This window comes from Salvelinus namaycush, chromosome 20 (genome assembly GCF_016432855.1).
Source record: "Salvelinus namaycush isolate Seneca chromosome 20, SaNama_1.0, whole genome shotgun sequence".
Lineage (NCBI taxonomy): Eukaryota > Metazoa > Chordata > Actinopteri > Salmoniformes > Salmonidae > Salvelinus > Salvelinus namaycush.
Window position 1 is genome coordinate 56,377,022 of NC_052326.1, and position 72,089 is coordinate 56,449,110.

General features: G+C 44.2%; 1 protein-coding gene and 1 pseudogene across 1 annotated transcript in view; one reads left to right on the plus strand and one right to left on the minus strand.

Annotated features, from left to right (window-relative positions):
• Positions 1-7,058, plus strand: part of LOC120064883 (protein phosphatase 1 regulatory subunit 1A-like) — a 53,770-nt gene extending 46,712 nt beyond the window's left edge. Inside the window, exons 3-4 of the mRNA XM_039015475.1 lie at positions 6,681-6,725; positions 6,871-7,058. Coding sequence (XP_038871403.1) covers positions 6,681-6,725; positions 6,871-7,058 — 233 coding nt within the window. The remainder of the gene's footprint in view (positions 1-6,680; positions 6,726-6,870) is intronic.
• An 11,957-nt stretch (positions 7,059-19,015) lies between these two features.
• LOC120064884 lies at positions 19,016-50,494 on the minus strand (annotated as a pseudogene).
• Between the last annotated feature and the right edge of the window lie 21,595 nt (positions 50,495-72,089).

Genomic DNA, 72,089 nt, shown 5'->3' on the forward strand with positions numbered 1-72,089 from the left:
AAACATGGGGTTATTGCAGTGTGACTTTCTTCAGTTTAATAATATGTTAGTCCGTCCAAAGTTCTGATTGTGTCCTCAGTTTGCACTCTCTTCACTTCCTAAACAGAACAAATAAGAAAGTGGGCTAAATTGAGCCACCCTTGTTTCTAGGAAACCATGCACAAAATTAATGATTTGACCAAATATTTAGGAAGAGGCCATAATTTCGTGAAATCTGTGAAGTAAAAAAACAAGTTAGGTCCAAAAAACAGATTTTCACCTAGTCAAATTAAATGTTTTAACATTTAAATGTAACCTTTATTTAGGCAAGTCAGTTAAGAACAAATTCTTATTTATAATGACGGTGTCACGATCGTCTATGTGTGAGAGAGAGGACCAAGGCGCAGCGTGTGCAAAATACATTTCTCTTTTATTGAGAGAAGGGAAAAACACGAAACGAACACTGAATACAAACTAAACAAAACAACAAACGACCGTGGAGCTAAATGACGTAAGTGCATAGACAAGCAACAAACGTTCAACATAGACAATTACCCACAAAACCCCAATGCCTATGACTGCCTTAAATATGGCTCTCAATCAGAGACAATGAACCACAGCTGCCTCTAATTGAGAACCAATCTAGGCAGCCATAGACATAACTAGACAACTACACTAGACACTGCCCCATACACATACAACACCCCTAAACACTACAAAAACACATACATTCCCCATGTCACACCCTGACCTAACTAAAAAACATAAAGAAAACAAAGAATACTAAGGCCAGGGCGTGACAGTACCCCCCCCCAAAGGTGCGGACTCCGACCGCACAACCTGACATAGAAAGGGGAGGGTCCGGGGTGGGCCCCATCATGGCGGCGGCTCGGGTGCGGGACATGGCCCCCACTCCACCATTGTCAATACCCGCTTTGGTAGCCTCCTCCAAATGGCCACCCTCCAAATTAACCCCACTGGATTAAGGGGCAGCACCGGACTGAGGGGCAACACCGGACTGAGGGGCAGCTCCGGACTGAGGGGCAGCTCCGGACTGAGGGGCAGCTCCGGACTGAGGGGCGGATCCTGGCTGGCTGGCTCTGGCGGATCCTGGCTGGCTGGCTCTGGCGGATCCTGGCTGGCTGGCTCTGGCGGATCCTGGCGGCCGGCTCTGGCGGATCCTGGCTGGCGGACGGCTCTGGCGGATCCTGGCTGGCGGACGGCTCTGGCGGATCCTGGCTGGCGGACGGCTCTGGCGGATCCTGGCTGGCGGACGGCTCTGGCTGATCCTGGCTGGCGGACGGCTCTGGCTGATCCTGTCTGGCGGACGGCTCTGGCTGATCCTGTCTGGCGGACGGCTCTAGCGGCTCCTGTCTGGCGGACGGCTCTGAAGGCTCCTGGCAGACGGGCGGCTTTGCAGGCTCAGTACAGACGGGCGGCTTTGCAGGCTCAGTACAGACGGACAGTTCAGACGGCGTTGGGCAGACGGGCAGTTCAGGCGCCGTTGGGCAGACGGGCAGTTCAGGCGCCGTTGGGCAGACGGGCAGTTCAGGCGCCGTTGGGCAGACGGGCAGTTCAGGCGCCGTTGGGCAGACGGGCAGTTCAGGCGCCGCTGGGCAGACGGGCAGTTCAGGCGCCGCTGGGCAGACGGGCAGTTCAGGCGCCGCTGGGCAGACGGCAGACTCTGGCCGGCTGAGACGCACTGTAGGCCTGGTGCGTGGTACCGGAACTGGAGGTACCGGGCTAAAGACACGCACCTTCAGGCTAGTGCGGGGAGCAGCAACAGGGCACACTGGACTCTCAAGGCGTACTATAGGCCTGGTGCGTGGTACCGGCACTGGTGGTACCGGGCTAAAGACACGCACCTTCAGGCTAGTGCGGGGAGCAGCAACAGGGCACACTGGACTCTCAAGGCGTACTATAGGCCTGGTGCGTGGTACCGGCACTGGTGGTACCGGGCTGAGGGCACGCACATCAGGGCGAGTACGGGGAGAAGGAACAGTGCGTACAGGGCTCTGGAGATGCACAGGAGGCTTGATGCGTGGTGCCGGAACTGGAGGCACTGGGCTGGAGACACGCACCACAGGGAGAGTGCGTGGAGGAGGAACAGGGCTCTGGAGACGCACTGGAAACCTGGTGCGTGGTGTAGGCACTGGCCTGGAGCGGGGAGGTGGCGCCGGAAATACCGGACCGTGCAGGCGTACTGGCTCCCTTGAGCACTGAGCCTGCCCAACCTTACCTGGTTGTATACTCCCCGTCGCCCGACCAGTGCGGGGAGGTGGAATAACCCGCCCGGGCTATGTAGGCGAACCGGGGACACCATGCGTAAGGCTGGTGCCATGTAAGCCGGCCCGAGGAGACGCACTGGTGGCCAGATGCGTTGGGCCGGCTTCATGACATCCGGCTCAACGCTCAATCTAGCCCGGGCGATAGGTGGAGCTGGAATGTACCGAACCGGGCTATGCACGCGTACTGGAGACACCATGCGCTCTACTGCGTAACACGGTGTCTGCCCGTACTCTCGCTCTCCACGGTAAGTACAGGGAGTATGCGCAGGTCTCCTACCTGACTTCGCCACACTCCCTTTTAGCCCCCCCCCAAGAAATTTTGGGGTTGTACTCGCGGGCTTCCAGCCTTGCTTCTGTGCTGCCTCCTCATATCGCCGCCTCTCTGCTTTCGCTGCCTCCAGCTCAGCTTTGGGGCGGCGATATTCTCCTGGTTGAGCCCAAGGTCCCTTACCATCCAATTCGTCCTCCCATGTCCAGAAATCCTGTGTAGGTGGGTCCTGTTGCTGTTTCACACGCCGCTTGGTCCGATTCTGGTGGGTAATTCTGTCACGATCGTCTATGGGTGAGAGAGAGGACCAAGGCGATGCGTGTGCAAAATACATTTCTCTTTTATTGAGAGAAGGGAAAAACACGAAACGAACACTGAATACAAACTAAACAAAACAACAAACGACCGTGGAGCTAAATGACGTAAGTGCATAGACAAGCAACAAACGTTCAACATAGACAATTACCCACAAAACCCCAATGCCTATGACTGCTTTAAATATGGCTCTCAATCAGAGACAATGAACCACAGCTGCCTCTAATTGAGAACCAATCTAGGCAGCCATAGACATAACTAGACAACTACACTAGACACTGCCCCATACACATACAACACCCCTAGACACTACAAAAACACATACATTCCCCATGTCACACCCTGACCTAACTAAAAAACATAAAGAAAACAAAGAATACTAAGGCCAGGGCGTGACAGACGGCCTACACCGGCCAGACCCGGTTTCATTTTAGGGTATCTGAGGAGTAAATAGAAACGTATTTTGACTTGGTGAAACAAAGATTAGGGGTAGATTTTCAGATTCCTTTCTCTGCATGTTGAACGAGTGGATTACTCAAATCGATGGCGCCAACTAAACAGACCTTTTGGGATATAAAGAAGGATTTTATCTAATAAAATGACACTACATGGTATAGCTGGGACCCTTTGGATGACAAATCAGAGGAAGATTTTCAAAAAGTAAGTGAATATTTAATCGTTATTTGTGAATATAAGACACTTATATGTACCTAAAGGTTTAATATCCATCATTTTTATGATTATTTATTTGAATTGCACACCCTCCATTGTCACCGGAAGTTGTCCCACTAGCGAGACGCCTATCCCTAATTAAACTCTGTACTTGTTTTAAAGTCACCATTGGCCCCATGGTGAAATCCCTGAGCAGTTTCCTTCCTCACCGGCAACTGAGTTAGGAAGAACGCCTGTATCTTTGTTGTGCCTGGGTGTATTGATGCACCATCCTTAGTGTAATTAATAACTTCCTCATGCTCAAAGGGATATTAAATGTCTGCTTTTTTTTACCCATCTACCAATAGGTGCCCTTTTTTTGCGAGGCATTGGTCATGGCTTTTTGGTTGAATCTGTGTTTGAAATGACTTGCTCGACTAAAGGACCTTACAGATAAGTGTATGTGTGGGGTACAGAGATGAAGTAGTCATTCAAACGTCATGTTTGAGTCCATGCAACTTATTATGTCTTGTTTAAGCACATTTTTTTACTCCTGAACTTATTTAGGCTTGCCATAAAAAAGGGGTTGAATAGTTAATGACCCAAGACATTTCAGCTTTTCAATTTTTAATTAATTTGTAAGAATTTCGAAAAACATAATTCCACTTTAGAATGATGGGGTATTGTGTGTGAGCCAATGACCCCAATTTAATCCCTTTAAAATTCAGGCTGTAACATAACAAAATGTGGGAAAAGTCAAGCGGTATGAATACTTCCTGAAGGTGCTGTAGGACTCTCCTGGACAAATGATCAAAGAAACGAACACAACAGTCCGAACAAAGGGTTCAGAAAAGGTTATTCTGCAGAAGGAGAATGGTATTTTGGTTCCAGTTTTATCTCAGCGTGTTAAGGAGTCTATGTTCTGTTTCGGAATAGAGTGGGAAGTGAATAGATCTTGGCCACGTTATCATCAGAGAAACTAACAGTAGGGAAACTAACAGTAGAGAAACTAACAGTAGAGAAACTAACAGTAGAGAAACTAACAGTAGGGAAACTAACAGTAGGGAAACTAACAGTAGGGAAGAGTTTTTGTACATTCAGCATTACTCCGTCAAGGGAAATATCGTATTATTTTTTAACAAAGAGACAGTATCTACATATATTTCAGGATGTTGTGTATCCCTGAAAATAATCAGAATTCAGGTAAGCACTACAGATATGGGGTAAGTTGAGCCACGGAACACGATAAATTAAGCCGTCTACAAATTTCTTTACTGAATGAAAAATCACCACTACCTTTTTCAAACCACGTCCATTTTTATTTCCCAAACAAAATTCAACACAATCACAATCGCTTTCTTGTCTTTAAATAATTTTAAGCGTATTTTAACAGAGGCTTAACACATAACAAACACTTTGTACTTTTTGTGACACTTTTAATGGCTAGGATAGGACAAAACTGAGCAATACTAACCTGAATGAGTGAAAATAAGGAAGCCTGTACAGAATAAATATATTCCAAAACATGAATCCTGTTTGCAACAAGGCACTGAAGTAAAACTGAAAAAAAATTGCTAAAAAATTCAAATCCAACAGAACACATTACTGAGAACCACTCTTCATATTTCCAAGCATGGTTGTGGCTGCATCATGTTAAGGGTATGCTTGTAAATGTTAAGGACTGGGAAGATTTTCAGAATAAAAATAAACAAAATGGAGCTAAACACAGGTCAAATCCTAGAGTAAAACCTTGTTCAGTCTGCTTTCCATCAGACACTGGTCGATGAATTCACCTTTCAGCAGGACAATAACCTAAAACACAAGGCCAAATATACACTGGAGTTGCTTACCAAGAAGACAGTGAATGTCCTGAGTGGCCTAGTTACAGTTTTTACTTAAATCTACTTGACAATCTATGGCAAGGCCTGAAAATGGTTGTCTAGCAATGATTAACAACCAATTTGACAGAGCTTGAAGAATTTTTAAAAGAATAATGGGCAAATGATGCAAAATCCAGGTGTGGAAAGCTTTGATAAATTTACCTAGAAAGACTGCTGTAATCGCTGCCAAAGGTGCTTCTACAAACTATTGATTGAATACTTATGTGAATGAGATATTTTTGTATTTAATTTTCAATAAATGTGCTAAACAAAAATAAAACATGTTTTCACTTTGTCATTATGGGGTATTTTGTGTAGATGGGTGAGAAGAAAAAGTATTTAATACATTTTTGAATTCAGGCTGTAACACAACAAAGTGTGGAATACGTCAAGGGGTATGACTACTTTCTGAAGGCACTGTAGGTATTGTTGGGGTTCGTTTCCTTGTTCCTTGTCAATCATTGGCTCATCAGTGAAATTAGCATTATGACAATATCTTTGATTAAATCGTTCAAAAACCTTTATTAACGCAATTGCAGACAGAAGTTGACAACAGGAACATAACGCATGTTTCCGAGTCAGTTCTGCATCAAAGAAAAGGTTTTTATTTTATTCAACCCGATGTCCAGCCCTAGTGATGTCACTGCCTACATCATTATCTTCTACGCCTGAGACCAAAACCATGCCTACTCAACACTAAAACTCTGGTTTATATAGCTATCTAAAGCTTAGCAGTAAATGTCCAAGTTGATTTATAGTGGAATGTCTGACTAGTCTCTTATCTCTTACACTCCCCTGCAGAGTTCTGTCTTCAGTCACACATTTCTCAAACTGTTTCTTCATAAGAGGCAGAGAGACTAGAAAAGTACTGTGAAACAATATTAAACTTCATAATGTATATATATATATTGTTAATCTGTAGTCTAGGACCCTATAAATGTAAGGAGGGAGGGGTCTTATATCCCCTCCCCTTCTATTAATACAACATGAGCATAATCAATTATTATAATACATCAAACATTTGGTACAGCCCCTATCATGACCCCTAGGTGAACCTCTAAAGGTATAATCAATCAACACATTCATCGCTCACACAATAATATGGGCTAAGTCACTTCCATTACATTACAAGGAGCTTCAACTCTAATGAACGCGCTTGAGAAGGCTGTGTTACAGCAAGACGGTGAAGAGTTCATGAGTTCATAATGGCATACTGTACAGTACATTGACTCCTACACCTTTTATTGTGTATTTCCCCTCCCTCTCTACCTCTCTCACATTCTCCCTCCCTCCCCGCAGAGTTGCAGTTCATGGTAGAACACCACCTGTACAAGCAGCAGCACGGTATGAGAAGAGTTTATACCTTATTGTTTGCTTGCACAGGACACCGTGACACCAGAATAGAATACACTGCAACTTTATTCTCCGTAAGCTACAGGGAACAACATACATTTGTCTTCTGCATATTTTTCTTCAACACAATATATAGGTGGAGATGATGAGTGTTCCTCAGAGAGCTGTCTGTCAGACAGACCCAGCCCGGACACTCTGCCCACCGGAGAGGAGCTGGAGCTACCAGAGGACGAGGAGGCCTGGGGAACCGGCGACAATGTCACTGCGGAGGCCTTCGAGAAGCTGCGCTGCCAGATGGAGGGTAGGGTAAGGGATGGAGGGTAAGGGTGGAGGGAGGAAAAAAGGGGTGGGCGATAGATGGGTGGAAGAGAGAGACCTGGGTAGAGGGAACAGGCAGTCGGGGGATGGGGGGGGGGGGGTGCGGTGGGAGAGTAAGAGGTAGATCATAAATGGGAAGAGGAAATGCAGTCCTGGCATGCCAGCAGTGCCAACTGCTTTAAATTCAGTAGTAAAATGAACCCTCGAGCTGTGCTCAGATTCCCTGCTGTGGCTGATTCTGTGGCTGGATGGATCCAGGTTTACTGTATATACAGTTGAAGTCAGAAGTTTACAAACACCTTAGCCAAGTATATTTAAACTCAGTTTTTCACAATTCCTGACATTTAATCCAAGTAAAAATTCCCTGTCTTAGGTCAGTTAGGATCACCACTTTATTTTAAGAATGTGAAATGTCAGAATAGTAGTAGAGAGAATTGTCTGTTTCAACTTATATTTCTTTCATCACATTCCCAGTGGGTCAGAAGTTTACATACTCTCAATTAGTATCTGGTAGCATTGCCTTTAAATTGTTTAACTTGGGTCAAACGTTTTGGGTAGCCTTCCACAAGCTTCCCACAATAAGTTGGGTGAATTTTGGCCCATTCCTCCTGACAGAGCTGGTGTAACTGAGTCAGGTATGTAGGCCTCCTTGCTCGCACACACTTTTTCAGTTCTGCCCACACATTTTCTATAGGATTGAGGTCAGGGCTTTGTGATGGCCACTCCAATACCTTGACTTAGTTGTCCTGAAGCCATTTTGCCACAACTTTGGAAGTATGCTTGGGGTCATTGTCCATTTGGAAGACCCATTTGTGACCAAGCTTTAACTTCCTGACTGTCTTGAGATGTTGCTTCAATATATCCACATACTTTTCCTACCTCATGATGCCATTTATTTTGTGAAGTGCACCAGTCCCTCCTGCAGCAAAGCACCCCCACAACATGATGCTGCCACCCACGTGCTTCACGGTTGGGATGGTGTTCTTCAGCTTGCAAGCCTCACCCTTTTTCCTCCAAACATAACAATGGTCATTATGGCCAAACAGTTCTATTGTTGTTTCATCAGACCAGAGGACATTTCTCCAAAAAGTACAATCTTTGTCCACATGTGCAGTTGCAAAACGTAGTCTGCCTTTTTATGGCGGTTTTGGAGCAGTGGCTTCTTCCTTGCTGAGTGGCCGATGTCGATATAGGACTCATTTTGCTGTGGATATAGATACTTTTGTACCTGTTTCCTCCAGGATCTTCACAAGGTCCTTTGCTATTGTTCTGGGATTGATTTGCACTTTTCGCACCAAAGTACGTTCATCTCTAGGAGACAGAACGCGTCTCCTTCCTGAGTGTTATGACGGCTGCGAAGTATGATTCCCAATCAGAGACACCGATAGACAGCTGCCTCTGATTGAGAACCATACTCGGCCAAAAACAAAGAAATAGACAACATAGAATGCCCACCCCAAATCACACCCACCCTGACCTAACCAAATAGAGAAATAAAACGGCTCTCTAAGGTCAGGGCGTGACACACAGTCAACTTAGTGCATGTAAACTTTTGACCCACTGGAATTATAAGTGAAATACTTTGTCTGTAAACAATTGTTGGAAAAGTTACTTGTGTAATGCACAAAGTAGATGTCCTAACCGACTTGCCAAAACTATAGTTTGTTAACAAGAAATGTGTGGAGTGGTTGAAAAACTAGTTTTAATGGCTCCAACCTAAGTGTTTGTAAACCTCGGACTTCAACTGTATGTAGGTTGCAATATTGCCTCAATATTGGTGCCTTTGATACTATGCTGGGTGACATTTTCCTCTCGCAAAGACACATTGTTTTTGTCCCATAGTCCAATTTAGTATAGAGTATTGAAAATCAGAATGGAAAAATGTATTAAACGGCAACGTCTAGAAAGAAATGAGAACCAGTGGATGCAAATAATCAATGGGAAAGGGAAAAGAGTATACTTAGTCAGTTGCACAACTGAATCCATTAAACCGAAATGTGTCTTCCGCATTTAACCCAACCCCTCTGAATCATTACCATCAATAGTCAACTTTGGCCTTTTAAAAATATCAACCTTTAAAACTCACTCACCATCAGTAATAACATTGACTGATGAGATGAAGAGGTGATTCTCCCCTCAATACAATAAGAACAGGTTTGGAACTGGAACAATGGAACTGGAACAAGGGAATTGGAATTAGAACATTCCAAATAACATTTGGAATATAGAAATTGGAGAATTTAAAAAGTCATTACCATACTGTTCTTGGATTGCATCTCCGTCACTCGGTTGTGTTGTTGCCATGGTTATCAGCGGTCTACAGACGCCGCAGCATATTGAATTCTGACTGATGGTTAATGCCAAGACTTTCTGTACTGAGCTAATGGCTGTTTCCTCTGGAATTATGACATTGCTAACATAGACAAATCATTTGTAGAAAATAACTTTGCCATTATTGTGATGTCGTCAAGTTTACTTTAGAGAGATGGCAATGTTGCCATGAGCTAGTAACGTTTGTTAGAAAAAGTTAGCAATGCTAACGTTGGCTAGCTAAAATGTATGTGCTCTCCCCTCAATATTAGCTAGCTAGCTAAAGTTAAACTGCATCTAAAGTCAATCTGGGGACATCACAATGATGACAAAAAAATTTTTTTGCCTCCTTTTGAAATGTCATTGTGTTTCCAAGCCACAGTAATGCACTTTAGACAAAATCTTTATCGGCACCAATTGAGACTGCATTGAGTAGAATGCTTGGTTGAGCATCAGTCCTAAAACGAACGTTCAAAACAATATTGTGAAGAACCATGCAACCCATTAATAAAAATGGTAAAGAGGTCAATGGAACTCAACCAAAACAATGTAAATGCCATGGAAACGTGTGTCGGAAAGATGCCGTGGGTGAAAGATCCCGAATCTCCTCATTGCCCCCAAGTGAAATGTGCCTACATTTTGCCTATCGATTATGTGCATTTCACATAGACCCCTTGACTTTTTTCACATTTTGTTACGTAACAGCCTTATTCTAAAATGTATTTAAAAGTGTTTTATCCCTCATCAATCTACACACAATACCCCATAATGACAAATCAAAAATAGTGTTTTAGAAATGTTTGCAAATGTATTAAAAATAAAAACTGGAAATATTACATTTACATAAGTATAGGGTCTGAATACTTTCCGAATGCACTGTATATCTCACACGGTCAGGATATTTAAGCCTCCACATAGCCACTAGTTCCAACATATCCATGATATTCGGGATTTCCTTAAAAGTGCATGAAGGTGATAGTTTGTAGTGTGATTTCCTTTATGGTCCATTGAGGTATTTAAAACTGTATTATAATCTCCCACCATAATAATAGTCTTGTTTTGCTTGTAGGTTTGATCATTATTTGCACCGGTATAGATTAATGAGCCATATCTGTTTATGATTCAATTACATATTTAAAATCATCCATCTACCTTACGGATCTGTTTGGACAATTTGCACATTCGGATCAAAATGATTGTTAATTAATATCATCATCCCTTTTGAGTTACTTTGCCCATGGGAGAAGTATATTTCGCCCCCCCCCCCCCAGTCCTTTTTCTACACTTTTTTCTACACAACTTCATCTAAAATTGTTGAATGAGTTTCCTGTAAGCAATAGATATTATATTCCTTCTCTTTTAGCCAGGTAAATACTGATTGTCTTTTCATATTATCTGCTAGCCATTACACTTATAACTGGCTATACTTATTTCACCATTTACCATGAGACACAAGTTTCAATTCTATTTATCATAATAAACTCAGCAAAAAAAGAAACGTCCCTTTTTCAGGACCCTGTCTTTCAAAGATAATTCGTAAAAATCCAAATAACTTCACAGATCTTTACTGTAAAGGGTTTAAACACTGTTTCCCATACCTGTTCATGACCCATAAACAATTAATGAACATGCACCTGTGGAACGGTCGTTAAGACACTAACAGCTTACAGACGGTAGGCAATTAAGGTCACAGTTATGAAAACTTAGGATACTAAAGAGGCCTTTCTACTGACTCTGAAAAACACCAAAAGAAAGATGCCCAGAGTCCCTGCTCATCTGAGTGAATGTGCCTTAGGCATGCTGCAAGGAGGCATCAGGACTGCAGATGTGGCCAGGGCAATAAATTGCAATGTCCGTACTGTGAGACAAGACAGCGCTAGAGGGAGACAAAACGGACAGCTGATCGTCCTCGCAGTGGCAGACCACATGTAACTACACCTGCACAGGATCGGTACATCCGAACAGCACACCTATGGGACAGGTACAGGATGGCAACGACAACTGCCCGAGTTACACCAGGAATGCACAATGCCTCCATCAGTGCTCAGACTGTGCGCAATAGGCTGAGAGAGGCTGGACTGAGGGCTTGTAGGCCTGCTGTAAGGCAGGTCCTCACCAGACATCACCGGCAACAACGTTGCCTATGGGCACAAACCCACCGTCGCTGGACCAGGCAGGACTGGAAAAAAGTGCTCTTCACTGACGAGTCGCGGTTTTGTCTCACCAGGGGTGATGGTCGGATTTGCGTTTATCATCGAAGGAATGAGCGTTACACCGAGGCCTGTACTCTGGAGCGGGATCGATTTGGAGGTGGAGGGTCCGTCATGGTCTGGGGCGGTGTGTCACAGCATCATTGGACTGAGCTTGTTGTCATTGCAGGCAATCTCAATGCTGTGCGTTACATGGAAGACATCCTCCTCCCTCATGTGGTACCCTTCCTGCAGGCTCATCCTGACATGACCCTCCAGCATGACAATGCCACCAGCCATACTGCTCGTTCTGTGCGTGATTTCCTGCAAGACAGGAATGTCAGTGTTCTGCCATGGCCAGCGAAGAGCCCGGATCCCAATCCCATTGAGCACATCAGGGACCTGTTGGATCGGAGGGTGAGGGCTAGGGCCATTCCCCCCAGAAATGACCGGGAATGTGCATGTGTCAGCATATGGTCTCACAAGGGGTCTGAGGATCTCATCTCGGTACCTAATGGCAGTCAGGCTACCTCTGGCGAGCACATGGAGGGCTGTGCGGCCCCCCAAAGAAATGCCACCCCACACCATGACTGACCCACCGCCAAACCGGTCATGCTGGAGGATGTTGCAGGCAGCAGAACGTTCTCCACGGCGTCTCCAGACTCTGTCACGTCTGTCACGTGCTCATGTGCTCAGTGTGAACCTGCTTTCATCTGTGAAGAGCACAGGGCGCCAGTGGCGAATTTGCCAATCTTGGTGTTCTCTGGCAAATGCCAAACGTCCTGCACGGTGTTGGGCTGTAAGCACAACCCCCACCTGTGAACGGCGGGCCCTCATACCACCCTCATGGAGTCTGTTTCTGACCGTTTGAGCAGAAACATGCACATTTGTGGCCTGCTGGAGGTCATTTTGCAGGGCTCTGGTAGTGCTCCTCCTTGCACAAAGGCGGAGGTAGCGGTCCTGCTGCTGGGTTGTTGCCCTCAACGTCTCCTGATGTACTGGCCTGTCTCCTGGTAGCGCCTCCATGCTCTGGACACTACGCTGACATACACAGCAAACCTTCTTGCCACAGCTCGCATTGATGTGCCATCCTGGATGAGCTGCACTACCTGAGCCACTTGTGTGGGTTGTAGACTCCGTCTCATGCTACCACTAGAGTGAAAGCACCGCCAGCATTCAAAAGTGACCAAAACATCAGCCAGGAATCATAGGAACTGAGAAGTGGTCTGTGGTCACCACCTGCAGAACCACTCCTTTATTGGGGGTGTCTTGCTAATTGCCTATAATTTCCACCTGTTGTCTATTCCATTTGCATAACAGCATGTGAAATTTATTGTCAATCAGTGTTGCTTCCTAAGTGGACAGTTTGATTTCACAGAAGTGTGATTGACTTGGAGTTACATTGTGTTGTTTAAGTGTTCCCTTTATTTTTTTGAGCAGTGTATATAGATGTAAGAAAATATGTATATATAAAAAAATCTTGGATATCTTAATTTACACAATTAACAAATAATATGCTTAATATTGTAGGCAGTTACCTATAACCAGGATTGACCTTCCAACATTTATATTTCTGACAAGCAATTAGTATTTTAGCAAACAATTACTGTGATTCATCCTATATTGTCCCTAACATCATTACCCCATAGCAACAGATGTGGGATACATACACACATACACATACACATACAAACTCAATCCCATTCCCCCACAAACAACCACAAGCTCAGATGGTCAACGGTAGTTCCATCCCCGAGCCCAACTCAAGAAAGGACTTGATGTGCGAATGTATATACAGTTACAGCTGTTTGAGAAGGCATGCAAATTTGAGCAAAATAATATACACACTTCACATGAAACACGCTGGTCCCCAGTTCTGACCATTTTCCCAAGATTCTCTGTGAAGTCAGACCTTTGATTATTCTGTGCCACCAGGGCCACAATCATTTTCTCCCTCTCTGAATGTCTGACTGTGACCCCTTCCCCATGGGTTACTGCAGCTAGTGTTGTCAGCACAGCTACTGCCTGGGTGGGGGCACCCCATCGGGACTTCCACCGGCTAGGTACAAGGTCATCAAGGTTCTCATTAGCAGCTTTGAGCAATTCCTGGTATATTATGCTCTCCCATCAGGGGGCTTTGGCTTTGTAGGACCAACCCTGCCAGGCAGGCTCAGAGTCTAGAGGGGGCGGTGCTGCTTTAGTTGGTCTCTGACTGCATTCATTTTTCTGTCTTGGCTGTGTACAGGCTACTTACAGTAGACCCATAAAACAGATAAGGACTTCTCCTTAGTGTATGGATCGCTCAGGTGGGTGTCTAGGCTATAGGGTTGGGGACCATTCCATCATGATAGGACAATAAATAAATAAACTATATTTATAATCTATTTTAAAATGTATATCTCATATCTGTACAGAATTTAAATCTCTCCTACAACCCCTGCTCGCAGACACACATATCTAATATGTTAGTCACCACATTGTGGGCCTGTTACAATACATCAATCATGACGGATTTAAAGAATATCCACTTTGATTTGTTGAATCAATCCGGCGCCATTCTTCACAGTCTGTTTTCCATTGACCTGCTAACCACATCTATTCTGTAAAGGACACTTTGTGTGTTTCCAGCAGAGTTTTCGCGGGACAGTCTATCAGACGCTTCAGGGGGACATGAGTGCTCCCTCTCCAAGGAAGAAGTGGGATGTTCCACCGTCCCCATGGCAGCAACATCATCATCACAACAAAAACAACACACACAAGCAGGTAGGTGGAGCCCCTGCACCCATGGCAGACAGTAGTGTTACACTATCCTAATCCCTTTGATATAATCAATGGCAATCTTTAGAATTCAGCCAGACAGTGTTTATTTTCATCTGTTAAACTATTTAACGATTTGGCTTCATTTTGCATAATAATGAAGCTAGCATCTGTAATAGTGCTTTGATCACGTAGCTTCAGAACACAGCAACTTTTTGCAATACGCCTGCAATAGTTTGAATGTGTGCCAACAATGGAGCAATTTTTATAACCTACTGCATACTGACTCTAAAATTTTACGTGGATCAAAATTTTAAAGAAATGTTTAATTAAAAAATGTCAAAGAAATACTGTAGGAATAAGCTCACAAGCTCTCACATATCTAGCCTGATCTCACTGATTTATCTCTCTCCATCTTTCTATCTTTCTATCCCTCTCTCCCTCTTTCTCTCCCTGTGTGTGTGCATATGTGTCCAATATTTCAACCACAGACACAAAATCTGCATCCGTAGTGAGTCCAGAGGAGAAGAACACAAAGAAACCCAGCCAGGAAAAAGAAGACAAATAGAACCATGGAACAGCCTCCACACCAACCTGAAGTGTGTCCCAAATGGATCCCTATTCCCACAGGGCTCTGGTCAAAAATAGTGCACTATGTAGGGAATAGGTTGCCATTTGGGACCTGAGTGTTCAGTCAATAACTACAGACAACAGACAGACAAGTGATCATCCTTTTGATAAACAGACACACTGTAGATACGGGGACATCAGGATATATGTCCGGCCAGGTACTATACCGTGCAGGTGGAGAGATGACTAGGCGTTTATTTATGATCTGAGTCCATTATACAGTTCATTGTTTCTATTGCTTTACTCATTTGATTGCCCCTACTAATCTGTAACTAATTGTCTAATGTTCCAAACCAGGACAGGAAATATTTGGCTATTTTTCGTGACAGTTTTTGGTTTGTTGTATACACAAACTGTAACAACCTAGCACTCACATGTCTAATATGGCCCCTGTATAATACTCATAAATCCAAATATTGTCTCAAGATTATTCTAAGATTGATTTGATGTTTTCGACATTCCGTCCAGGACTCTTGAAGGAACTAGACCTCGATGGGCCAAAAGAGACTCTCATAAACAACAACAAGAACAGCATTTAGTCCTTATTCATATTTGTGCCACGACACATTGTCTATTTTTAAGAGTCACAGGGCAGTATCACTGCATCACTTAGGGAACATCATTCCTCATATAGTGCATTACCTTTGACCAGAGCCAAGTGGAGTAGTGTACTACTGTATTATTGGGGACACGGTGCTTATTTGGGAGGCATCCTGGGAATCATCAATGATCCAATCTGGAGCTGTGATCAGAGTCTGTTTTGAGTCTCCGTCTATTTGAGTCTCTGAAGTCTCCATGACATATCTGATTAAGGGACCAATTCATTGGACAGGACTCTGGGTGAACGTTGACCTTTTAAAAACTAAAACAACATTTATTTACGTGTCTATTGACATACCAGTCATGCATAGTACAACTTTAGTACTACACACACCTTAGTGCTGTACTCCCCCCAGTACATCATTCAGAGTTTTTATTTCACTACCAGTATATAAGTATATCGTATTGTTTTCTGTACCATAACAACGTCCAGAAGCATATGTAACTTATTTTATCTTTGGTAATTATATTTGTTTTCCACTAGTTCAATCCCATACTCTGCTTCACTGATGTGACATTAGGGTCCTGATTGGGTGACATTTTAGACCTAATATTCGTCAGTGTCATCATATCATTTTGATGACAGATTAGGCGTGTTACTTCAATGTACTGTATGTATAGTATACAGCAAATGAATGACATGTCAATCTAGAGAGGTCTACTGAATTAGACAGGTGTAGGGATTTCAACATAAAAGTAATATACTTACAGTCATGTGTTCCTACGTTTTATGTACGGGTGGTCCCGGGAATCTGACCCAAAATTATATTCTGCTTTTAGAAAGTTTTCCAGTTATTTAGCATTGAACACTCTACATTTGTTAAAAACATTATCTTGTAATTAATTTTCAATGTATGAACACCATAAATGATTGTGTATTTATTTAATTTTATTAATGATAAATTACGGTACATCAAATCCATCTATATCTGTATTTTAGTTCAACTTTGTTTGACCTGGTAATGATTACATATGTAATAAATAAAAAAATGGTTTGCTATAATAAAGTGTTGAAATTGGACAAACGTTTGTGTTTACTTCTTTAAACAAAACATATTATTCCAATCATAATCCATGCTATAATTAAGCAATAAGGCCCAAGGGGGTGTGGTATATGGCCAATATAACACGGCTAAGGGTTGTTCTTAGGGAAGAACGCAAAGCGGAGTGACTGGATTCAGCCCTTAGCCGTGGTATATTGGCCATATACCACAAACCCCTGAGGTGCCTTATTGCTATTATAAACTGGTTACCAATGTGATTAAAGCAGGAAAAATAAATATTTTGTCATACCCGTGGTATACGGTCTGATATACTACGGCTGTCAGCCAATCAGCACTCAGGGCTCGAACCACCCAATTTATAATCCATTTTAATTCATGCCAAGAACTACCCATAGTAGGCCAACAATACGGCTCTGACTTTAGTGTTGCATCACTGACCTATAATGTTGAGTAAGTAAAGTTGACTTATAACAAAACCCTATTATCAATTATTCAATAGACGTGGTGCTGCGAGCATAAAACACATAAATATTTCACAACGTGACCAGTTTTCACCCAATGCATTTCATAATTCCACTGAAGCCTGGTTCAATCTTCCTCCCCACAGTTTTGGCTCCTCCTACTGGAGGACCAGTGAACGGGACTATGCTGAAGGATTGGACTGATATCTCAGCCTGGTCCCAGATCTGCAGTGCTTCATTCAACTCTTCTGACTATTACTGTCTGTCATGCCTTTGATGTGCTGTGTCCATATTAGGACGGCCTCAGAATCACAACATTAAAGATATAAGACTTGTACAGTATGGCAGTTCTGGGTTGCCTGATGCTCTATGACCGTGCCATCCTGAAATCTGAAACTGCCATCCTAGAAGTAATTTGTGCTGGTGTGAAAATGAGGGGCGTTGTACAAAACAATTGAATCAGTGATTGGATTGTCTCTAACCAATCTAACCAATCAGAGTATCAAAGTTGATACAGTCATCATGTAGGCCGGCTCTGGCCCAACCCACCGGTTTCTGGAACCAATCAGAATGATCAGAATGTGTCCGCATTCTACAAAACTTAAGGGAGGCAAGCAAATCAAGACTCATCGTGGAGAAGAAACACTAGTTTGGCCATAGATGGGTCGCCAGGCTATGTTCCTGGCTGATAGTCAGAAGATTGGCTAATGATCTGGGACATTGGCTACTCATATCCTGTATGTTCAGTATAGTTCACGATTCCAATTCTTTGGATTCAAAGAAAGCAGATGAAGAATTAGATAAATAATCACTCTTCAACATCTCCTCAGTGGTACGGGTAGAATATAAAGCACATCAACATCTATCTCAGTGGTACGGGTAGAATATAAAGCACATCAACATCTATCTCAGTGGTATGGGTAGAATATAAAGCACATCAACATCTATCTCAGTGGTACGGGTAGAATATAAAGCACATCAACATCTATCTCAGTGGTATGGGTAGAATATAAAGCACATCAACATCTATCTCAGTGGTATGGGTAGAATATAAAGCACATCAACATCTCAGTGGTACGGGTAGAATATAAAGCACATCAACATCTCAGTGGTACGGGTAGAATATAAAGAAGTAGAAAACTCTTTGTCTTGTACTTTACATCAACAACAACAGTCACATGATTACATCGTACATCTTCCACATGATAAGGCCAGCCTTTCACTGCTGGCACCTTTGACATTACCCATCTATTCCATGTAACATACATGCTACCCATGTTACCCATGATACATGATCTTTGCTAAGTTTCTCCATGAACGTTTTCCTAACTGGTTAAACAATGTGTGATTGCAAGCAAGCCACTGTAAAAACATATATTGGAATTAGCATATAACATGACCAGCATGTTTTGGTAATCTTCATTCAATTACTATAATTTACACATGGTTGGATAGATTACTTTCTAAATGTAATCAGTTACAGTTACTAGTTACCTGTCCAAAATTGTAATCAGCAACTTAACTTTTGGATACCCAAACTCAGTTTCAGTTACTTTTGGATTACTTTCCCCTTAACTCAGTAACATAATCTGATTACTTTCAGTTACTTTTGGATTACTTTCCCCTCCACTCAGTAATGTCAACTGATTACTTTCCTCTTAAGAGACATCAGAAGAATATGAAAATTATCCATAAAACCAGGTGGAACAAACTTAAACTGGCACCTTTTTTCAGTGCTGAATTGAATGTCATTGAGACAACAGAAAGCTGGCGTACTGTATTCTTTCACAAACATCCTTTCTGAATTTAAAAGTAATTGAAGAAGTAATCATCTAGTTTTTCAAAAGTATTTGTAATCCATTTACAATATTTTATCTGGTAAAGTAGCTGATTACAGTTACATTTTTGTATTATTATCAGATTACATGTAAATGATTACATGTGAACAGTTACTCCCCAACCCTCCATTTACATATCGTTTACATAGGCATCATACTAGATGAGAAGCTTATCTACTGTTGAGCATCATTAGAAGGGGACTGCAGCAGTTGTTCAGAGAGCTCATTGTCTTTACCAGCCGACGGCTCCTTCGACACGATCTGATCCAAGAGCCCTGAGAGGGGAACAGGATTCAAATATATTTAGTATGATTATAGTATGATAGTAAGATAGTATGATGGTATGATAGTATGATAGTAAGATAGTAAGGTGCTATGATAGCAGGATGGTATGATAGCATGATGGTATGATAGCAGGATGCATGATAGCATGATGGTATGATAGCATGATAGTATGATGGTATGATAGCATGATGGTAAGATAGTATGATGGTATGATAGCAGGATGGTATGATAGCATGATGGTATGATAGCATGATGGTAAGATAGTATGATGGTATGATAGCAGGATGGTATGATAGCATGATGGTATGATAGCAGGATGCATGATAGCATGATGGTATGATAGTATGATGGTATGATAGCAGGATGGTATGATAGTATGATGGTATGATAGCAGGATGGTATGATAGCATGATGGTTTGATAGCATGATAGCATGATAGTATGATAGCATGATAGCATGATTGGTTGATAGCATGATGGTATGATGGTGATGGTAACTATTCCCCAGGTCGTTGCTGTAAATGAGAACGTGTTCTCAGTCAACTTACCTGGTAAAATAACAGATAAAATAAATAAATAAATAATGATAGCATGATTGCTCGATAGCATGATGGTATGATAACATGATAGCATGATAGTCTGATAGTTTGATTGAAATACAATAGGTTGGAAAGAAAACCATATCTACAGTATATTCATCCTGATCTTGTCCATTTACACTGATCGAAATCAGTTCATAATGCTTCTTTTAATCATCTAAACCTGGCTGAAAATGTGGGCATAATCCGAATGTGGACATGATCCAGACACAAGATGGATGTTAGTACCAGGTATAAACATGGCATACTGTATGTCTGTTCATCTCCTTGATATCTCCTCAATCATTTTGGAAATCAAAGAGAGACACTGGCTGCGCCCCAAATGGATCCCTATTCCCTATATAGTGAACTACTTACGACCAGAGCCCTATGGGCCCAGGTCGAAAGTAGTGTACTGCATAGGAATAGGGTGTCATTTGGGATGCACCCACTGAGTATTCATAGAGCCAAGCCAAGGGGTGAGCAATCAATCATACACTGCGACAGCTGGTGTCGGGATTCCAGCCAAGCGTCAAAACACCACCCCAACCAGCCATGCCTGTGTAACAGTATAACTTTAGACCGTTCCCTCCCCCCGACCCGGGCGCGAACCAGGGACCCTCTGTACACATCAACAACAGTCACCCACGAAGCATCGTTACCCATCGCTCCACAAAAGCCGCGGCCCTTGCAGAGCAAGGGGAACCACTACTTCAAGGTCTCAAAGCGAGTGACGTAACCGATTGAAACGCTATTAGCGCGTACCACCGCTAACTAGCCATTTCACATCCGTTACACCTGGCATGGTAAGATTGTCCACCTCTGGGCTACAACAAGGTGTTAATAGAAGTCTGTCACATTACCATTGGAGCCGCTCTCCTTCCATTTGAACTTGTTGTCTTCTGTGTGTCGTGTCCAGGTGGATCTGAAGCTGACCAGTTCTGAGGTGATGTGAGACAAGCTCCACTGTAGTCCTCTGGAACTCTCCTTCCACAGATTACTGGAAAAACGACAAAAAATGCATCAGACCTGAGTCAAACACATATGTCAAATGTAATTGGGGTTGTGCTTTTGGAACTATTCCATTAGTTCCATTGTACAGCAGCCCAAGTGTTTGAAAGTATTTGTCGTGTGTAGGTACAAGTTAAGAAACCAACTAGCTAACTAATGTCTCGGCTGGGGTTCTAGTCTCATAAACATGCTTTGAATGCCACCTATGTCGATTGCAGGGGTCCGGTGGGCCTGGGTTGTCTTCCACCAGGGGAATGACTATCTTCTCAGCCACGTCAGTCAGTAGGGAGAACGTAGGGTCTACTATGAAGTCTATGAAACCTGCGCACAAAAACAGTATTGTTAGCTATATACTACGAAAAGAATTGCTACGTAGTATGAAAATGTATGCACTGACTACTACAAGTGGCTCTGGATAAGGGCGTCTGCTAAATGACTAACATGTATGTCTAATAATACTCATATTATACATTATGTAACAACTCTGTTTTTTACATGTTAAAGATCACATCTTCATACACAACCTGCATATGTGCTTTAGACAGTATGGTTTTGCGTACACATTGTCCAAAGTATATAAAATGAGAGCATATATATTGATTGTTGATGATGACTCAGGGATGACTCAGTGATGACTCAAATGGATGACTCAGTGATGACCATGTGCAGTAATGTCTTATAATTTGCCTATTTGTGACTCTGCGACCAGGGTGCTGTTCCGATCACACAGTGGAGAGAAGGGAAGACCAAGCTCTGCCTCTCTGTCACCCTCAGAGAGACAGAAAGAGAGAAAAATTGTTTCAAAGACAATCAACAACAATGAGCAAGATAATCCAGGACCGACACAGTACAGAAGACGATCCAGAACCGACACAGTACACAAGACGATCCAGAACCGACACAGTACACAAGGCGATCCAGGACCAACACAGTACCAAAGACTATCTAAAACTGAAACAGTCAAGAAAACCCTGTACCTAGTTGTATGTTCCTCCATGGGTCCTACCTGTCTGAAGAACTCGTCCATGAGGGCTTTGGTCCAGCGAGAGTGTAGACTCCAGGGCTTAGAGGGGTGGCTGATGTCTGCAGTGTGCAGTAGTAGGGACAGCGCTTTTGGTTTGTCTATGCTGTTGACCACAGGAAACAAATGACCACGAGTGACTGCTGGATATGGACCAGAACAGAACTTGAGCTTCTTTGGCTGTCATGTTAATCATTGGAGTCAATGGGAGAATTACACAGCACATTAATTTTAAGTTGTGAAAAATAAATTGCTCTTCAAGTATAAATATGATGACATTTAATATAGTACCTTTCTCACAATGTGCTATCTAGTAGGCCTACAGTTAATTTGATCATTATTTTGTTGCTGAGAATTTCCCTGCATGGCAGGAAATGCAAACTTGTAGTATATTTGAGGATTAAAAAGTCTTCTAACGTTTGTCATTTCCACTTAAAAATGTCAGACTCGACTTGCTCCTAACGAAAATTATATCAACCCATACATTCATTATAATCCACATAATACTTCACATTTCCTGTTGCTGCAGGATTATTTTCCTGCTGTAACAAGTTGTCTCAAATTAAGATCCTACATCTGTACCACCAAATTCTACATCTCGGTTGATGATGTGACCTGGGTAAAGTGTGGAACAGCACGTACCCTTCATGCTGCTGCAGACACCCCTTCATGGCTTTGACCTGGACAAGGTGAGACGACATGTCTGTAGCCAACACCATCTCTATCACCAGCGCTCGCAGCTCCCTGTCACACACACAGAAACACACCCGTCTAACCTTTCCAGACTGCCCTTTCACACACAAACGCATAAACAAACCCATCTAACCTTTCCAGACTGTCCTGATGGGTTTCCCTGTTCCCATGGTAACATAGATTTGTGCTGCTCAAAGCAGAGTTGAGGTTGGGTCTGTCTGTCTGTCTGTCTGTCTGTCTGTCTGTCTGTCTGTCTGTCTGTCTGTCTGTCTGTCTGTCTGTCTGTCTGTCTGTCTGTCTGTCTGTCTGTCTGTCTGTCTGTCTGTCTGTCTGTCTGTCTGTCTGTCTGTCTGTCTGTCTGTCTGTCTGTCTGTCTGTCTCACAGCATATTGATATAGTACATCTCTCCTACATCCACTGTTCTCTGGAGAGGTTCGTGAAGATGTTGGATTGGTCGTCCTGTAGAAGATGGAACGCAGCACTGATGTGGTGGCTCTCCTGGACTGACCGGTCGTTGTAGATCAAAGTCTGACCTACAGTACACACACAGATGGAAAACAATCATGAAGTAATAGCTAGATTGGTTCTACTACAATGATCGGGCTTTAGCTAAATCATCTGACTACTGTTGTCATGCCTTAGCTTTAACCCTAATCCTACAGATCTGGGACCAGGGTATAATTTGTCCTTTGTCTTACAGAAACATGTATAGCATGACAATGACAGTCAGAGGGGTTGGCTAAAGCACATACAGTGCATTCGGAAAGTATTCAGACCCCTTGACTTTTTCCACATTTTGTTACGTTACAACCTTATTCTAAAATAGATTAAATGCAAAAGATTCCTCAGCAATCTACACACAATAGCCCAAAATGACAAAGCAAAAGCAGGTTTTTGTACATTCTTGCAAATGTATTAAAGATAAAAAAAGGAAATACCTTATTTACATAAGTATTCAGACCCTTTGCTATGAGACTCGAAATTGAGCTCAGATGCAACCTGTTTCCATTGATCCCTTGAGATGTTTTTGTAACTGGATTGGAGTCCACCTGTGGTAAATTCAATTAATTTGGAAAGGCACACACCTGTCTATATAAGGTAGCACAGTTGACAGTGCATGTCAGAGCAAAAACCAAGCCCTGAGGTCAAAGGAATTGACAAATCTTAAATGGAAGAAGTTTGGAACCACCAAGACTCTTCCTAGAGCTGGCCACCCGGCCAATCTGAGCAATTGAAGTACCAGGGCCTTGGTCAGGAAGATAACCAAGAACCCGATGGTCACTGATAGAGCTCGAGAGTTCCTCTGTGGAGATGGGAGAACCTTTCAGAAGGACAACCATCTCTGAAGCACTCCACCAATCAGGCATTTATGGTAGAGTGGCCAGACGGAAGCCACTCCTCATTCAAAGGCACAAGAAAGCCAAGAAGACTCGAGGCTATAATCGCTGCCAAATGTGCTTCAACAAAGTACTGAGCAAAGGGTTTGAATACTTATGTGAATGTAATATTTCCGTTTTTCATTTTTAATAATTTAGCAAACATTTCGAAAAACCGGTTTTTGCTTTGTCACTGCAGGGTATTGTGTGTAGATTGATGAGGGGAAAGAAATAATTTAATCAATTTTAGAATAAGGCTGTAACATAACAAAATGCTGAAAAAGACAAGGGGTCTGAATACTTTCCGAGGCACTGTACATAGATGACCAGGCTCATATGTATAGAGACAGCACCATATAGTGAGATTCTGAGTGGTGGAACTGGAAGAAAGAGATGTGGTAATGAGAGAAGAGAACAGATGGACATAAATGACTCAGGAGAAAGGAGCAGGAGCAAGTTAATTGAGTCACATCCATTATCAAGCCCCCTGTCGAAAGTAATTTGCATACATGTTTGCTAGGCACTTAGAAATGGATAATAAACAGATATCAGCGCTACACAGTAAATGGGACTCCCCGTAGGGATAAACACTGCATAGAAAACTTAGGCAAGTGCAAAAAAAGGAGACATTTAATTGTCAATGTTTTGGATGTACAACACATTTTCAAGACTGCAGCAACAGCTTAGTATGTGTTTTTAGGATTAATCTGCTTCCATTTGCAAGCAGAACAAAAAGAGCATATATGTAATTCTGTTGTAACAGTATAATGAGGAAATGCGATGCAATGCAACTGAATAATCCCAATGGAGGTGCCCAAGATTCAGGAGTAAAAATAACATTTTACTGGGGAGTAAAAATGCCTGAAATCAAAATAAAACATGAAGCTTTGCACACACACACACACACACACACACACACACACACACACACACACACACACACACACACACACACACACACACACACACACACACACACACACACACACATACACACACACACACACACACACACACACACACACACACACACACACACACACACACACACACACACACACACACACACACACACAAATCAAATCAAATCAAAATTTATTGGTAAGTATACAGATTTGCAGATGTTATCTCAGGTACAGTGAAATGCTTCTGTTTCTAGCTCCAACAGTGCAGTAATAAATCTAGCAGTACAATAACAATACACACATCATCCACAAGTAAAAAAATATGGAATATACAGTTGAAGACAGAAGTTTACATACACTTAGGTTGGAGTAATTAAAACTTGTTTTTCAACCACTCCACAATTTTCTTGTTAACAAACCATAGTTTCCGCAAGTCGGTTAGGACATCTACTCTGTGCATGACACAAGTCATTTTTCCAACAATTGTTTACAGACAGATTATTTCACTTATAATTCACTGTATCACAATTCTAGTGTGTCAAAAGTTTACACTAAGTTGACTGTGCCTTTAAACAGCTTGGAAAATTCCAGAAAATGATGTCATGGCTTTAGAAGCTTCTGATAGGCTAATTGACAATTGGAGGTGTATCTGTGGATGTATTTCAAGGCCTACCTTCAAACTCAGTGCCTCTTTGCTTGACATCATGGGAAAATCAAAATAAATCAGCTAAGACCTCAGAAATTGTAGACCTCCACAAGTCTGGTTCATCCTTGGGAGCAATTTCCAAATGCCTGAAGGTGTAACGTTCATTTGTACAAACAATTGTATGCAAGTATAAACACCATCGGACCACGCAGCCGTCATACCGCCCAGGAAGGAGACGCGTCTCCTAGAGATGAACGTACTTTGGTGCGAAAAGTGCAAATCAATCCCAGAACAATAGCAAAGGACCTTGTGAAGATGCTGGAGGAGACAGGTACAAAAGTATCTATATCCACAGCAAAACGAGTCCTATATCGACATAACCTGAAAGGCCGCTCTGCAAGGAAGAAGCCACTGCTCCAAAACCGCCATAACAAAGCCAGACTACGTTTTGCAACTGCACACGGGGACGAAGATTGTACTTTTTGGAGAAATGTCATCTGGAATGATGAAACAAGAATAGAACTGTTTGGCCATAATGACCATTGTTATGTTTGGAGGAAAAAGGGGGTCGCTTGCAAGCCGAAGAACACCATCCCAACCGTGAAGCAACCGTGAAGCACGGGGGTAGCAGCATCATGTTGTGGGGGTGCTTTGCTGCAGGAGGGACTGGTGCACTTCACAAAATGCTGGTAAATGCTGTTTAATGAGATGAACAGCTAGGTCAGGTCACAGTAGTTTGTTTACTGAGATGAACAGCTAGGTCAGGTCACAGTAGTTCGTTTAATGAGATGAACAGTTAGGTCAGGTAACAGTAGTTTGTTTAATGAGATGAACAGCTAGGTCAGGTCACAGTAGTTAGTTTAATGAGATGAACAGCTAGGTCAGGTCACAGTAGTTTGTTTAATGAGATGAACAGCTATGACAGGTGTCATGACGTGGCCCTTTCTGAGTATAGATCGTGGCATTCCCCTCTCTCTCGCTCTCCTACACCCATGTTCTATTATTATTTAATGAGATGAACAGCTAGGTCAGGTCACAGTAGTTTGTTTAATGAGATGAACAGCTAGGTCAGGTCACAGTAGTTTGTTTAATGAGATGAACAGTTAGGTCAGGTAACAGTAGTTTGTTTAATGAGATGAACAGCTAGGTCAGGTCACAGTAGTTAGTTTAATGAGATGAACAGCTAGGTCAGGTCACAGTAGTTTGTTTAATGAGATGAACAGCTAGGTGTAACGTCCTGACCAGAGTTCTTATGTGTTTTGCTTGTTTAGTGTTGGTCAGGACGTGAGCTGGGTGGGAATTCTATGTTGTGTGTCTAGTTCGTCTGTTTCTGTGTTCAGCCTAATATGGTTCTCAATCAGAGACAGCTGTCAATCGTTGTCCCTGATTGAGAATCATATATAGGTGGCTTGTTTTGTGTTGGGGATTGTGGGTAGTTGTTTCCTGTCTCTGTGTTTTGTCTGCACCAGATAGGTCTGTCTCGGTTTTTTCACATTTGTTATTTTGTATGTTGTTTGTAGTGTTTCACTTGTTCTTTAATTAAACATGTTGAACACTAGCCACGCTGCACTTTGGTCCTCTCCTTCACCCCTGGAAGAAAGCCGTTACAGAACCACCCACCAAACTCGGACCAAGCAGCGTGGCAACAGGCAACAGCGGCAGCAGCAGCAGCAGCAGCGGGAGCTAGCAAGGCAGAGTGGGTGGAAGCCCGAGAGGCTCCCCCAAAAATTTATTGGGGGGGGGCACACGGGGCGTATGGCTGGGTCAAGTGGGAGATTTGAGCCAGTTCCCCGTGCTTACCAGAAGGAGCAGTGGGCTAAATTGAGGTACGAGTCGAAGAATGTGGAGGAGTTATTGGACAGATTGGAGGAAAGTGAAAGGATGGGAGATTATGAGACATTTGATGAGTTGTTGGTGATATTGGGGGAGAGCGAAGAGAGAGATGTTGGTTTGGCGTAGTATACACGGTACTCGCCCTGAGGTGTGTGATTACCGTGGAGAGCGGGAGTACGGGCAGACACCGTGTTATGCGGAAGAGCGCACGGTGTCTCCTGTACGTGTGCTTAGCCCGGTACGGGTTATTCCACCTCCCCGCACTGGACGGGCTAGATTGGGCATTGAGCCAGGTGTCATGAAGCCGGCTCAACGTATCTGGCCTCCAGTACGTCTCCTCGGGCCGGCATACATGGCACCAGCCTTACGCATGGTGTCCCCGGTTCGCCAACACAGCCCAGTGCGGGTTATTCTACCTCCCCGCACTGGGCGGGCTACGGGGAGCATACAACCAGGTAAGGTTGGGCAGGCTCAGTGCTCAAGGGAGCCAGTACGCCTGCACGGTCCGGTATATCCGGCGCCACCTTTCCGCCCCAGCCCAGTACCATCAGAGCCTACACCACGCACCAGGCTTCCTGTGTGTCTCCAGAGCCCTGTTCCTTCTCCACGCACTAGCCCTATGGTGCGTGCCTTCAGCCCGGTACCACCAGTTCCAGCACCACGCACCAAGCCTCCTGTGCGTCTCCAGAGCCCTGTTCCTCCTCCACGCACTCTCCTTATGGTGCGTGGCCCCAGCCCAGTACCACCAGTGCCTACACCACGCACCAGGCTTCCAGTGCGTCTCCAGAGGCCTGTTCCTCCTCCACGCACTCTCCCTATGGTGCGTGTCTCCAGCCCAGTGCCTCCAAATCCGGCACCACGCACCAAGCCTCCTGTGCGTCTCCAGAGCCCTGTACGCACTGTTCCTTCTCCCCGCACTCGCCCTGAGGTGCGTGCCCTCAGCCCGGTACCTCCAGTTCCGGTACCACGCACCAGGCCTATAGTGCGCCTCGAGAGTCCAGTGTGCCCTGTTCCCCGCACTAGCCCTGAGGTGCGTGCCTCCAGTCCGGTGCCACCAGTTCCGGCACCACGCTCCAGGCCTACTGTGCGCCTCAGCAGGTCAGAGTCGGCCGTCTGCCCAACCCCGCCTGCACTGCTCGTCTGCTCAACGCCGTCTGCACTGCTCGTCTGCCCAGCGCCGTCTGAGCTGCCTGCCTGCCCAGCGCCGTCTGAGCCATCCGTCTGCCCAGCGCCATCTGAGCCATCCGTCTGCCCAGCGCCATCTGAGCCATCCGTCTGCCCAGCGCCATCTGACCCATCCGTCTGCCCAGCGCCATCTGAGCCATCCGTCTGCCCAGCGCCATCTGAGCCATCCGTCTGCCCAGCGCCATCTGAGCCGTCCGTCTGCCCAGCGCCATCTGAGCCGTCCGTCTGCCCAGCGCCATCTGAGCCGTCCGTCTGTCCCGAGCCATTAGAGCCGCCCGTCTATCCCGAGCCGTCAGAGCCGTTCGTCAGTCAGGAGCCGCTAGAGCCGTCCGTCAGTCAGGAGCCGCCAGAGCCGCCAGCCAGTCAGGGGCTGCCAGAGCCGCCAGCCAGTCAGGAGCTGCCAGAGCCGCCAGCCAGTCAGGAGCTGCCAGAGCCGCCAGCCAGTCAGGAGCTGCCAGAGCCGCCAGCCAGTCAGGAGCTGCCAGAGCCGCCAGCCTGTCAGGAGCTGCCAGAGCCGCCCTCCAGTCATGAGCTGCCCTCCAGTCATGAGCTGCCCTTCAGTCATGAGCTGCCTTCCAGTCATGAGCTGCCTTCCAGTCATGAGCTGCCCTTCAGTCATGAGCTGCCTTTCAGTCATGAGCTGCCCTTCAGTCATGAGCTGCCCTTCAGTCATGAGCTGCCCTTCAGTTGAGCTGCCCTTCAGTCATGAGCTGCCCTCCAGTCATGAGCTGCCCTCCAGTCATGAGCTGCCCTCCAGTCATGAGCTGCCACTCAGTCATGAGCTGCCACTCAGTCCGGAGCTGCCATTCAGTCCGGAGCTGCTATTCGTCCTGAGCTGCCTCTCTGTCCGGAGTTGCCCCTCTGTCCTGAGCTACCTCTCTGTCCTGAGCTACCTCTCTGTCCTGAGCTACCTCTCTGTCCTGAGCTACCTCTCTGTCCTGAGCTACCTCCTAAATCATGTGGGGGCCTTGGGGAGGATTCTTAGGCCAAGGTCGTGGGCGAGGGTCGCCACTCAAAGGACGCTAAGGAGGGGGACAAAGACAGTGGTGGAGTGGTGTCCTCGTCCACCGCCGGAGCCGCCACCGCGGACAGATGCCCACGCAGACCCTCCCCTTGAGTTTTAGGGGTGCGTTCGGAGTCCGCACCTCAGGGGGGGGGGGGGGGGGTACTGTAACGTCCTGACCAGAGTTCTTATGTGTTTTGCTTGTTTAGTGTTGGTCAGGACGTGAGCTGGGTGGGAATTCTATGTTGTGTGTCTAGTTCGTCTGTTTCTGTGTTCAGCCTAATATGGTTCTCAATCAGAGACAGCTGTCAATCGTTGTCCCTGATTGAGAATCATATATAGGTGGCTTGTTTTGTGTTGGGGATTGTGGGTAGTTGTTTCCTGTCTCTGTGTTTTGTCTGCACCAGATAGGTCTGTCTCGGTTTTTTCACATTTGTTATTTTGTATGTTGTTTGTAGTGTTTCACTTGTTCTTTAATTAAACATGTTGAACACTAGCCACGCTGCACTTTGGTCCTCTCCTTCACCCCTGGAAGAAAGCCGTTACACTAGGTCAGGTCACAGTAGTTTGTTTAATGAGATGTACAGCTATGACAGGTGTCATGACGTGGCCCTTTCTGAGTATAGATCGTGGCATTCCCCTCTCTCTCGCTCTCCTACACCCAGGTTCTATTATTATTTAATGAGATGAACAGCTAGGTCAGGTCACAGTAGTTTGTTTAATGAGATGAACAGCTAGGTCAGGTCACAGTAGTTTGTTTAATGAGATGAACAGTTAGGTCAGGTCACAGTAGTTAGTTTTAATGAGATGAACAGCTAGGTCAGGTCACAGTAGTTTGTTTAATGAGATGAACAGCTAGGTCAGGTCACAGTAGTTTTTAATGAGATGTACAGCTATGACAGGTGTCATGACGTGGCCCTTTCTGAGTATAGATCGTGGCATTCCCCTCTCTCTCGCTCTCCTACACCCAGGTTCTATTATTATTTAATGAGATGAACAGTTAGGTCAGGTCACAGTAGTTTGTTTAATGAGATGAACAGTTAGGTCAGGTCACAGTAGTTTGTTTAATGAGATGAACAGCTAGGTCAGGTCACAGTAGTTTGTTTAATGAGATGAACAGTTAGGTCAGGTCACAGTAGTTAGTTTAATGAGATGAACAGCTAGGTCAGGTCACATTAGTTTGTTTAATGAGATGAACAGCTAGGTCAGGTCACAGTAGTTTGTTTAATGAGATGAACAGTTAGGTCAGGGCACAGTAGTTTGTTTAATGAGATGAACAGTTAGGTCACAGTTTATAAAGAAGACACTGGAAATCCCAATGACACTACTTGTGACCAGGGCCAATAGGGTCCCATTTGGGACACAGCTGAATTCCTGTCTCGTTGTTTTACTTGGTTTTGCCACTTCACATTAGCTGTGGGGTGTTTCATCATTTAATGTCAAATGTTTATTTGTCTAAAATGCAAACAGTAGATCTGAACAGACTTCCCAACAAAGAGTATTTTCTGATTGATTAGGCATGTCTGTGGCAGCCTACTTTTCAACCTCTGAAGATGTCAGTGAGGTGCGGCCCGGTACCACGAGGGGGCTAAAGGGGGCTTTTCAATGATTGAGTGACAGATTGGCGGAACAAAAATATATGTATTTCCTCTTCGCTGTGTCAGCACAATGGACAGGGTGCGCTGTGCTGTGTGTAGGAGGGCTATGGAAAGCCACTAGGGTCATTAGTAGGACTCCTTTGGGTTTCCATAAAAAGCGGGGGGGGAAAAAAGACTCGAGCCTACAGGGCTGCTGAAGCCGGTGACGGTACCCCGGGCTTTAAGTTTACAGCCATCATGGTGCATAGAATCTTCAGTCTTCTCAATCCTATCACTGCAGGCAAAAGCAATGGAACTTTACACTGGAGTCAAAGTGGTCCACAGTGAGATGGAGAGCGTCGAGAAGCTGAGGTGCGACAGCGACTTCCAAGCCATTTGGGCACAGTGCCGGTAGTACTAATGCACCAGCACCACCAGCTCCAAGCTAACTATGACGTTATGTACATACACAGTTCCAGCAATATATGGGGGACAGTATAATAGGCCAGCAGGACAGAGGAGAAGAGGCTAAGTGTAAAAGACTGTTCTTCCGCACATTGGATGCTGTCAACGGTGAAATGTCCAAACGATTCAGTGAACACTACAGACAACTGGCAGAGGCCCTGTGTGCCCTTGACCCATATGGGCATGACTTTCTAGATGTGAAAACTGTGAAACCACTGCTTAATCAAAGCAAAAGATTAGATGGAAGCTGAGTTTAGTGTCGCTCTGCAGTTTTTTGCAGACTGAAATCGCTCGCTCTGGCTCCAATGAGAACAAATGCATCCCACTTGATATGCTGCGATGATTCTCTGTGCCGCTCTCTGCTTACCTCACTTAAACATGGACTGACTTCTGGGGCATCCACAGCTACATGCGATAACTCATTTTCCACTTTGACAAACGTGTTCAGTCAACACAGAAGAGACATGCTGCACACGAGGAAAGCTCAACTAATCCAATTGGCATTTGAAGGAGATCTTACCAGAAGATTTCGGGGAGAATGGAATAATCAATTACTCAGGAAATTCCACAGAGAGTCAAGGAAGCTGTAACTCTTTTGAAAAAAGTAAGATTGAAACAATCTAGCTGGTAGTTTAAAAAAAATCTAAATCTTGCTTTAGTGTGCATGGCGCTGTCCATGATGCTGATCGAGTGCAGCGAGATTCCATGGGATTGAATCTGTCACTTCTTGCTCCAATTCTTTTTTTTACAACTTATTTGTATTGTGGTATAGTGTGATATAAGCAGAATTCAATATAATTCCAAAGCAAGAACCAAATGATTCCCCTGGTAATAGCTACATATTGGTATGTTTCATTAAAGAGATACATTACCTAAGGATAAAAAATCTGCATTCACTGGTCCTAATAGTCGTCCTATAAGCTTGCTGCCTGTGTTAAGTCAATTGTATCTGTACAAATCAAGGATCATTTCTCATGTAATGGTCTGATAACGGGTTCCCAGCATGCATACAAAGAAGAGACGAGTACGGCCTCAGCACAAATGACAGATGATTGGTTAAAGAGTATGGATGACAGGAAGTTAGTTGGTGCAGTGTTGCTAGATTTCAGTGCTGCTTTTGATGTAATTGATCATGAACTGTTACTAGGTAAACTCAAATGTTATGGTTTTAAGTCTGCAGTTCTATCCTGGATGGAAAGCTATCTATTCAGGAGAAGGCAAAAATTGTTATTTAATGGTAGCTTTTCAAACAGTAAAGATATACACTGTGGTGTTCCTCAAGGAAGTTGCCTAGGCCCACTTCTCTACTCTATCTTTACTAATGATTTACCTTCAGTAATGAACAAAGCAAGAGTGGTAATGCATGCTGATGACTCTACAACGTATAGCACAGCATCAGAATTTAATGAGCTAACAGAGCAGTGAACTAAGAATGGTGTCTGAATGGGTTGATATGGACAAATTGGTGTTGAACATTTCTAAAACTAAATGTATTGTATTTGGTTCAAGATATATGCTTGCTGATGATCCCCTAATGAATTTGTCGATGAATAGAACGCATGTAGAGTGAGTGAATTTTTAAAAACGAATAGGCGTCACATTGGACGCAGCTTTATCATGGTCAGAACACATAGATACTATTGTTATTAAGATTGATAAGGGAATCGCTGTCACAAGAAAATGTTCAGAGTATGTAACATCTAGCACACTGAATCAGGTGATTCAATCCCTGGTCCTATCACACTTAGAGTACTGTCCAGTTATATGGTCAATCCCTGGTCCTATCACACTTAGAGTACTGTCCAGTTATATGGTCAATCCCTGGTCCTATCACACTTAGAGTACTGTCCAGTCATATGGTCAATCCCTGGTCCTATCACACTTAGAGTACTGTCCAGTTATATGGTCAATCCCTGGTCCTATCACACTTAGAGTACTGTCCAGTTATATGGCCAATCCCTGGTCCTATCACACTTATAGTACTGTCCAGTTATATGGTCAATCCCTGGTCCTATCACACTTATAGTACTGTCCAGTTATATGGTCAATCCCTGGTCCTATCACACTTATAGTACTGTCCAGTTATATGGTCAATCCCTGGTCCTATCACACTTGGAGTACTGTCCAGTTATATGGTCAATCCCTGGTCCTATCACACTTATAGTACTGTCCAGTTATATGGTCAATCCCTGGTCCTATCACACTTATAGTACTGTCCAGTTATATAGTCAATCCCTGGTCCTATCACACTTAGAGTACTGTCCAGTTATATGGTCAATCCCTGGTCCTATCACACTTATAGTACTGTCCAGTTATATGGTCAATCCCTGGTCCTATCACACTTATAGTACTGTCCAGTTATATGGTCAATCCCTGGTCCTATCACACTTATAGTACTGTCCAGTCATATGGTCAATCCCTGGTCCTATCACACTTATAGTACTGTCCAGTCATATGGTCAATCCCTGGTCCTATCACACTTATAGTACTGTCCAGTCATATGGTCAATCCCTGGTCCTATCACACTTATAGTACTGTCCAGTCATATGGTCAATCCCTGGTCCTATCACACTTATAGTACTGTCCAGTCATATGGTCAATCCCTGGTCCTATCACACTTATAGTACTGTCCAGTCATATGGTCAATCCCTGGTCCTATCACACTTATAGTACTGTCCAGTCATATGGTCAATCCCTGGTCCTATCACACTTAGAGTACTGTCCAGTTATATGGTCAATCCCTGGTCCTATCACACTTATAGTACTGTCCAGTCATATGGTAATCTGCAGCAAAGAAATATATAAAAAAGCTCCAAAAGTCTCAAAACAGGGCTGCCAGATTATCTGACCGTATGAATATTATCCAAATATTATCAGAATCTCTCATGGCTTCATGTTAAAAACATATTACTTTCTAGTCTTCTGATTTTCTTTAGGAATGTTATATTTTAAAAACCACACAGTATTTGTCAGTCTAGTTAGTACATACTAGCAACACACATAAGCACCAAACCAGACAGGCAAATTCAGGGCAGCTAAAACAACCCAAGCCAAGGACAAATCGCCTTAAATCTAGTTTTCTATAGAGCCATAGCTGAATGGAACTCTACCAATCCATATTTCTCAGACAAAAATTAAATCCACCTTCAAGATAAAAATAACAGAACATCTAATGCGATAGACCATATGACTAGACAGCAAATAGCAAATCAATTGAATGTTAAATGTGTTTCCTGCCCGGTATTTTAATTGTGTTTGTATTGTCTACTTGTTGAATGTTTGTGAAGTCTTGATTATGGTTGTTTGTAATGTCTTGTTAATTGGTGTTGGACCCCAGGAAGATTAGCTAGCATTACGGCGTTAGCTAATTGGGATCCTAATAAAAAAGTACAAGAAATTACATAGGCTACATTCTATTATGGTTTTCTTGGTAGCCTGTTGGTTTTTGTTGCTGTAAATGGAACTGTACATATTGGAAACATGTTTATGGTAGGCCGGCATTGCTTAATTGATTACGTGGGTCGAATTTGAATCACAGAAGTGTATTGTGCCATATCACGACATGTTGCTGAACTCATGAGCGAGAGGCATGATTCTCCATGTTTGAAATGGACCTGTATAGACGGCTGTGCAGGGCTGCATCTCACTGTAGTCGGCTGTTTTGGTTATTTGGATGTCCATTCGCCTGTTTGCTGCTAATGTAACTAGCATGAATATAGATTGTGTCATGTCTTTATCGATCAGATATTTAGTTTACTGTTCATGTAACTAGCCTGAATATAGATTGTGTCATGTCTTTATCGATCAGATATTTAGTTTACTGTTCATGTAACTAGCCTGAATATAGATTGTGTCATGTCTTTATCGATCAGATATTTAGTTTACTGTTCATGTAACTAGCCTGAATATAGATTGTGTCATGTCTTTATCGATCAGATATTTAGTTTACTGTTCATGTAACTAGCCTGAATATAGATTGTGTCATGTCTTTATCGATCAGATATTTAGTTTACTGTTCATGCAACTAGCCTGAATATAGATTGTGTCATGTCTTTATTGATCAGATATTTAGTTTACTGTTCATGTAACTAGCCTGAATATAGATTGTGTCATGTCTTTATCGATCAGATATTTAGTTTACCGTTCATGTAACTATCCTGAATATAGATTGTGTCATGTCTTTATTGATCAGATATTTAGTTTACTGTTCATGTAACTAGCCTGAATATAGATTGTGTCATGTCTTTATCGATCAGATATTTAGTTTACTCGGCCTGCTACTTGGTATCGCTGTTTTGTTCTGTTCTCATTCGTTGTGTCTGTATTCTAAGCAAAACTTCTATTCAAATTTTTGTTAGCATGCGTGAATAACTAGGCTACTACTTTCAGCACTTAGTTAGCATTATTTTAGTTAAGACAGCTGTGTGTACGGCTGCATTCACATAGGCTGTTTGTATTTGGTGAATTTCCCTATCTATCTTGTAGCCTATATTCATTACCAACATGTCCTAGCTGTATGGCGCTGTCCAGTGTGCTGATTCAGTGCAGGAGATATATGCCACAAATGTCGAAAGCACTCTATGATCTCAGAGTCTCTGCATTTGAACTTTATGTTTATTGTTTATTGATGTATAGTGTGATTATATAAAGCAGAATTCAATATAATTCCAATGCAAGAACCCCCCAAAAATGTTTACCCCTTGCCGATTTCAACTGCCCCATTAATCACTGTATCCTGGCGCCGGGTCTGGTGAAGTGTGATCACAGTATTGTTCTTAGTAGTGTTGATAGGCCCTCGTGTTTTTGTTCCCAAAATAACGAGTTGATCTGTGTGCCAGGAGACAGAGTTCTTAGGTGCCTCTGTGTCTCTATGTGGAAAATCTACTGCTAAAATTAGCAACTTCCCTCCATAAGACATGTTTGCTTAAGAAGAAATAGGAGCTGTAAGCATCTTCCTCTCTCTCTCTCTCTTTCTCTCTCTCTCTCTCTCTCTCTCTCTCTCTCTCTCTCTCTCTCTCACTTGATGAACCTTCTTTCTTTTTTCTCTCTCTCTCACTTTCTCCGTCCTGCCCAATTTCTCTCTCTCTCTCTCGCAAGTACGCACGCACACACACACACTCTCTAGCCCTCTGTCTCTCTCTTGCTCTCTCTCTCCCTCACTCTCTCACTCTCTTTCTCTCTCTCTCTCTCTCTCTTCCCCTTTCCCACTCTTCAATGCATTTTGAGCACCTCAGTCATTTAAGAAATTCAGAGAATAAAACATACAATTATTGTTTATCTTAGTTGGATTTCACTCTGAAATCCAATGCATCTTCAAACACCTCAGTAATTCTTTACTTTCTCTTACTTTGTGTGAATGTGGAAGTTGTTTGTAGTTCCAGTGTGTTCGTAGTCATGGATGGCCGCAGCAAACAGGGACGCCAGGACCTCCAGTTCAGTCAACCAGTGCTGCACGTGAGAACCACACGGATACCCTTGTTATAAACATCACATACATAACCTACAAATACCTTTCATATAGAGTTAGTGTATCGTTATTATAGAGTAACCAGTGCTGGAGGCTAGACCAACACAGACACCCCCATTTACATTGGCTTACAGTAAATACATCTTCTATATTGGATAATTTTTCCCCCCTTTTTTTGATTGTAGATTCCATCAATGTAATTGTCTTCGTCATTTCCAATCCCCCATATATTTTGGGGGTAAATATATATATTTATATAGACATATACATATACATACACATACACATACCCATATGTATATACATATACATACATAAATATACACATACATACAAATACACATACAAACATACATATCTTTAAAACATATATTTTCCTTTATTATTTCCCACAAACCCAAATACATTTTCTTCTGCTATTTCATACAAGTCCATGCATACACTGTAGCTAGTGACCTGACCAGGCAGACACAATTTGGGAAATCTCCTTTCCTGAGCTATGACAAACAAATACATGACAGGGATGACCTGTTGTAAACTGAGAGAAGACGAACTGTACTGTACCACTAGTCCTGTACGGAGGAGCAGACAGTGTAGGGTTTGTGTGACGTCGGCTGCGTGGACACTGCTGTGGTACGGGTTGCTGTGTTTACTGTAGCCTTTCTCCAGCTTCTCCAAGAAGGACATCAGACAGGAGATTGGGATCTGTAATACCACACAGTATGACATGGAAAGTTCACACGGAGTTCATCTGTTGAGTTCGAGCTACATCAGCTAACTGGCCTGTGTCTGAGTCTGCCCTCTAGGGTACTACTTATGGAAACAGCTTTACACACTAGAAAACGTAGACAATAATAGGTGTGTTTGCGTCAGCTGTTTATGGCAGTGAGAAAAGTTAGAATTTTTAGAGGCTAATGTAAAATTAAAGCTGTACAGAAACAGAAGGAGTTATGGTAAAATAGTGAGGACATGCAGAGTGATATGTGGAGACCTTGAATCTGCTGTTGAGTTCGTATCGTGTCACCAGCTCGAAGACCAGGGTCTGTAGTGCGTGGTCATCACTGGCTGTGTTCAGGGCAAACACATCAAAGTTCCACCGGTCAATGTCCTAAAGATGGAGATGATAGAGACAAACAGATAACAGATATCTGTTTATGTCCAATGCACATTGAGTTTTTCAAGAATTAGAGTCTGAAATTGAAAAAGCTCATACTGTAGTCATACGGTCAGGGAAACTCCTGGCTCTGCTCCTTATGTTGTATAAGAGGTTAAAGACTTTATAAATGATAACAGATCATATATTCTTACCCTGAGACAGTTAACTACTGCTGCAGGCTGGTCAGGCATGGCAGCAGTGTAGGCCCTTCTGAACATCCTGGAACAACAGCACATTAAATGCTTTGCATCGGACAATCTCAGTAGTGAATCTGTAACGTCCTTGTTATAACAGAATGTGGATCAAGAATTCCACTGCAAATGTACAGAAGTGAATTTATCCTGACCCTATGACACACACTTTACAAACCCCATCCACAATATTATATAGAAGGAGGGTTTTTTAATGTTGCATTGTTTTTCTCAAATTAATGAGGAGGACCAGAGCGAGCTTCCTTTACTTTATATTACAAATTAATGAGGAGGACCAGAGCGAGCTTCCTTTACTTTATATTACAAATTAATGAGGAGGACCAGAGCGAGCTTCCTTTACATGTATATTACAAATTAATGAGGAGGACCAGAGCGAGCCTCCTTTACTTTAAATTACAAATTAATGAGGAGGACCAGAGCGAGCCTACTTTACTTTATATTACAAATTAAGGAGAAGGACCAGAGCGAGCTTCCTTTACATGTATATTACAAATTAATGAGGAGGACCAGAGCGAGCCTCCTTTACTTTATATTACAAATTAATGAGGAGGACCAGAGCGAGCTTCCTTTACTTTAAATTACAAATTAATGAGGTGGACCAGAGCGAGCTTCCTTTACTTTAAATTACAAATTAATGAGGAGGACCAGAGCGAGCTTCCTTTACTTTAAATGACAAATTAATGAGGAGGACCAGAGCGAGCCTCCTTTACTTTATATTACAAATTAATGAGGAGGAACAGAGCGAGCTTCCTTTACATGTATATTACAAATTAATGAGGAGGACCAGAGCGAGCTTCCTTTACATGTATATTACAAATTAATGAGGAGGACCAGAGCGAGCGTCCTTTACTTTATATTACAAATTAATGAGGAGGACCAGAGCGAGCTTCCTTTACTTTATATTACAAATTAATGAGGAGGACCAGAGCGAGCTTCCTTTACATGTATATTACAAATTAATGAGGAGGACCAGAGCGAGCCTCCTTTACTTTAAATTACAAATTAATGAGGAGGACCAGAGCGAGCCTCCTTTACTTTATATTACAAATTAATGAGAAGGACCAGAGCGAGCTTCCTTTACATGTATATTACAAATTAATGAGGAGGACCAGAGCGAGCCTCCTTTACTTTATATTACAAATTAATGAGGAGGACCAGAGCGAGCTTCCTTTACTTTAAATTACAAATTAATGAGGAGGACCAGAGCGAGCTTCCTTTAGTTTAAATTACAAATTAATGAGGAGGACCAGAGCGAGCTTCCTTTACTTTAAATGACAAATTAATGAGGAGGACCAGAGCGAGCCTCCTTTACTTTATATTACAAATTAATGAGGAAGAACAGAGCGAGCTTCCTTTACATGTATATTACAAATTAATGAGGAGGACCAGAGCGAGCCTCCTTTACTTTATATTACAAATTAATGAGGAGGACCAGAGCGAGCTTCCTTTACTTTAAATTACAAATTAATGAGGAGGACCAGAGCGAGCTTCCTTTACTTTAAATTACAAATTAATGAGGAGGACCAGAGCGAGCTTCCTTTACTTTAAATGACAAATTAATGAGGAGGACCAGAGCGAGCCTCCTTTACTTTATATTACAAATTAATGAGGAGGAACAGAGCGAGCTTCCTTTACTTGTATATTACAAATTAATGAGGAGGACCAGAGCGAGCTTTCTTTACTTTATATTACAAATTAATGAGGAGGACCAGAGCGAGCTTCCTTTACATGTATATTACAAATTAATGAGGAGGACCAGAGCGAGCTTCCTTTACTTTATATTACAAATTAATGAGGAGGACCAGAGCGAGCTTCCTTTACTTTATATTACAAATTAATGAGGAGGACCAGAGCGAGCTTCCTTTACATGTATATTACAAATTAATGAGGAGGACCAGAGCGAGCCTCCTTTACTTTAAATTACAAATTAATGAGGAGGACCAGAGCGAGCCTCCTTTACTTTATATTACAAATTAATGAGAAGGACCAGAGCGAGCTTCCTTTACATGTATATTACAAATTAATGAGGAGGACCAGAGCGAGCCTCCTTTACTTTATATTACAAATTAATGAGGAGGACCAGAGCGAGCTTCCTTTACTTTAAATTACACATTAATGAGGAGGACCAGAGCGAGCTTCCTTTAGTTTAAATTACAAATTAATGAGGAGGACCAGAGCGAGCTTCCTTTACTTTAAATGACAAATTAATGAGGAGGACCAGAGCGAGCCTCCTTTACTTTATATTACAAATTAATGAGGAGGAACAGAGCGAGCTTCCTTTACATGTATATTACAAATTAATGAGGAGGACCAGAGCGAGCCTCCTTTACATTATATTACAAATTAATGAGGAGGACCAGAGCGAGCTTCCTTTACATGTATATTACAAATTAATGAGGAGGACCATAGCGAGCTTCCTTTACTTTATATTACAAATTAATGAGGAGGACCAGAGCGAGCTTCCTTTACATGTATATTACAAATTAATGAGGAGGACCAGAGCGAGCCTCCTTTACTTTAAATTACAAATTAATGAGGAGGACCAGAGCGAGCTTCCTTTACATGTATATTACAAATTAATGAGGAGGACCAGAGCGAGCTTTCTTTACTTTATATTACAAATTAATGAGGAGGACCAGAGCGAGCTTCCTTTACATGTATATTACAAATTAATGAGGAGGACCAGAGCAAGCCTCCTTTACTTCATATTACAAATTCATGTCCTCATTGAAGATAATAACGTTTTCCATCTACCTCTCGACAAAGATCCCAGCCTGCACTGCGTGGACGATGCTGCGGAACTTTGGTTTGTCGTCAGAGCGGCGGGCGGGGCGGCGGGCCCTCTGAGTGAAGGTTGAAGCCAGCCAATCAGTGACCTCTGTGGGCACGCCATCAGAGTGCAGCTTCTGGAGGTCGTCCTCTGCGTCCAGACCCTGTCTGAAAGGACAGAGAGAGAGCAAATCAGACCTGCCTGATAGAGGAGAGAGAGAGAGAGAGGACAAATCAGACCTGCCTGAGAGAGGAGAGAGAGAGAGAGAAAATCAGACCTGCCTGAGAGAGGAGAGAGAGAGCAAATCAGACCTGCCTGAGAGAGGAGAGAGAGGACAAATCACAATCACTACCTGAGTGGACAAATCAGACCTGCCTGAGAGAGGAGAGAGAGAGCAAATCAAACCTGCCTGAGAGAGGAGAGAGCAAATCAGACCTGCCTGAGAGAGGAGAGAGAGAGCAAATCAGACCTGCCTGACAGAGGAGAGAGAGAGAGCAAATCAGACTTGCCTGAGAGAGGAGAGAGAGAGCAAATCAGACCTGCCTGAGAGAGGAGAGAGAGAGCAAATCAGATCTGCCTGACAGAGGAGAGAGAGAGCAAATCAGACTTGCCTGAGAGAGGAGAGAGAGAGCAAATCAGACCTGCCTGAGAGAGGAGAGAGAGAGCAAATCAGACCTGCCTGAGAGAGGAGAGAGAGAGAGCAAATCAGACCATGTCTGAAAGGGCAGAGAGAGAACAAATCAGACCATGTCTGAAAGGGCAGAGAGAGAGCAAATCAGACCTGCCTGAGAGGGGAGAGAGAGAGCAAATCAGACCTGACTGAGAGGGGAGAGAGAGAGCAAATCAGACCTGCCTGAGAGGGGAGAGAGAGAGCAAATCAGACCTGCCTGAGAGGGGAGAGAGAGAGCAAATCAGACCTGCCTGAGAGGGGAGAGAGAGAGCAAATCAGACCTGCCTGAGAGGGGAGAGAGAGAGCAAATCAGACCTGCCTGAGAGGGGAGAGAGAGAGCAAATCAGACCTGCTTGAGAGGGGAGAGAGAGAGCAAATCAGACATGCCGGAGAGAGTGAGAGAGAGAGCCAATCAGACCTGCCTGAGAGAAGAGAGAGAGAGCAAATCAGACCTACCTGAGAGAGAAGAGAGCAAATCAGACTTGCCGGAGAGAGCGAGAGAGAGAGCCAATCAGACCTGCCTGAGAGAGGAGAGGACAAATCAGACCTGCCTGAGAGAGGAGAGAGAGCAAATCAGACCCGCCTGAGAGAGGAGAGAGAGAGCAAATCAGACCTGCCGGAGAGAGTGAGAGAGAGAGCCAATCAGACCTGCCTGAGAGAGGAGAGAGAGAGCAAATCAGACCTGCCTGAGAGAGGAGAAAGAGAGAGCAAATCAGACCTGCCTGAGAGAGAAGATAGCAAATCAGACCTGCCGGAGAGAGCGAGAGAGAGAGCCAATCAGACCTGCCTGAGAGAGGAGAGAGAGAGCAAATCAGACCTGCCTGAGAGAGGAGAAAGAGCAAATCAGACCTGCCTGAGAGAGGAGAGGACAAATCAGACCTGACTGAGAGAGGAGAGAGAGAGAGCAAATCAGACCTGCCTGAGAGGAGAGAGAGAGCAAATCAGACCTGCCTGAGAGGAGAGAGAGAGCAAATCAGACCTGCCTGAGAGAGGAGAGATTACAAATCAGACCTGCATTAGAGAGGAGAGAGAGAGAGCAAATCAGACCTGCCTGAGAGGAGACAGAGAGCAAATCAGACCTGCCTTAGAGAGGAGAGACAGGGACAGGGACACATTATATATTTTTTCTCCCTTATTTCTAAGCGGTACAGCAATCACACTCTGTTGAATGATACATTTAAGTAGATGGAAACATTACAGCCTTCATCACAGCCTTCATCACAGCCTTCTTTATACCCTTCATCACAGCCTTCATCACAGCCTTCTTTACACCCTTCATCACAGCCTTCATCACAGCCTTCTTTATACCCTTCATCGCAGCCTTCTTTATACCCTTCATCACAGCCTTCATCACAGCCTTCATCACAGCCTTCTTTATACCCTTCATCACAGCCTTCATCACAGCCTTCTTTATACCCTTAATCACAGCCTTCATCACAGCCTTCTTTATACCCTTCATCACAGCCTTCTTTATACCCTTCATCACAGCCTTCATCACAGCCTTCTTTATACCCTTCATCACAGCCTTCTTCATACCCTTCATCACAGCCTTCATCACAGCCTTCTTTATACCCTTCATCACAGCCTTCATCACAGCCTTCATCACAGCCTTCTTTATACCCTTCATCCTTTATACCCTTCATCACAGCCTTCTTTATACCCTTCATCACAGCCTTCATCACAGCCTTCTTTATACCCTTCATCACAGCCTTCATCACAGCCTTCATCACAGCCTTCTTTATACCCTTCATCACAGCCTTCATCACAGCCTTCATCGCAGCCTTCTTCATACCCTTCATCACACGCTTCATCATACCCTTCATCACAGCCTTCATCACAGCCTTCTTTATACCCTTCATCACAGCCTTCTTCATACCCTTCATCACAGCCTTCATCACAGCCTGCTTTATACCCTTCATCACAGCCTTCATCACAGTCTTCATCACATCCTTCTTTATATCCTTCATTACAGCCATCTTTATATCCTTCATTACAGCCTTCATTACAGCCTTCATCACAGCATTCATTACAGCATTCTTTATATCCTTCTTTATATCTTTCATCACAGCCTTCTTCATATCCTTCATCACAGCCTTCATCACAGCCTTCATCAAGGTGCTTTGCGGTCATATTTAAGGAGACAGGGTGGCTTCGGGAGATACTAAATATAGACAAGTAGACAGGGTTGCCTTGGAACACCTTATGGCTCAAATATTAAATATAGACAACACATAATGTGGAGCATTGTGTTCAGAGTGGAAACAAGGATATGCTGATATAGTTGGTGTGTGTGCGTTTCAGGCCTTAAGCAGGCAGTAGGGCCTTACAGTATCATACAATATAATCACACTAAAGGCCACACTGTACCTGGTCCCATCAATGTAAACAGCCTCCAGTAATGATGCTGTGTAGTCCAAGTTCTTCTTCAGATCTTCGAAGTCCACGTCTTTCTCCTCCAGTTGCTTGACCATACACCTGAGCCTGGAAAGAGAGTCCCACTTTGAACAAAGAGCTTCCACAGTCTTCATAAGCACTTTATACATGATACAGGCAATATAAAGGATTTATGATGGTGTTACTAATGAACTTTTAGAGGAAAGAAAATCCTGCACGCTGCACTTGCTTAGTATCAGCCTCACGGCCTTCATCAGAGCTTTTAAGCCTTTAAAGTTGTGTTTCATTTAAAGTAGGAGTGGAGGACGTGATTTTGTTGATGAATAACCTTGGTTCCTGTCATAGCACAACACTATCATCAACAACAAGATATTCAGTAAGACAGCAGTGTTTTCAAAACACAGTCAGGTATGTGATGGGAGCAATTACTAAGCAATTTCCCCCCGAAAAGTCTTGTGTTTGTATGTTACGTTTCAATGTTATGAGCTGGCAATGCTTTGACAATAGGATGAAAGGTCTGGGAAACTGGGATAGAGGGAAAGAGAGAGAGGGGGAGAAGAGTGAGAGAGAGAGAGAGAGAGAGAGCGAGAGGGAGAGAAAGAAAGAAAGAGAAAGAGCAAGAGAGAAAGTGAGAGATGGAGGGAGAGAGAGGGACAGAGAGAGAATTAATAAATATCAATCATTTGGAAGAGTTGTAATACTATTCCGTGATGTGTGGAGCGGACCAGAGAACCAGTGGCAAGAAGGCATCATTAGGCCCACATTTTCCATTAAATAAGAAAACTGCCCAAACGTTCCATCATTTAGTTATACGGCCGCCGCATTGTCTTAAAATGGCATGCATACAGAATTAGATACAGTACATGACCAAAAGTATGTGGGCACCTGCACATCGAATATCTCATTACAAAATCATGGGCATTAATATGGAGTTGGTCCCCCTTTACTGCCATAACAGCCTCCACTCTTCTGGGAAGGCTTTCCACTAGATGTTGGAACATTGCTGCGGGGACTTACTTCCATTCAGCCACAAGAGCATTAGTGAGGTCGGGTACTGATGTTGGGCAATTAGAACTGGCAGCTGGCGTTCCAATTCATCCCGAAGGTGTTCGATGGGGTGGAGGTCAAATATCAGCCCACGGAGAGAAGCACGAGCTTGAACTTCACTCAACTTTCTAGAGGAGTAGTCACCAACTGGTCGATCTCCAAGGCATTCCTAGTCGATCACCAAACATTTCTGTAAAAACCCAACTATAAAGCCTTGTGTTCCTATTATTTGTATTCGTCTTGGGCTGTTGGCAGTAGGTGCACCCGATTCAGCTGCCCAGGGTAGGCCAATTGTTGCCATTTTTAATAATTTAAAGTGTCTGAAGGTACAAACTCTGCCTTCCCGGCGGGCACAGAGAGTAAATCAAGTGCACTATAGGCCTGCTGCTGGCCAATCGGATGTCTCAGTAACATAGCAGGCATAAAAGAATGTTACTGAAAAATCGATACTGAGAGATTACAAAGATGTTTAGAGTTTAGCCATCAGCTTGAATACTGTGTCCTTTTTTGGTCAGTGTCAGTGGAGGAAAGGGAGAGTGGAGGCATGCTCTCTCCGTCCGACTGACCATCAGATGCATATATCTTCAGCCCAGTAAAATAAAAAAAATAAAAAAAATGATTTAATTGTACGGCTGTGCCTCACAAGCAATACAACAACGGATCTATTATAGCCTGTGGTCATATAGCCTACCTCAAATGTTCAAATATAATTTAAATAAATGTCCAGAACAACAATGCATTGGCAGGTCAATTAGAATTAGAAGGAACATTGGTTGAGGTCAGGGCTCTGTGCAGGCCAGTCAAGTTTTTCATCACCGATCTCAACAAACCATTTCTGTTTGGACCTCGCTTTGTGCACGGAGGTATTGTCATCCTGAAACAGGAAAGGGCCTTCCCCCAAACTGTTGCCACAAAGTTGAAGGCACAGAATCATCTACAATGTCATTGTATACTGCAGTATTAAGCGTTCCCTTCACCGGAACTAAGGGGCCTAGCCCGAACCATGAAAAACAGCCGCAGACCATTATTCCTCCTCCACCAATCTCTACAGTTGGCACTATGCATTGGGGCAGGTAGCGTTCTCCTGGCATAAGCAAAACAAGGCCGTCGGACTGCCAGATTGTGAAGTGTGATTCATCACTTCAGAAAACACGCTTCCACTGCTGCAGAGTCCAATGGCAGCAAGCTTTACACCACTTCAGCCAACGCTTTGCGCATGGTGATCTTAGGCTTGTGTGGCTGTTCAACCTGTTCAGTCATTTCATGAAGCTCCCGATGAACAGTTATTGTGCTGACATTGCTTCCAGAGGCAGTTTGGAACTCGGTGGTGAATGTTGCAACCAAGGACAGACGATTTTTACGCACTACGCTATTCAGCAGTCGATGATTCCGTTTTGTGAGCTTGTGTGGCCTACCACTTCCCAAAGCAGCACTTACAGTTGACCGGGGCAGCTCTAGCAGGGCTGGAATTTGAGGAACTAGCTTGTAGGAAAGGTGGCATCCTATGACGGTGCCACGTTGAAAGTCACTGAGCTCTTCAGTAAGGCCATTCTGCTGCAAATGTTTATCTATGCAGTTAAATAAAGGTTAAATAAATAAATAAAAATAAATATGCCAACGTTTGTGCATGGCTGTGTGCTCAATTTTATACACCTGTCAACAACGGGTGTGGCTGAAGTAGCCGAATCCAGTCATTTGAATGGGTGTCCACATACTTTTGTATATTTAGTGTATATCAATTCAAAGGGTTGAATCGGCTGATTGAGTGCTGATAAAACGCTGATAGAATCCAGATGGAATGCTCATAGAATGCAGATAGAATCTAGATGGATCACTCATAGAACGCTGATAAAATCCAGATGGAATGCTCATAGAACGCTGATAGAATCCAGATGGAATGCTCATAGAACGCTGATAGAATCCAGATGGAATGCTCATAGAATGCTGATAGAATCCAGATGGACTGCTCATAGAATGCTGATAAAATCCAGATGGAATGCTCATAGAACGCTGATAAAATCCAGATGGAATGCTCATAGAAGGCTGATAAAATCCAGATGGACTGCTCATAGAATGCTGATAGAATCCAGATGGAATGCTCATAGAACGCTGATAGAATCCAGATGGAATGCTCATAGAACGCTGATAGAATCCAGATGGACTGCTCATAGAATGCTGATAAAATCCAGATGGAATGCTCATAGAACGCTGATAAAATCCAGATGGAATGCTCATAGAAGGCTGATAAAATCCAGATGGAATGCTCATAGAATGCTGATAGAATCCAGATGGAAAGCTCATAGAATGCTGATAGTGTGTCCTAGCGATACATACAGTAAGTGCTTTTCACCATATATAATGCAAATCTGAACTTTTTCTCTGGTGCGTTACTAGTTGGTGCTTCAAACTGACTCTTGACACCACAAGTGTTTCACTACATTTCTTTTATAAGGCTGCTATCCATTATGGTCTACAGTTACTAATTCAAGAATATAAAAAAACACATGTAGCCTATAACGCGCTGGATCAAACACAACACAGCCCAGGCTAAAACTACAGCCCCCCCAAGGAATAATACCTTCACAGGAAATAAAATTGACAGGGAAATCAGTAACACTAACTCACATACTATTGCTCTGACCTCATATGCCAATCTTAGAACATAAAATACCCCCCGAGTAGACTACACTGCACTTCAAGTGTTCAAAAACAACCACTGGCATTTGAAAATTGATTTAAGGGATGGTGATAATCCATTTCTCATAAAATAGGGTTTATGAGTATTCAAGTTCTCGTGCTTAACCATTGAGCTGCCTGCTCATAATGCTCTATGAATGTTGTTATAGATGTTTATGAGCAGCTATTAAGATCTAGCCTGCATTATAATGCGTTATGCACAGCATGTACTTAGAATGCATTATGAAGAGGTTAATCACAGTGGGACCACAATCACTTCATTTCTAATCACAGTTGCACTGTTGGCCAACAAATGAAGACGGCGCCAACTCCATGAAAGTGACATGAGACGCTTGTGTGTTTATCACACGTCAGCGAGGGGGTTCTGAAAGCTGTCCAGTCATAAAAATAGCAGGCATGGGAAGGCTGCGACACAGCGGGAGGGCTTCGTGCTTGATGGTGAATTTATAATAATCTGTTTGATAATGTGACTGCTGTGTTGTGGATCAAAGAGGAAGTAAAACATGCGTTAAATGTACTGTGTCAGTTTCATGAGATACAGTACCAGTTGTAATATCTCAGTATGTACAGTAACCTCAGTAGAGTATGTACAGTAACCACAGGATGTTACAGTAACCACAGGATGTTACAGTAACCACAGGATGTTACAGTAACCACAGTAGAGTATGTACAGTAACCACAGTATGTTACAGTAACCTCAGTATGTTACAGTAACCTCAGTACTTACAGTAACCTCAGTACGTACAGTAACCTCAGTATGTTACAGTAACCTCAGGATGTTACAGTAACCTCAGTACGTACAGTAACCTCAGTATGTTACAGTAACCTCAGTATGTTACAGTAACCTCAGGATGTTACAGTAACCTCAGTACGTACAGTAACCTCAGTACGTACAGTAACCACAGTATGTTACAGTAACCTCAGGATGTTACAGTAACCTCAGTACGTACAGTAACCTCAGTATGTTACAGTAACCTCAGTATGTTACAGTAACCTCAGGATGTTACAGTAACCTCAGTACGTACAGTAACCTCAGTATGTTACAGTAACCTCAGTATGTTACAGTAACCTCAGGATGTTACAGTAACCTCAGTACGTACAGTAACCTCAGTATGTTACAGTAACCTCAGGATGTTACAGTAACCTCAGGATGTTACAGTAACCTCAGTACGTACAGTAACCTCAGTATGTTACAGTAACCTCAGGATGTACAGTAACCTCAGTATGTTACAGTAACCTCAGTATGTTACAGTAACCTCAGTATGTTACAGTAACCTCAGGATGTTACAGTAACCTCAGTACGTACAGTAACCTCAGTATGTTACAGTAACCTCAGTACGTACAGTAACCTCAGTATGTTACAGTAACCTCAGTATGTTACAGTAACCTCAGTATGTTACAGTAACCTCAGGATGTTACAGTAACCTCAGGATGTTACAGTAACCTCAGTACGTACAGTAACCTCAGGATTTTACAGCAACCTCAGGATGTTACAGTAACCTCAGTAGAGTATGTCCAATAACCACAGGATGTTACAGTAACCTCAGTAGAGTATGTCCAGTAACCACAGGATGTTACAGTGACCTCAGTAGAGTATGTACAGTAACCACAGGATGTTACAGTAACCTCAGGGTGTTACAGTAACCTCAGGGTGTTACGGTAACCTCAGGATGTTACAGTAACCTCAGTACATACAGTAACCTCAGTATGTACAGTAACCTCAGTATGTACAGTAACCTCAGTATGTACAGTAACCTCAGTATGCACAGTAACCTCAGGATGTTACAGTAACCTCAGTATGCACAGTAACCTCAGTATGTACAGTAACCTCAGTATGTACAGTAACCTCAGTATGCACAGTAACCTCAGTATGTACAGTAACCACAGGATGTTACAGTAACCTCAGTATGTACAGTAACCTCAGTATGTACAGTAACCTCAGTATGCACAGTAACCTCAGGATGTTACAGTAACCTCAGTATGCACAGTAACCTCAGTATGCACAGTAACCTCAGTATGTACAGTAACCTCAGTATGTACAGTAACCACAGGATGTTACAGTAACCTCAGTATGTACAGTAACCTCAGTATGCACAGTAACCTCAGTATGCACAGTAACCTCAGGATGTTACAGTAACCTCAGTATGCACAGTAACCTCAGTATGTACAGTAACCTCAGTATGTACAGTAACCTCAGTATGCACAGTAACCTCAGTATGTACAGTAACCACAGGATGTTACAGTAACCTCAGTATGTACAGTAACCTCAGGATGTTACAGTAACCTCAGTATGCACAGTAACCTCAGGATGTTACAGTAACCTCAGTATGCACAGTAACCTCAGTATGTACAGTAACCTCAGTATGTACAGTAACCTCAGTATGCACAGTAACCTCAGTATGTACAGTAACCACAGGATGTTACAGTAACATCAGTATGCACAGTAACCTCAGGATGTTACAGTAACATCAGTATGCACAGTAACCTCAGTATGTACAGTACCCTCAGTATGTACAGTATAACCCCTTACTTCCTACCTTATCACAGACAGGAAAGGTTAATAAGGTTCAGAAATTCATTGCTACTCACTTTTTCTCCCCTTTCTCTTACCTGGAGATAGGTGTCTGGAGATGTTTCTTCCTCACTCTCACCAACTCAGCCATCCAGCCCACAGTAAGGCAAAACCTTTACAACCCCTTATAGCCCACAGCTAGACACTGCCTGCACAGCCCAAAGGTACTGTCTCTTACAGCCCTATGCTCAGAGCTCAGGCGCAGTGACACAGAGAACAGAGAGAGACTATCCAGAAAATACTAGAAAGCAAAAAGTTCTCTCAGATAGCCTACTGTTCAACTGAATCACCCAAAGTTCTCTGTCCCGAGAAAGACTTCTGGTACACCCCAGCCTGCGTAGCCAGCACCCACATCTGAGGGGACCTAGCTGAACTGTGATTGGTCCAGGCCAAAGTGTGTCAGTTCTGTCAATGCTGTGAAAGGAAGCAGGGCTGGGCTGGAGGGAGAGATAGATAGAAATAGAGAGAGAGAGGGGGGGGGGGGCGAGGCAACCTCACTGTTGGGGTGTTGCTTTCGAGGCAATGTGTGTGTGTACTCTAAACCCCAATGAGAATTTTCCACTGCAATGGCAAAGCACAGACCAAAGTCTTGTTCACTACAGAGCCTGTGTGATAGAATAACCAAACCAAAATAAACCAATAAAAACTGTCCCGGAAAGTCACCCACAACAATTCTCCGCAGGCTAACTACTCTTCGACTACCCAGAAAAACAACAACCTTACAGGCCAGGTCAAATGAAAACATACAACCATAACAAGAGTCAATAACCAAGAGTTATGTTAAAAAAAATGGCATTACAGGGAATAATTTCTGCAACACATTACAACAACACAGTGTGGCAGTTTCATTGAATCCTGCACATTTCTCAAAACAACAACAACATGTCAGATGTGGAGGCTGAAGCTACAGGATTATCTGGTATAGTGTCATCTTCTCTACCCACCTTCATCTCCTTCTCTCTATAGCTTTCATGCAAAAAAAAATCTAAGAGATTCTAGTCACTTACAGTACAAGATCAGAGATGACATTCAATTCATTTTTAACTTGGAGCACTGCTGGGGCATACATACATCATGTATAGCTTCAATTCATTAAGCCTCATTTTATAACTGTGAGGCTGTGAGAGCTGTCTGGCGACGTCACTGGGGAAATGCAGCAGAGTGACTTTCCCTGGTTGCTTGTCTTGCTTGGTGGCTGGGTCACTCCCATGCTCCCATGCTCTTTGACTTGCCTCTTCATTTCAGAGCGTATGACTGCATTTCATTCTGAGAATTGTATAAAAGGGGGTGGGTTCTACTAAGAGAACAAATAGAACTGTTTTAAGATGGTCATACCATGGATCATTTAGCGATTTGGTTTTGAATTGTAGGACCTCTTTAGGTATACAAAAGATATAGAATTTGTGCTTCACTACTATAGACCATAGACGCATTCTTATTTCATTTTAATGAATGCATTCATAAATTAACAAAGAAAAGGACAGTCAAAACATTTATCAGAAGGAATAAGGTTTTGAAGTGGCTGTCCTTTACCTAGAAAGATCCAGAAATATTTTTGCTTTTTGGGACACATATTTAACCCCTTATTTTTGTTGGCACAAAACTATCTCCATACTTCCATTCATTCGTATGGGTTACCTTCAGATGAAGGTTTAATATCTATATATATCTCCATACTTCCATTCATTTGTATGGGTTACCTTCACATGAGTTTCATGACACTTGTGGCGAGCAAAACGCTAAATGGTAATTTTTCGTGAGAAGACATTTTCGGGACATCTCATGGTCTGACAAACACCGCTGTAGCTCGGCCACCTTCCACTGAAGATGTGGAAGGCCGATATATACGGATTTTGATAGGGATTTTTTAAATGATGTTACTGAGATTGAAGCACGTGTGCATCAATAGACTCTTATGGATTAAGTCGATTCAGAGGTTTCAATTTCCATCATTTTTTGTTGTTGTTACATTCAAAGGCAATTTTAATTAGTTGGTTGTTAAATGTTTGATATGTTGCCAAAAATTACGTTTACGCTTTGGCATCAGGGTGGTTGGGGAAAATCTTCACCATCGCAAGGGGAAAAAATGCTAAAAAAGGATAATGAATCTTTAACCGGATATAATGACTTAGTGGAAGTATTAGCCCACTGGCCAAAAACTGGTTGAATCATATTTGTTTCCACGTCATTTCAACAACAACAATATATGTGATGAGGATGCTGAATCAACGTGGGAAAATGACAGGATTTGAAAATAGTAATCAACGTAAGAGAATTTTGTATTTTTTACACCCAACATTTAACCTAAATCCAATCACATAGTTACTTTTTTTGTTGATTTCTTATTAGTTGAAATTTCAACCAATTGTAAATCAAAACTAGAAATTGAATTGACCTCTGTGCCCAGTGGGAGAATTAAAAACCGAGAACCAATCAAACAGCAGAGTGGGAGGAGTCTTCCAGTGTTCATTAGCCAAGGATTCTGTGTCTTTTGATTGCATTTAGAATGATTGATCTGATTTTATAATGACTGCTGGACGTCCACTTCATCTAGTCTAGATTAAACCTCTTCATCTAGTCTAGATTAAACCTCTTCATCTAGTCTAGATTAAACCTCTTCATCTAGTCTAGATTAAACCTCTTCATCTAGTCTAGATTAAACCTCTTCATCTAGTCTAGATTAAACCTCTTCATCTTGTGTAGATTAAACGTGCTAGTCTGGTCCTGGCCACTCCTCTCCTCCCACTGAGTATCTCTTTCCCTCTCCCCTGTCTCTCCCCCTCTATCTCTCTCTCCTTCTCCACTCCTCTCTCTATCCCCATTAACTATGTCAACCACCACCTCTGGTCTCTCTCTGCCCAGGAACTGACCTCAGAGCAGATGTAATTCACTGTCTATTTACTTTTATTGCAGAGACTTGAATTCTTACAGTATCTCTATAAATCCCAGAGACACGGGAACCTTTGGTCCCCGTTTAAAAATATTGTGAGGATTCAGCATTATCAGGAGCAGTTTGAAGATTCAAAGTAACTTTACGTACAAACTGCAAACAGACAATACATTGTCTCGTCTTATATTTAAACATGAATCACCAACAGATCATACATTTGTAGTTTAACATTCTCTTATCTAACATTATCCATTAGGAACCACTACCTACCACTTTGTCTACCATTATGAAACTATAGCATAGTTCTATTACAGCTTCGGTTCTTACTGTTTGAAATTTGTCTTCCATGTCTCCAGGCGGATGTCAGAGTTCGATATTCTAGCCTGCATAGCGTGGTTCCTGGCTGTTGGTTGGTGCTGCAGAGGTTGGAGTGTGTGTGAGATTGTGCGCGTAAATGTATATCTGGAAGGTGTGTGACAGAGTGTATGTGACGTGTGTGAGTATGTGTGTCAGAGGTCCTGCGCCTTAGAGATCTCCAGCTCCCCAGCTCTCAGCAGGTGAGCATCTCTACCAACTGTGTCACCAACACTACAAGCTGTGAGTCTTTATGTAAGCCCATTTTTCCATCAGTGACCGTCATCAGTGCCTCGGGACATAGCAGAGCAGCCACTGTGGAGTACAATAGGAGGAGGATGTCTCCTCAACAAGGCCTCACATGGTGCTAGGAACAAGGCCTCACAAGGAGCTAGGAACAAGGCCTCACAAGGAGCTAGGAACAAGGCCTCACAAGGAGCTAGGAACAAGGCCTCACATGGTGCGAGGAACAGGGTCCCACATCAAATGAAATCAAATTATATTGGTCACATACACATGGTTAGCAGATGTTATTGCATTAGCAGATGTCTTGTGCTTCTAGTTCTGACAGTGCAGCAATATCTAACATGTAATCTAACAATTCCACAACAAATACCTAGTATACAGCTCTGTGTTAGTGATGGCTGTTTAACAGTCTGATGGCCTTGAGGTAGAAGCTGTTTTTCAGTCTCTCGGTCCCTGCTTTGATGCATCTGTACTGACCTCGCCTTCTGGATGATAGCGGGGTGAACAGGCAGTGGCTTGGGTGGTTGTTGCCCTTGATGATCTTTTTGGCCTTCCTGTGACATCGGGTGGTGTAGGTGTCCTAGAGGGCAGGTAGTTTGCCCCCTGTGATGCGTTGTGTAGACCGCCCCACCCTCTGGAGAGCCTTGCGGTTGTGGCCTGTGCAGTTGCCATACCAGGCGGTGATACAGCCCAACAGGATGCTCTCGATTGTGCATCTGTAAAAGTTTATGAGAGTTTTAGGTGACAAGACAAATTTCTTCAGCCTCCTGAGGTTGAAGAGGCGCTGTAGCGCCTTCTTCACCACACTGTCTGTGTGGGTGGACCATTTCAGCTTTTCCGTGATGTGTACGCCGAGGAATTTAAAACTTTCCACCTTCTCCACTGCTGTCCCGTCGATGTGGATAAGGGGGTGCTCCCCCTGTTGTTTCCCGAAGTCCACGATCATCTCCTTTGTTTTGTTGACGTTGAGTGAGAGGTTGTTTTGCTGACACCACATTCTGAGTGCCCTCACCTGGTAATCAAACCTACTACTGTTGTGTCATCTGCAAACTTGATGATTGAGTTGGAGGCGTGCATGGCCATACAGTCATGGGTGAACAGGGAGTACAGGAGGGGGCTATGCACACACCCTTGTGGGTGTTGAGGATCAGCAAGTGGAGTTGTTACCTACCTTCACCACCTGGGGGCCCCCTCAGGAAGTCCAGAACCCAATTGCACAGGGTGGGTTGAGACCCAGGGCCTCAAGCTTAACGATGAGCTTGGAGGGTACTATGGTGTTGAATGCTGAGCTTAAGTCAATGAACAGCATTCTTACTGTAGAAAAGGCCCATGGAGTTGGTGGAATAATCCTTTAATTCATGGCCACTTACTCAGCTGGGCCAGGGGCGGCTTTAATTAGGTCAGGTGGCAATGACCGACAGATCTCATCCACATAAAAGGAGGAAAACGGCATCGCCTGATCTCGCTGCTTTCTCTTCCTTAACTCCGTCTGCTCCAGAAGTTCTGTGCGTCCATGAATCCACGTAAGTCCACCGACTCTGTTACCTTTCATCTGAACTATCTGTTGCGATCGGGAGAGTGGGCCATCAGTTATTGTTTATATTTATTAACGCGGAGCGCGGCTTGGAGCGCACGCTTCAAACATATTGTGTAATGTGAATTGTAAATGATCGCGGCCATACGGATCCTCATAGGCCAATTATGCAATCGATATGGTTAATATGTAATTAAATTAATTACATGTACACATGGAGACAATTGAAAGGGTGAAATGAGAAACGTCATTGTTTGCTAACTGATCGACTTTGTTATCAAACTAAAGGGGATTATAGATTGAATAACCATTCACTGTTTGTATTCTTTCATGATTTATGATAAATAGTTAAGAGCCTAAATGACTCACGGGTGATTACTATTGACTTCTTAATGAACTGGATTGTTGAATTCCCTAATTATGTTAATAATGAATGATTGTTATGATTTGATATTTGTGATTATGAATTTGATTGGATACATGTTATTTTGTTTCCTTTGTTATGCAGCACAGACTACTCAGTAAATATACCACTTTATGGTTAAAGGAATTCCTGCCTCAGTCTCATCCATTCCTCTGTCACCTGACACGTGACCACCTGTTCACCTTCACTGTCAGTCATCCTACCTGTCCAGCTACCCACACAGATTCCACTAATCTTTCACTTACATAGGTATTCCTCTTGTCCAGTGGGGATAGAGAAGTGTGCAGTGTTATGGCAATTGCATCGTCTGTGGACCTATTGGGGCGGTAAGCAAACTGAAGTGGGTCTAGGGCACAGGTGTCAAACTCATTCCACGGAGGGCCGAGTGTCTGCAGGTTTTCGCTCCTCCCTTGTAATTGATTGACGAATTATGGTCACTAATTAGTAAGGAACTCCCCACAACTTGTTGTCTAGGGCTTCATTGAAAGGAAAAACCAAAAACCTGCAGACACTAGGCCCTGCATGGAATGAGTTTGACACCCCTGGTCTAGGGTGACAGGTAAGGTGGAGGTGATATGATCCTTGACTAGCCTCTCAAAGAACTTCATGATGACGGAAGTGAGTGCTACGGTAGTCTTTTAGTTCAGTTACCTTTGCCTTCTTGGTTACAGGAACAATGGTGGCCATCTTGAAGCATGTGGGGACAGCAGACTGGAATAGGGAGAGATTGAACATGTTCGAAAACACACCAGCCAACTGGTCTGCGCATGCTCTGAGGACGCGGCTAGGGATGCCGTCTGGGCCGGCAGCCTTGCGAGGGTTAACACGTTTAAATGTCTTACTCACGTCGGCCACGGAGAAGGAGAGCCCAAAGTCCTTGTTAACGGTTACGTTGGTGGAACTGTATTATCCTCAAAGCAGGGAAAGAAGGTGTTTAGTTTGTCTGGAAGCAAGACGTCGGTGTTCGTGACGTGGCTGGTTTTTCTTTTGTATTCCGTGATTGTCTGTAGACCCTGCCACATACGTCTCGTGTCTGAGCCGTTGAATTGCAACTCCACTTTGTCTCTATACTGACATTTCACTTTGATTGCCTTGCGGAGGGAATAACTACACGGTTAGCATTTGATTGTGAGGAATTCTAGGTCAGGTGAACAAAAGGACTTGATTTCTTGTATGATGTTACAATTACACCATGAGTTGTTAATCATGAAACATACACCCCTGCCCTTCTTTTTCCCGGAGAGATGTTTAGAGAACAGAGAATCCAGGTGGCTGTACCGACTCCGACAGCATATCCCGAGAGAGCCATGTTTCTGTGAAACAGAGTATGGTACAATCCCTGATGTCGCTCTGGAAAGCAATCCTTGCCCTAATTTCGTATACCTTGTTATCTAGAGACTGGATATTAGCGAGTAATATACTCGGAAGCGGTGGATGGTGTTCGTCCCCCCCCCCGAAGTTTGACCAGAAGACCTCTACCTCTTCTTTGGCGGCGTTGTTTTGGGTCAGCCTCTGGAATCAGTTCAAATGCCCTGGGTAGTTTCGACAAAGGATCCGCTTCAGGAAAGTCGTATTCCTGGTCGTAGTGCTGGAAAGTTGACGCTGCTCTGATATCTAATTGTTCTTCCAGGCTGTATGCAATAACACGTAAGATATTCTGGGCTAGCAATGTAAGAAATAATACATCTAAAAACAAAATACTGCAAAGTTTCCTAAGGACTAAAAGCGAGGCAGCCCTCTCTGTCGGCGCCATCTTGTGGACTCAGTGTGGATGGAGAGAGGCAGGCTGTGTTTGTCCTCACTGTCAATGGAGCTAGGAACTAGGCCTCACAGGGAGCTAGGAACAAGGCCTCACATGGAGCTAGGAACTAGGCCTCACAGGGAGCTAGGAACAAGGCCTCACAGGGAGCTAGGAACAAGGCCTCACATGGTGCTAGGAACAAGGCCCGACAGAGAGATAGGGGCAAGGTCCGACAGGAAGCTAGGGACAAGGCCCGACAGGAAGCTAGGGACAAGGCCTCAAAGGGAGCTTTTGGGACACGGACTGACAGGGCACTAGGGACAAGGCCTCACAGGGAGCAAGGGACAAGGTTCGACAGGGCACTAGAGACAAGGCCTCACATGGAGCTAGGAACAAGGCCCGACAGAGAGATAGGGGCAAGGTCTGACAGGAAGCTAGGGACAAGGTCCGACAGGAAGCTAGGGACAAGGTTTGACAGGAAGCTAGAGACACAGCCTGACAGGGCACTAGGGACAAGGCCTCACATGGAGCTATGAACAAGGCCTCACATGGTGCTAGGAACAAGGCCCGACAGGAAGCTGGGGACAATTTCTGACAGGAAGCTAGGGACAAGTTCCGACAGGAAGCTAGGGACAAGATCCGGCAGGGAGGATACACTGTGATAAGAGGGTTCAAGCAAGGTCATTCACCAACTGATCAAAAACCTTGCGCTAACATTTGAGTTCTGTGATATGATCAATATGATCCAAACACTGTATTAAAATTTCTCTTATCTGTCCATTGTGTCCGCATTGTGACCAGATTAGTTGGTTCCTCTCTGTATGCAAATATTTTGGACAGATATTCTTTAAAAATAATATGGATTCATTTATTTACCGATGTCATAAGTCAATGGTGCCACCTGTCAATGATTATAAAGGTCGGGTTAATGATGATTAAAATGCTTTGACCATCCAGTTCTGTTTACACTTGATCGATATCCAGAAACAATGTGTGCCTGACTACCTCCGTAGACGGTCAGAAAGATTTGATCACATACAGATCACAATGTGTCTTTTAATTATCTACAGCTGTCCAAAAATGTGGGCTTAATCAGAATGTGGCAAAGATCAGGACAAATGATGCATGTTAGCACCAGGTATAAACAGGGCTTTAGATTTGGAATATACAGCCTTATATCTAAAAATAAATGGACTTTATAGCTAAACCCAAATATCTGCTTTGTAGTTTCATTTGTCAGGAGCCACACTATTCTTATTTTGTCATTATCACCCTCCCCTCCCTCCCCTTCCACCCCACCCATACACAAACAGACAAAGAAGCCACGTTGCGCTAACATGTATCAATATGATCCAATCCCTATCTGATCAAGGTTAGTCATGTCTACACAATTTCATTAAAATGTGTTTCTTAACCGTTCACTGTGTATGCATTGTGACAAAAGGGAGCATGCTAGTAGTATGGGGAAGTAAAATTGTTATAAATAGTGATGTTATGAAACCTGTGGGGTGTTCCTGTCCACTGGGATGTGGGGTGTCTTGGTTTGAGGCTACATTTGGCCCGCCAACTCTCCAGCCAGTAGACTGTGTCCTTACACTGAGTACTGTGCATAGAGGTCCTACCTAGAACTTCTAATCTAGACCATTGGGAAGCACAGTACAAACACACACACCAGAATGTGATCATCCACCTTTCCCCAGCCTAACAACAGACCCCAGGGTGAACACAGGGGATTGTGGATATAGGATGGTAAGGTTCCAGTGGGCTGGAAATACACTCAAATTACCGTTCATTTACATGTTGTTGTTCTCCTTTACTGTAAACATGTCATTTAATACATGTTAGCCATCTTTATTCATAGAAAATGGAAGTACGAATTATTAGTCTACATTTTGTCAAATCCTCTCCAAAAACGTCTTAATTTTGTTTCATATACCCTTTAAAAGTTAAATAAAGCATAGATAATTTCTGAAAGGTTACAAAGTTAAAGCACAGACCATTTCTGAAAAGTTACAAAGTTAGATACAGTATCTTCTGTTAGCTATGCATAGTACCAAATCAATTACCAATCAAATCAATCAATGAATGTTATTTATAAATCCCTTCAGTAGTTGTCACAAAGTGCTTGTACAGGTACAGAGACAGCTACATGGCCTGGACCCCAAAGAGCAGGTAGCAATGGGCCAAGATTCAACCAAAAGGTATCTTGTTACAAAAAGATGAGGTTTTGAAGACCAATGTATCATCAACTACAACAACATTCCCAGTAACGGTTACAGATACCTTTTACTTTCTATGACTGTGATGTTTTTTTTTTTAATCAACCTTAGATGATTCCACTGACTGTCAGTCGCTCTGGACAAGAGCGTCTGCTAAATGACCAAAATATGAATGTTAAAAATTAACATTTGCAAAGCACACTGGTGGTTATTATTCTAATGAGCTCCGCCCCCAAACAAGACAGAATTTGATCAAAATACAAATAGTTTGAGGGCGGAGCTCATTAGAATAATACCCAGTAATGTGCTTTGCAAATGTTCATTTTTAACATTTATATTTTGGTCATTTAGCAGACGCTCTTGTCCATAGCGACTTACAATCAGGGGTGCCCTGCAATCAATCAACAAATTAATTTAATCAATTAATCAGCTGGTTGACTGCTGTAGCCAGACAGTGGATGTTGTTGTGGTGACCTGCATAAAGAAGACACAAACACACAGGTATCGAGAAACCAAATGGGAGGTCTTATTTTTATATTGACAAAGATCTCTCAGAAGACATTGGTGGATAGCATCAACCACGGGTATCAGAAGGAGGACCTTGCAGCTTCCATGAAGAACAAAGTGTTTTTTTAGATGCATTCAGTACCACCTAAAGCAAGTAAACAAGTTAAACACAACACTTTGTGGTGCAGCAGGAAACTGTGCATTTCCAGATCTCAGGTGTCCTTTAACTCCTTTTTATTCCGGCTCTGTGCCAAGTCACTTAGGTCAACAGGCTGTTGGCCAAGACTAACTTTATGAAAGCACATCAACATTTGCCTGCCTGTAAACAAAATCTGCTATTCCCTATATAGTACGCTAACTTTGACCAGAGCCCTATGGGGTGTGCCACCTCAAAGGTATGACACACTATTGAGGATAGGGTGTCATTTGGGACACAAACAGAGTCCCTGGTAACAGGCAGAGTCCCTGGTAACAGACAGAGTCTCTGAGAGTCCCTGGTAACAGACAGAGTCCCTGGTAAGGCAGAGTCCCTGGTAACAGACAGAGTCTCTGAGAGTCCCTGGTAACAGACAGAGTCCCTGGTAACAGACAGAGTCCCTGGTAAGGCAGAGTCCCTGGTAACAGACAGAGTCTCTGAGAGTCCCTGGTAACAGACAGAGTCCCTGGTAACAGACAGTCCCTGGTAACAGACAGAGTCCCTGGTAACAGACAGAGTCTCTGAGAGTCCCTGGTAACAGACAGAGTCCCTGTGATGTCCATCAGTTAAAGTCAGTGGGGAATTAATAGTATTCAAAGATGTCACTGTGCTACTACGCTGATGTCACTGTGCTCCAAAATTCTGTTAAACTGGTGTGGAATGTCAACCAGATTGAACCAGTTAGCACGGTAGAGTCCATGCACATGGAATGTCAACCAGATTGAACCAGTTAGCATGATGGAGTCCAGACACATGGGCAATGCAATATTGGACCAGATTTTGATATCCAAAAGAAAACATTTGACTAATGTTGTTTTTTGGAGTGAAGAACATGTATCAAGGTAAGGTAAACATATGGCCCTGCAAGAAGAATTTCCCCAGTGGAAAATAAAGTTAACAAATCAAATCCAAGCCCTTACCTCCCTACTGTCTGCTACAGAAACAGTTGGACTCACCTCCCTACTGTCGCTACAGAAAGAGTTGGACTCACCTCCCTACTGTCGCTACAGAAAGAGTTGGACTCACCTCCCTACTGTCGCTACAGAAAGAGTTGGACTCACCTCCCTACTGTCGCTACAGAAAGAGTTGGACTCACCTCCCTACTGTCTGCTACAGTAAGAGTTGGACTCACCTCCCTACTGTCGCTACAGAAAGAGTTGGACTCACCTCCCTACTGTCTGCTACAGTAAGAGTTGGACTCACCTCCCTACTGTCTGCTATAGTAAGAGTTGGACTCACCTCCCTACTGTCGCTACAGAAAGAGTTGGACTCACCTCCCTACTGTCGCTACAGAAAGAGTTGGACTCACCTCCCTACTGTCGCTACAGAAAGAGTTGGACTCACCTCCCTACTGTCGCTACAGAAAGAGTTGGACTCACCTCCCTACTGTCTGCTACAGTAAGAGTTGGACTCACCTCCCTACTGTCTGCTACAGTAAGAGTTGGACTCACCTCCCTACTGCCTGCTATAGTAAGAGTTGGACTCACCTCCCTACTGTCGCTACAGAAAGAGTTGGACTCACCTCCCTACTGTCGCTACAGAAAGAGTTGGACTCACCTCCCTACTGTCGCTACAGAAAGAGTTGGACTCACCTCCCTACTGTCGCTACAGAAAGAGTTGGACTCACCTCCCTACTGTCGCTACAGAAAGAGTTGGACTCACCTCCCTACTGTCTGCTACAGAAAGAGTTGGACTCATCTCCCTACTGTCGCTACAGAAAGAGTTGGACTCACCTCCCTACTGTCGCGACAGAAAGAGTTGGACTCACCTCCCTACTGTCGCTACAGAAAGAGTTGGACTCACCTCCCTACTGTCTGCTATAGTAAGAGTTGGACTCACCTCCCTACTGTCTGCTATAGTAAGAGTTGGACTCACCTCCCTACTGTCGCTACAGAAAGAGTTGGACTCACCTCCCTACTGTCGCTACAGAAAGAGTTGGACTCACCTCCCTACTGTCGCTACAGAAAGAGTTGGACTTATCTCCCTACTGTCGCTACAGAAAGAGTTGGACTCACCTCCCTACTCTCTGCTACAGAAAGAGTTGGACTCACCTCCCTACTGTCGCTACAGAAAGAGTTGGACTCACCTCCCTACTGTCTGCTACAGAAAGAGTTGGACTCATCTCCCTACTGTCGCTACAGAAAGAGTTGGACTCACCTCCCTACTGTCGCGACAGAAAGAGTTGGACTCACCTCCCTACTGTCGCGACAGAAAGAGTTGGACTCACCTCCCTACTGTCTGCTACAGAAAGAGTTGGACTCACCTCCCTACTGTCGCTACAGAAAGAGTTGGACTCACCTCCCTACTGTCTGCTACAGTAAGAGTTGGACTCACCTCCCTACTGTCGCTACAGAAAGAGTTGGACTCACCTCCCTACTGTCGCTACAGAAAGAGTTGGACTTATCTCCCTACTGTCGCTACAGAAAGAGTTGGACTCACCTCCCTACTGTCTGCTACAGAAAGAGTTGGACTCACCTCCCTACTGTCTGCTATAGTAAGAGTTGGACTCACCTCCCTACTGTCGCTACAGAAAGAGTTGGAATCACCTCCCTACTGTCTGCTATAGTAAGAGTTGGACTCACCTCCCTACTGTCTGCTATAGTAAGAGTTGGACTCACCTCCCTACTGTCGCTACAGAAAGAGTTGGACTCACCTCCCTACTGTCTGCTATAGTAAGAGTTGGACTCACCTCCCTACTGTCTGCTACAGAAAGAGTTGGACTCACCTCCCTACTGTCTGCTATAGTAAGAGTTGGACTCACCTCCCTACTGTCGCTACAGAAAGAGTTGGACTCACCTCCCTACTGTCTGCTATAGTAAGAGTTGGACTCACCTCCCTACTGTCTGCTATAGTAAGAGTTGGACTCACCTCCCTACTGTCTGCTACAGAAGGAGTTGGACTCACCTCCCTACTGTCGCTACAGAAAGAGTTGGACTCACCTCCCTACTGTCGCTACAGAAAGAGTTGGACCCACCTCCCTACTGTCTGCTATAGTAAGAGTTGGACTCACCTCCCTACTGTCTGCTACAGTAAGAGTTGGACTCACCTCCCTACTGCCTGCTATAGTAAGAGTTGGACTCACCTCCCTACTGTCTGCTATAGTAAGAGTTGGACTCACCTCCCTACTGTCGCTACAGAAAGAGTTGGACCCACCTCCCTACTGTCTGCTATAGTAAGAGTTGGACTCACCTCCCTACTGTCTGCTACAGTAAGAGTTGGACTCACCTCCCTACTGCCTGCTATAGTAAGAGTTGGACTCACCTCCCTACTGTCTGCTATAGTAAGAGTTGGACTCACCTCCCTACTGTCTGCTATAGTAAGAGTTGGACTCACCTCCCTACTGTCTGCTATAGTAAGAGTTGGACTCACCTCCCTACTGTCGCTACAGAAAGAGTTGGACTCACCTCCCTACTGTCTGCTACAGAAAGAGTTGGACTTATCTCCCTACTGTCGCTACAGAAAGAGTTGGACTCACCTCCCTACTGTCTGCTATAGTAAGAGTTGGACTCACCTCCCTACTGTCTGCTACAGAAAGAGTTGGACTCACCTCCCTACTGTCTGCTACAGAAAGAGTTGGACTCACCTCCCTACTGTCTGCTACAGAAAGAGTTGGACTCACCTCCCTACTGTCTGCTATAGTAAGAGTTGGACTCACCTCCCTACTGTCTGCTACAGAAAGAGTTGGACTCACCTCCCTACTGTCGCTACAGAAAGAGTTGGACTCACCCTACTGTCTGCTATAGTAAGAGTTGGACTCACCTCCCTACTGTCGCTACAGAAAGAGTTGGACTCACCTCCCTACTGTCGCTACAGAAAGAGTTGGACTCACCTCCCTACTGTCTGCTACAGAAAGAGTTGGACTTATCTCCCTACTGTCGCTACAGAAAGAGTTGGACTCACCTCCCTACTGTCGCTACAGAAAGAGTTGGACTCATCTCCCTACTGTCGCTACAGAAAGAGTTGGACTCACCTCCCTACTGTCGCTACAGAAAGAGTTGGACTCACCTCCCTACTATCTGCTATAGTAAGAGTTGGACTCACCTCCCTACTGTCTGCTATAGTAAGAGTTGGACTCACCTCCCTACTGTCTGCTACAGAAAGAGTTGGACTCACCTCCCTACTGTCTGCTATAGTAAGAGTTGGACTCACCTCCCTACTGTCGCTACAGAAAGAGTTGGACTTATCTCCCTACTGTCTGCTACAGAAAAAGTTGGACTCACCTCCCTACTGTCTGCTATAGTAAGAGTTGGACTCACCTCCCTACTGTCGCTACAGAAAGAGTTGGACTTATCTCCCTACTGTCTGCTACAGAAAGAGTTGGACTCACCTCCCTACTGTCTGCTATAGTAAGAGTTGGACTCACCTCCCTACTGTCTGCTACAGAAAGAGTTGGACTCACCTCCCTACTGTCTGCTACAGAAAGAGTTGGACTTACCTCCCTACTGTCTGCTATAGTAAGAGTTGGACTCACCTCCCTACTGTCTGCTATAGTAAGAGTTGGACTCACCTCCCTACTGTCTGCTACAGAAAGAGTTGGACTCACCTCCCTACTGTCTGCTATAGTAAGAGTTGGACTCACCTCCCTACTGTCTGCTACAGAAAGAGTTGGACTTACCTCCCTACTGTCGCTACAGAAAGAGTTGGACTCACCTCCCTACTGTCTGCTACAGAAAGAGTTGGACTTACCTCCCTACTGTCGCTACAGAACGAGTTGGACTCACCTCCCTACTGTCGCTACAGAAAGAGTTGGACTCACCCTACTGTCTGCTATAGTAAGAGTTGGACTCACCTCCCTACTGTCGCTACAGAAAGAGTTGGACTCACCTCCCTACTGTCTGCTATAGTAAGAGTTGGACTCACCTCCCTACTGTCGCTACAGAAAGAGTTGGACTCACCTCCCTACTGTCGCTACAGAAAGAGTTGGACTCACCTCCCTACTGTCTGCTACAGAAAGAGTTGGACTTATCTCCCTACTGTCGCTACAGAAAGAGTTGGACTCACCTCCCTACTGTCGCTACAGAAAGAGTTGGACTCACCTCCCTACTGTCTGCTACAGAAAGAGTTGGACTCACCTCCCTACTGTCTGCTATAGTAAGAGTTGGACTCACCTCCCTACTGTCGCTACAGAAAGAGTTGGACTCACCTCCCTACTGTCGCTACAGAAAGAGTTGGACTCACCTCCCTACTGTCTGCTACAGAAAGAGTTGGACTCACCTCCCTACTGTCTGCTATAGTAAGAGTTGGACTCACCTCCCTACTGTCGCTACAGAAAGAGTTGGACTCACCTCCCTACTGTCTGCTACAGAAAGAGTTGGACTCACCTCCCTACTGTCTGCTACAGAAAGAGTTGGACTCACCTCCCTACTGTCGCTACAGAAAGAGTTGGACTCACCTCCCTACTGTCGCTACAGAAAGAGTTGGACTCACCTCCCTACTGCTGCTACAGAAAGAGTTGGACTCACCTCCCTACTGTCGCTACAGAAAGAGTTGGACTCACCTCCCTACTGTCTGCTACAGAAAGAGTTGGACTCACCTCCCTACTGTCTGCTATAGTAAGAGTTGGACTCACCTCCCTACTGTCGCTACAGAAAGAGTTGGACTCACCTCCCTACTGTCGCTACAGAAAGAGTTGGACTCACCTCCCTACTGTCGCTACAGAAAGAGTTGGACTCACCTCCCTAATGTCTGCTACAGAAAGAGTTGGACTCACCTCCCTACTGTCTGCTACAGAAAGATTTGGACTCACCTCCCTACTGTCGCTACAGAAAGAGTTGGACTCACCTCCCTACTGCTGCTACAGAAAGAGTTGGACTCACCTCCCTACTGTCTGCTATAGTAAGAGTTGGACTCACCTCCCTACTGTCTGCTACAGTAAGAGTTGGACTCACCTCCCTACTGCCTGCTATAGTAAGAGTTGGACTCACCTCCCTACTGTCTGCTATAGTAAGAGTTGGACTCACCTCCCTACTGTCTGCTATAGTAAGAGTTGGACTCACCTCCCTACTGTCGCTACAGAAAGAGTTGGACTCACCTCCCTACTGTCGCTACAGAAAGAGTTGGACTCACCTCCCTACTGCTGCTACAGAAAGAGTTGGACTCACCTCCCTACTGTCTGCTATAGTAAGAGTTGGACTCACCTCCCTACTGTCTGCTACAGTAAGAGTTGGACTCACCTCCCTACTGCCTGCTATAGTAAGAGTTGGACTCACCTCCCTACTGTCTGCTATAGTAAGAGTTGGACTCACCTCCCTACTGTCTGCTATAGTAAGAGTTGGACTCACCTCCCTACTGTCTGCTATAGTAAGAGTTGGACTCACCTCCCTACTGTCGCTACAGAAAGAGTTGGACTCACCTCCCTACTGTCTGCTACAGAAAGAGTTGGACTTATCTCCCTACTGTCGCTACAGAAAGAGTTGGACTCACCTCCCTACTGTCTGCTATAGTAAGAGTTGGACTCACCTCCCTACTGTCTGCTACAGAAAGAGTTGGACTCACCTCCCTACTGTCTGCTACAGAAAGAGTTGGACTCACCTCCCTACTGTCTGCTACAGAAAGAGTTGGACTCACCTCCCTACTGTCTGCTATAGTAAGAGTTGGACTCACCTCCCTACTGTCTGCTACAGAAAGAGTTGGACTTACCTCCCTACTGTCGCTACAGAAGGAGTTGGACTCACCCTACTGTCTGCTATAGTAAGAGTTGGACTCACCTCCCTACTGTCGCTACAGAAAGAGTTGGACTCACCTCCCTACTGTCGCTACAGAAAGAGTTGGACTCACCTCCCTACTGTCTGCTACAGAAAGAGTTGGACTTATCTCCCTACTGTCGCTACAGAAAGAGTTGGACTCACCTCCCTACTGTCGCTACAGAAAGAGTTGGACTCATCTCCCTACTGTCGCTACAGAAAGAGTTGGACTCACCTCCCTACTGTCGCTACAGAAAGAGTTGGACTCACCTCCCTACTATCTGCTATAGTAAGAGTTGGACTCACCTCCCTACTGTCTGCTATAGTAAGAGTTGGACTCACCTCCCTACTGTCTGCTACAGAAAGAGTTGGACTCACCTCCCTACTGTCTGCTATAGTAAGAGTTGGACTCACCTCCCTACTGTCGCTACAGAAAGAGTTGGACTTATCTCCCTACTGTCTGCTACAGAAAAAGTTGGACTCACCTCCCTACTGTCTGCTATAGTAAGAGTTGGACTCACCTCCCTACTGTCGCTACAGAAAGAGTTGGACTTATCTCCCTACTGTCTGCTACAGAAAAAGTTGGACTCACCTCCCTACTGTCTGCTATAGTAAGAGTTGGACTCACCTCCCTACTGTCTGCTACAGAAAGAGTTGGACTCACCTCCCTACTGTCTGCTACAGAAAGAGTTGGACTTACCTCCCTACTGTCTGCTATAGTAAGAGTTGGACTCACCTCCCTACTGTCTGCTATAGTAAGAGTTGGACTCACCTCCCTACTGTCTGCTACAGAAAGAGTTGGACTCACCTCCCTACTGTCTGCTATAGTAAGAGTTGGACTCACCTCCCTACTGTCTGCTACAGAAAGAGTTGGACTTACCTCCCTACTGTCGCTACAGAAAGAGTGGACTCACCTCCCTACTGTCTGCTACAGAAAGAGTTGGACTTACCTGCCTACTGTGGCTACAGAACGAGTTGGACTCACCTCCCTACTGTCGCTACAGAAAGAGTTGGACTCACCTACTGTCTGCTATAGTAAGAGTTGGACTCACCTCCCTACTGTCGTACAGAAAGAGTTGGACTCACCTCCCTACTGTCTGCTACAGTAAGAGTTGGACTCACCTCCCTACTGTCGCTACAGAAAGATTTGGACTCACCTCCCTACTGTCGCTACAGAAAGAGTTGGACTCACCTCCCTACTGTCTGCTACAGAAAGAGTTGGACTATCTCCCTACTGTCGCTACAGAAAGAGTTGGACTCACCTCCCTACTGTCGCTACAGAAAGAGTTGGACTCACCTCCCTACTGTCTGCTACAGAAGAGTTGGCCTCACCTCCCTACTGTCTGCTATAGAAGAGTTGGACTCACCTCCCTACTGTCGCTACAGAAAGAGTTGGACTCACCTCCCTACTGTCGCTACAGAAAGAGTTGGACTCACCTCCTACTGTCTGCTACAGAAAGAGTTGGACTCACCTCCCTACTGTCTGCTACAGTAAGAGTTGGACTCATCTCCCTACTGTCTGCTATAGTAAGAGTTGGACTCACCTCCCTACTGTCTGCTACGAAGAGTTGGACTCACTCCCTACTGTCTGCTATAGTAAAGAGTTGGACTCATCTCCTACTGTCTGTATAGTAAGAGTTGGACTCCACCTCCATACTGTCTGCTACAGAAAGAGTTGGACTCACCTCCCTACTGTCTGCTACAGAAAGAGTTGGACTCACCTCCTACTGTATGCTACAGAAAGAGTTGGACTCACCTCCCTCTGTAGCTACAGAAAGAGTGGACTCACCTCCTACTGTCGCTACAGAAAGAGTTGGACTCACCTCCCTACTGTCGCTACAGAAACAGTTGGACTCACCTCCCTACTGTCGCTACAGAAAGAGTTGGACTCACCTCCCTACTGTCGCTACAGAAAGAGTTGGACTCACCTCCCTACTGTCTGCTACAGAAAGAGTTGGACTCACCTCCCTACTGTCTGCTACAGAAAGAGTTGGACTCACCTCCCTACTGTCTGCTATAGTAAGAGTTGGACTCACCTCCCTACTGTCGCTACAGAAAGAGTTGGACTCACCTCCCTACTGTCTGCTATAGTAAGAGTTGGACTCACCTCCCTACTGTCTGCTACAGAAAGAGTTGGACTCACCTCCCTACTGTCGCTACAGAAAGAGTTGGACTCACCTCCATACTGTCTGCTACAGAAAGAGTTGGACTCACCTCCCTACTGTCGCTACAGAAAGAGTTGGACTCACCTCCCTACTGTCTGCTACAGAAAGAGTTGGACTCACCTCCCTACTGTCGCTACAGAAAGAGTTGGACTCACCTCCCTACTGTCGCTACAGAAACAGTTGGACTCACCTCCCTACTGTCGCTACAGAAAGAGTTGGACTCACCTCCCTACTGTCTGCTACAGAAAGAGTTGGACTCACCTCCCTACTGTCTGCTATAGTAAGAGTTGGACTCACCTCCCTACTGTCTGCTATAGTAAGAGTTGGACTCACCTCCATACTGTCTGCTACAGAAAGAGTTGGACTTACCTCCATACTGTCTGCTACAGAAAGAGTTGGACTCACCTCCCTACTGTCTGCTACAGAAAGAGTTGGACTCACCTCCCTACTGTCTGCTACAGAAAGAGTTGGACTCACCTCCCTACTGTCTGCTACAGAAAGAGTTGGACTCACCTCCCTACTGTCTGCTATAGTAAGAGTTGGACTCATCTCCCTACTGTCTGCTATAGTAAGAGTTGGACTCACCTCCCTACTGTCGCTACAGAAAGAGTTGGACTCATCTCCCTACTGTCTGCTATAGTAAGAGTTGGACTCACCTCCCTAATCTCGCTACAGAAAGAGTTGGACTCACCTCCTACTGTCTGCTACAGAAAGAGTTGGACTACCTCCTACTGTCTGCTACAGAAAGAGTTGGACTTACCTCCCTACTGTCGCTACAGAAAGAGTTGGACTCACCTCCCTACTGTCTGCTACAGAAAGAGTTGGACTCACCTCCCTACTGTCTGCTACAGAAAGAGTTGGACTCACCTCCCTACTGTCTGCTATAGTAAGAGTTGGACTCACCTCCCTACTGTCTGCTACAGTAAGAGTTGGACTCACCTCCCTACTGTCGCTACAGAAAGAGTTGGACTCACCTCCCTACTGTCTGCTACAGAAAGAGTTGGACTCACCTCCCTACTGTCTGCTACAGAAAGAGTTGGACTCACCTCCCTACTGTCTGCTACAGAAAGAGTTGGACTCACCTCCCTACTGTCGCTACAGAAAGAGTTGGACTCACCTCCCTACTGTCGCTACAGAAAGAGTTGGACTCACCTCCCTACTGTCGCTACAGAAAGAGTTGGACTCACCTCCCTACTGTCGCTACAGAAAGAGTTGGACTCACCTCCCTACTGTCGCTACAGAAACAGTTGGACTCACCTCCCTACTGTCTGCTACAGAAAGAGTTGGACTCACCTCCCTACTGTCTGCTATAGTAAGAGTTGGACTCACCTCCCTACTGTCGCTACAGAAAGAGTTGGACTCACCTCCCTACTGTCTGCTACAGTAAGAGTTGGACTCACCTCCCTACTGTCTGCTACAGAAAGAGTTGGACTCACCTCCCTACTGTCTGCTACAGAAAGAGTTGGACTCACCTCCCTACTGTCTGCTACAGAAAGAGTTGGACTCACCTCCCTACTGTCTGCTACAGAAAGAGTTGGACTCACCTCCCTACTGTCTGCTACAGAAAGAGTTGGACTCACCTCCCTACTGTCTGCTACAGAAAGAGTTGGACTCACCTCCCTACTGTCTGCTATAGTAAGAGTTGGACTCACCTCCCTACTGTCGCTACAGAAAGAGTTGGACTCACCTCCCTACTGTCTGCTATAGTAAGAGTTGGACTCACCTCCATACTGTCTGCTACAGAAAGAGTTGGACTCACCTCCCTACTGTCTGCTACAGAAAGAGTTGGACTCACCTCCCTACTGTCTGCTACAGAAAGAGTTGGACTCACCTCCCTACTGTCTGCTACAGAAAGAGTTGGACTTACCTCCCTACTGTCGCTACAGAAAGAGTTGGACTCACCTCCCTACTGTCTGCTACAGAAAGAGTTGGACTCACCTCCCTACTGTCTGCTACAGAAAGAGTTGGACTCACCTCCCTACTGTCTGCTACAGAAAGAGTTGGACTCACCTCCCTACTGTCTGCTATAGTAAGAGTTGGACTCACCTCCCTACTGTCTGCTATAGTAAGAGTTGGACTCACCTCCCTACTGTCGCTACAGAAAGAGTTGGACTCACCTCCCTACTGTCTGCTACAGAAAGAGTTGGACTCACCTCCCTACTGTCTGCTACAGAAAGAGTTGGACTCACCTCCCTACTGTCTGCTACAGAAAGAGTTGGACTCACCTCCCTACTGTCGCTACAGAAAGAGTTGGACTCACCTCCCTACTGTCGCTACAGAAAGAGTTGGACTCACCTCCCTACTGTCGCTACAGAAAGAGTTGGACTCACCTCCCTACTGTCGCTACAGAAAGAGTTGGACTCACCTCCCTACTGTCGCTACAGAAAGAGTTGGACTCACCTCCCTACTGTCGCTACAGAAACAGTTGGACTCACCTCCCTACTGTCGCTACAGAAAGAGTTGGACTCACCTCCCTACTGTTTGCTATAGTAAGAGTTGGACTCACCTCCCTACTGTCTGCTACAGAAACAGTTGGACTCACCTCCCTACTGTCTGCTATAGTAAGAGTTGGACTCACCTCCCTACTGTCTGCTACAGAAACAGTTGGACTCACCTCCCTACTGTCTGCTACAGAAACAGTTGGACTCATCTCCCTACTGTCTGCTACAGAAAGAGTTGGACTCACCTCCCTACTGTCTGCTACAGAAACAGTTGGACTCACCTCCC